This window comes from Leguminivora glycinivorella, chromosome 1 (genome assembly GCF_023078275.1).
Source record: "Leguminivora glycinivorella isolate SPB_JAAS2020 chromosome 1, LegGlyc_1.1, whole genome shotgun sequence".
NCBI classification, from domain to species: domain Eukaryota; kingdom Metazoa; phylum Arthropoda; class Insecta; order Lepidoptera; family Tortricidae; genus Leguminivora; species Leguminivora glycinivorella.
The window spans coordinates 5,153,093-5,225,181 of NC_062971.1; the positions used below are offsets into that span (position 1 = coordinate 5,153,093).

General features: G+C 38.7%; 4 protein-coding genes across 6 annotated transcripts; 3 read left to right on the plus strand and 1 right to left on the minus strand.

The window, feature by feature from the left end:
• Window positions 1-6,914: 6,914 nt before the first annotated feature.
• Window positions 6,915-10,168, plus strand: LOC125233248. Its single transcript, XM_048139190.1, has 7 exons — window positions 6,915-7,029; window positions 7,747-8,037; window positions 8,287-8,628; window positions 8,719-9,018; window positions 9,112-9,163; window positions 9,530-9,633; window positions 9,915-10,168. The coding sequence occupies exons 2-7, from the start codon at window positions 7,950-7,952 to the stop codon at window positions 10,166-10,168; spliced, it is 1,140 nt and encodes a 379-aa protein (XP_047995147.1). The 5' UTR covers window positions 6,915-7,029; window positions 7,747-7,949.
• LOC125229941 lies at window positions 8,880-16,010 on the plus strand. Of its 3 annotated transcripts, none has more exons than XM_048134894.1 (15): window positions 8,880-9,018; window positions 9,112-9,447; window positions 9,530-9,829; window positions 9,915-10,257; window positions 10,341-10,646; window positions 10,756-11,090; window positions 11,431-11,736; window positions 12,352-12,651; window positions 12,734-13,069; window positions 13,181-13,495; window positions 13,591-13,932; window positions 14,102-14,401; window positions 14,484-14,664; window positions 14,784-15,016; window positions 15,380-16,010. In XM_048134894.1, the coding sequence occupies exons 6-15, from the start codon at window positions 10,862-10,864 to the stop codon at window positions 15,613-15,615; spliced, it is 2,778 nt and encodes a 925-aa protein (XP_047990851.1). In that variant the 5' UTR covers window positions 8,880-9,018; window positions 9,112-9,447; window positions 9,530-9,829; window positions 9,915-10,257; window positions 10,341-10,646; window positions 10,756-10,861; the 3' UTR covers window positions 15,616-16,010. The 3 variants fall into 3 exon arrangements, with proteins under 3 accessions (XP_047990851.1, XP_047990857.1, XP_047990861.1); XM_048134900.1 differs by having other exon boundaries at window positions 14,784-14,947; XM_048134904.1 differs by lacking the exons at window positions 8,880-9,018; window positions 9,112-9,447; window positions 9,530-9,829; ... (1 more) ...; window positions 10,341-10,646; window positions 10,756-11,090 and adding an exon at window positions 11,880-12,214 and having other exon boundaries at window positions 11,624-11,736.
• An 11,534-nt stretch (window positions 16,011-27,544) lies between these two features.
• On the plus strand, window positions 27,545-32,713 carry LOC125227521. Its single transcript, XM_048131859.1, has 4 exons — window positions 27,545-27,686; window positions 29,401-29,799; window positions 31,603-31,735; window positions 32,457-32,713. Exons 1-4 carry the CDS (start codon window positions 27,596-27,598, stop codon window positions 32,707-32,709), a joined length of 876 nt encoding a protein of 291 aa, XP_047987816.1. The 5' UTR covers window positions 27,545-27,595; the 3' UTR covers window positions 32,710-32,713.
• A 201-nt stretch (window positions 32,714-32,914) lies between these two features.
• LOC125226412 (another transcription unit protein-like) lies at window positions 32,915-47,211 on the minus strand. Its single transcript, XM_048130396.1, is given in 12 exon segments — window positions 32,915-33,307; window positions 33,309-33,429; window positions 34,511-34,673; window positions 35,381-35,596; window positions 39,910-40,072; window positions 41,637-41,851; window positions 42,370-42,557; window positions 43,648-43,827; window positions 44,667-44,770; window positions 44,873-45,493; window positions 45,860-45,956; window positions 47,071-47,211. Coding segments are annotated over 12 exon segments (2,181 nt in total). The 5' UTR covers window positions 47,102-47,211; the 3' UTR covers window positions 32,915-33,225.
• Between the last annotated feature and the right edge of the window lie 24,878 nt (window positions 47,212-72,089).

Genomic DNA, 72,089 nt, shown 5'->3' on the forward strand with positions numbered 1-72,089 from the left:
CTACCTTATCGTGTTAGTTCTTCATTATTAATAAATCATTTTAATTGTTGAATGTTGATTAGAACTGTTATCTGGGACATTTTTATTTTTGTCAAAGTTGTACGTCCACCCGACTTTTTTTGAATTTGGAAATTTTTATGTGGTTTCCACTCAGAATCGTGAGCTCTTTCACTCCTAATAGGAAAAAAAGCCTCCCAAGTTTTTTCCCATTCCGTTACCATTTTTAGGGTTCCGTAGTCGACTAGGAACCTTTATAGTTTCGCCATGTCTCAATCAATCAATCAAAATATTTATTCGTAATAAACTTAAAAACTACACATTATGCATTAAGTATGACTAAAACTACAAATGTACATGGGATGGATAAGTTTATCACGAAATGGTCCCGTCTCAGCATAATGCCGACCCGGAGGTCAGCGCTGATCTTCCGACGAGACCATGTCTGTCTGTCCGTCCGTCCGTCCGTCCGTCCGTCCGTCCGTCCATCCGTCAATCCGTCCGCGGATAATCTCAGTAACCGTAAGCACTAGAAAGCTGAAATTTGGTACTCATATGTATATCAATCACGCCAACAAAGAGCAAAAATAAAAAATGGAAAAAAATGTTTTATTCGGGTACCCCCCCTACATGTAAAGTAGGGGCTGATATTTTTTTTCATTCCAACCTCAACGTGTGATATATTTTTGGATAGGTATTTAAAAATGAATAAGGGTTTACTAAGATCGTTTTCTGATAATGTTAATATTTTCGGAAATAATCGCTCCTAAAGGAAAAAAAAGTGCGTTCCCCCCCCCCTCTAACTTTTGAACCATATGTTTAAAAATTATGAAAAAAATTACAAAAGTATAACTTTATAAAAACTTTCTAGGAAAATTGTTTTGAACTTGATAGGTTCAGTAGTTTTTGAGAAAAATACGGAAAACTACGGAACCCTACACTGAGCGTGGCCCGACACGCTCTTGGCCGGTTTTCTTTCATACGTTTTGTATGGCAGTAACGGAATGGAAGGTTTGAAAAATGTATGGATATCTTAAGACATTTTTTTTACTTCCTATCAGGCAGGATCGAAATACCTTGAGATTCTGAGTATGAATCGCGTAAAAAACACCCATGTTACAAAAAAACAGGGGTGAACAACTTTAAAAAAAATGGCTCATCTGGCCGGCAGCCATAAGGCCATAACAGATAATAGTAATTATGTGTTGAAATGAAATGAAAATGAAATATTTATTTTTCAAGTAGGCATATTACAATGAACATGTGAACGTCAAGTTTCAGTAAATAACTAATTTCGGTGTTTTTCTCAATTTCATGAGTAAAAATTACTCTAGACAATGAAATAAAACTATTGAAACGTTAATTAATCCGTTTCCATAATTTTATTTCATGAGTAACTATCGCGGTAACCGAAGACAATATTACTCTAGAAAATGTTTTGTCAAATACCTAGCTACATTACCTTTTATTTTTTATATTAAGTACATGTATTTGTTTACTTAATAATATACATTTCCATATTTATACATTGAAATAGATATCATACACGAAAGGAAAAACGACACCGACGACGGTTTTTTTCCCACATTTCTAATTAACTACGCGCCTGCTTTCGAGTGCTTTAAATTTTAATAAACCAACTCATTCTTTGATTGGGGGCTCGGGCCTCTCAAGGTCAGTACAAATGTGATGCGTAGAATAGGTACTAGTATAGGTAGGTAGGGGCGCGGGGCCGCGACTAAAGCTAGGAACATACTACGCGGACGTCCGTCGTAAATCGACCGCGGACGGGAATCTGGACAATGGAAATACACATAACCATGCAAACTATCGGTCGACGGACGTGGCCGTGGCCTTGAGCGCATGGACGTCCGATCGAAATCTGATGGCTCGCTGGATGTTTTGTTCCGTGCATACTGATCGGTCGCGGTCGCGGTCGATTTACGACGGACGTCCGCGTAGTATGTTCCTAGCTTAAATCTTGTTCATTCACATCCGCTTGCATGTGTCGCGGATAGAGCGAGTACGTAAGCGGCGAGCACACATACTAACCGCGCGGAGGCCGTTTGCCACCCAGTAGGCCTAGCACATGATGGCCGCGGGAGTATGTCGCCGCGAGATAGATGACACGTCTTCTTCTAACTGTATTAATGACATAAGGACGGGTAGTCTATCTCGCGGCGACATACTCCCGCGGCCATCATGTGCTAGGCCTACTGATGTATACCTCTATGTACCTAAATGAATTTATTAGTGTGAGAGACCCTTACGAATAACATTCAAGTTAGTGTCAAGTGATTGACTGCACATGTCAAAACAAAAAACATTAGGAATTGGTCACACACGTGTTCAGTAATTATCTTTGGTAAAGGCAGTCACACACATGTTCAGTAATTATCTTAGCAGTTTATTTTAAACATAACATAAAAGATTAAACATAACATTAAAACTAAAGTTAAATCTAAAAATAAGTAAAAACTACATAACAAACTATACCTATATAAGTACATATAAAAATACTTACCTACCTACGTACAGTAATAGCCCAGTTATAAGAAAAATACCCCTTCCAGTAGATCGGCTTGCGGCATGGACCCCATGACACTGGCGGCGTTACCTCTTTGTATCGCAAGTGATATACGTTGACAGAGGTACGCGCCAGCCCTGGGGTCCCCTGTGGTGTCGATAACCGTAATAATATAATATAATTATCTTTATTTTTTTAATAACTCGATAACCGTAAGAGTTAAGTTTCTTAGAGACATTAAATTCATTTGATCTTCCCTTAAAGTTAACAGAATGCAATAAAAACAGTGTGTATAACAAATAACAATTTTATTTACATGATTTATTTTAACTTGCATTAATATGCTGTTCTGGAACATATTGTATCGATAAACTACCTCTCTAGTCGATCTGTGTCGATACTAACCCAACGAAGTAACTTTTCTAAGACGTCACCAGGTCACCACGCGTCCTTTTCTTTAGGGTGCTATAGAAAAGGATACCTATAGTTTTCTTTGTTCTTATTTACTGACAGACTTGTTTGACAGATTATATCAATTTATAGAGCAATCAATTTGATTAGTGAAACTAAATAATTTGTTATTCATGTTACCTACTTAAAACTGGAGTTTTAACATTATATAAACAACAATGTGCCACAGGACTCATAATAAAACGGCTTAACATAATTAAAAAAAAAAAACCGTCGCCTTTCGGTTTCTGGTGAAAGCTACTTGCGAATGTTGGATTATGTAGAAATGTGTAAGTATTTTTTAAAACTGCTTTTAATGCTTCAATTATTAGATGGCAACACAAATGAATATACGTATAACGTTAAGGTTTGAGGAGTTTCCTCAATTCCTCATGAATCCGATTACATTATAAGAAATCGAAGCTTGACAAACTTTGACTTGAAAACTCAATATGCTTAACAAACATAACTAAATAAATGTCACTGTTTTGGACTTAAATGCAAGCTTTTCTTCCAAAAATACCAAAGTCACTATGAGTGTGCCGTTCAGATTTGAGGAGTTCGGTTCTGACTATCATCAGCAGTTCCACTGCACCAAATGTTACTGTTCTGGACGTAAGTGCATGCTGTTCTTATAAAAATACCAAAGTCACTATAAGCGTGCCGTTCAGATTTGAGGAGTACGGTTCTGACCATCATCAGCAGTTCCACTGTACCAAATGTCACTGTTCTAGACGTAAGCGCATGCTGTTCTTATAAAAAATCGGCCAAGAGCGTGTCGGGCCACGCTCAGTGTAGGGTTCCGTAGTTTTCCGTATTTTTCTCAAAAACTACTAAACCTATCAAAATCAAAATAATTTTCCTAGAAAGTCTTTATAAAGTTCTACTTTTGTGATTTTTTTCATATTTTTTAAACATATGGTTCAAAAGTTAGAGGGGGGACGCACTTTTTTTCCTTTAGGAGCGATTATTTCCGAAAATATTAATATTATCAAAAAACGATCTTAGTGAACCCTTATTCATTTTTAAATACCTATCCAACAATATATCACACGTTGGGGTTGGAATAAAAAAAATATCAGCCCCCACTTTACATGTAGGGGGGGGGGTACCCTAATAAAACATTTTTTTTCCATTTTTCATTTTTGCACTTTGTTGGCGTGATTGATATACATATTGGTACCAAATTTCAGCTTTCTAGTGCTAACGGTTACTGAGATTATCCGCGGACGGACGGACGGACGGACGGACGGACGGACAGACAGACATGGCGAAACTATAAGGGTTCCTAGTTGACTACGGAACCCTAAAAATGGCAAAGTCACTATAAGCGTGCCGTTCAGGTTTGAGGAGTTTAGGTTCTGGCCATCATCAGCAGTTCCAGTGCACCAAATGTCACTGTTCTGGACGAAAGTGCATGCTGTTCTTATTAAAATACCAAAGTCACTATAAGCGTGCCGTTCAGATTTGAGGAGTTCGGTTCTGACCATCATCAGCAATTCCACTGCACCAAATGTCACTGTTCTGGACGAAAGTGCATGCTGTTCTTATAAAAATACCAAAGTCACTATAAGCGTGCCGTTCAGATTTGAAGAGTTCCGTTCTGGCCATCATCAGCAGTTCCACTGCACCAAATGTCACTTTTCCGTACCCAAATGCATGCTGTTCCTTTAAAAACACAAAAATCAGCATATGTATGCCTTTCAGATTCGAGGAGTTCCCTCGATTTCTCCAGGATCCCATCTTCAGAACTGGGTTCTGAGAAAAATGGGACCAATCTGTATGCATATACATTCAATCAAAAAATTTTTTCAAAATCGGTCCAGAAGCGACGGAGATATCGAGGAACAAACATTAAAAAAAAAAAAAACATACAGACGACTTGATAACCGTCCTTCTTGAGAGATGAGGCGACGGTTAAAAATAATACCAATAATAATAGGTGCGTGCTATATTTTATTTTACTCAGCAGCCGGCGTAGCCGAATGGCAATTGTCGACACCATATGCCGACAGAAATGTAGTCTAGCTCTGTCGCGCAAGTACGCAACAGCTATAATTAGAGGTAGATAGATACAACGAAACAAATATTATCGTGAGCACGTGTGCATTCGACTACGCACACTGATGAGCGGACCCAGCGCGTACGTTTGCGCACCACCTGCACGCACACATACAAACCGCGCGGCATACAATCCACTGGTAGGCTATGTCTACAACGCCATCTAGTAATGTCTGACTTTAAACGTGCACATGACGTTGTATGTTTAGTGCGTGAAAGCTAAAACAGATGTCGCAAGATGTTGCAGTTTGATGACTATTTCGACGTAGGATACTGATAAGAGTTTTGTTGGCCACGCGTGGCTACTGGCGCCATCTAGCTCTTTGAGTGTGGATTAAATTTAGTACACAGGTCTAGAATACTTAGGACGGCGCCCATTTTTAGTATGGGGTTAGGTATCTGTACTAGTATTATTTGATCTGTGCTGCCGACTATTTAATTTAGCTTTCAAACAAAAAAAACCTAAATAAAAATCGGTTCATCCGTTCGGGAGCTACAATGCCACATACAGACAAACACACACACAGAGAGACAGACAAACCGACAGACAGAAAGACACGTCAAACTTATAACACCCCGTTGTTTTTGCGTCGGGGGTTAAAAACTGATGAAAAAGTTGCGTTTTATTCACAAGAGTGCAAAGTAATTTAAAACAAATTTTCTCTTGATGTCCAAAGCTGGCTGACTGAATTGACCTTTGCAGGCTTTACATGATGATTGGCTATTGATTACCTGTAGCAGACAAATCGCGATTAGCTGTAACGTGACTAGGCGCAGCAAGAGATAACGGGCGGGGCGACAAACTTTTGCTAACAGGGGGGCTACCATGAAGTGCTAAAGCCGTTCAGTTTAGGTTGAGAGAGAGGGACGGAGCTATGGAACTGCTATAGCTTCGTCCCTTTCTCTCAACCTAAACTGAACGGCTTTAGCACTTCATGGTAACCCCCCAGTACCTCTAATACCATGATTTTCTGGTAAGTATGTATTTAGAATTCGTTACTCTATCGTCAAGGAAAATGTATGTAATTTTTGGCTCGAGCAAATAATCGTTTCCTGTCATATCCTCCACTTATTTTTCTTAAGTTTTTAGCTGCGTTATTTTTTGACCTTTCTGTTGATAGCTTTAGTGCTTTATAATCAGACACTCAGATATTAATCTTGCACACGTTATCGATAGCATGCCTTTAAAAGAATTTTCAGGACACTGTCCACTAAAAGCGATAAAAAATACCAGAGACGACAGGAAGAAGATAGAGATATATATATTTTAAGCATCCAGTTGGACGTCCAAAATCCTCCTAAATATCCTAGTGAATAAACCAAAGTCCTGTAAAGAAAGCGTACACAAGCTGACCTTTACCACACCTCGGACACTGGCGATCAAATATATTGAAAGAGACGCATTCCTAGCACACAGTCTTAGCTCGTGTAGGTGAACGCGTACTATGCTTGTATGAGTGAAATATGACAGGTCGACTGTTCGTGTTTTTGACAGGCGGTAACTGTGAGGTAACCGAGAGGGGGTGGGCGGCACTTTCAGCGGGGAGCAGGAGTGGCCATACTGTACGATAGTACTCTTTATTATACTGTGCCTTTACCCAAGCCCTTGACCCAAGCTGTACTTTTAAGCTGAGTTTAGACGTGCAAGTTATTGTTGCAAGTTTTGAGACAGAAGTATATGCAAGAAAGAGATTCAGATATTAATTTGCCACTCACTCTTACCACTTCTTAGTTGTGTCCCAAAACTTGCATCAATAACTTGCTGGTCTAATCTCAGCATAAAGCGGATGGAAAATCATTGATATTTGACTTAGCAAACTTTAGTACTCTTCTGAATTGAGATTAATAGCCGTAGCGTAGGTATCCCATTACTCGTACCCATGGATGCGAATACTTGATGTAATACCATGGTCATACCTATTTGGAATGACTTAGTATCGCCTCTACATCTCAAGCTTGCATTTTTTTCAGCATCTCTTCTTTAACTGATACAAGTACGTATTATCATATAATACAGTACGTATAATACATAATTATACTATGTACAGTCAACCAATTAGAATCCTAGGTCACTCTAGAACCCTGTCGTATAGAAGTCAGTTTGACTTTTACTGTGAAAGGGTTCTACAGTGGCCTAGGATTCAGATTGGTTGACTGTAACTGTATCCGTAGCATATCAACACCTACATTCTATATACACTACCAATGCCTACGGAGTTTATTGTTTTATCATTTGGAAGCGATATACATTCCAGTATCAGCAGCGCATATTTGTGTGCAACGGGCTTTAGATATTGCTTGCTTAAATAGAAAAATGGGGGCGTAATTTGGTAGTTTGTGAATACTGGTGTAGTGATTAAGGCAAGATGCTGTGGACAGTTCTGTGTCTAGTGACGTATCTTGCCAGTCATGCTCATGGTTAGTGCGGCATAATTTATTTCTACTAGTTACCCCTAACATTTTTGTACCTACATTACAAGGCTTTACTATGTTAAATTTTTGATCAACTTAGGTAAATTATTTAAAACAACCGTACAATTAGGTTGGGTACCTATTATTTATATCGAGAATTTAGTAAAACGAATTGCTAACATTTTTAAACGTAGTAAGTAAACAAAGAGCTTAACGTATTATAATTCTAATATTTAATTTTAATTAAGTAAGTACATACTACTAAAATAAAACTATGATTTTTAAATTTCCATCAACAGCTCAACAAACATTAAAGACTATCAACTTCCGCACCAACACTGGGGCGACAGTCGACATCAATCTCAGCAATACAGGGACTACAGGAACATGTCGCCTAAAGCAACCCAACGGCCTAGAGGTGGACCTAGCCACCCTCAATGTGGTGGGGGTCACAGTTCAGCCGAGCAGCAAGTTTGTGTCTTGCCGCGTCACCATTGGGCCAATGACAGCGGCGCTTCTTGGCAGTTGGGAGCTGATTGAGAACTCGGGACTTACTTCTCGAATTCAACCTGCTACTATCGCTTGGGCTGGTAAGTTACATATATGCTATGCTAAGCTTTGAACAGAATGACAAAAGGCATTGGTCCCTATTTTCCTTTCTGAATTTTTACTATCTTATTTTTGCTGGATTTCTCTCTAGATCGATTTTTGCACAAGATTCTGGGACATCATCACATTCATCACAGTTGTACAATACCTACACGAACTGCATCTCTATAAATCGGTTTGTTTACATATTTAAAGGGAATAGACGACGCACCATAAAATTCTTATTTCAGATACCTCAAATCCATCAGCGGTAGCGCGACAAAGAGCCTTAAGTGGCGAACAACACTACAAAGTAGACATCGGTGGTTCAATCGTCGCCAACCTTCGCCGAGAGACCGGTACCTTCGAAGGTTGCTTCATCACAGCCCCCGATGGCACCACCATGCCCTTGTCGGAAACCACTGACTATCCAGGCATAGCGTGGACTTCTAGATCTAACTCCGTGAACATTTGTAATGTACAACTGGGGCCCATTGATGCAGATATGGTCGGGACATGGATGATGAGGGGCTGGTTCATCCATAACGGGCTTTTAATCGAGGCGCAACAACCTGTAGTTGTTCACGAAGAAGGTATGTAAATTCTATATACTTGAAATTTTAACTTATTTGTACAAATAAGGTCTTCCATTGTCATTGTGATCCAAAAACCTTTTTTTATAGATGGGATCGAGCATTTACCCGCATTGGAATATCTGACCCACACTGGCCAAACTTACGACATCAGCTTGAACCGAACAGTCAACCTCGCCACTTGCATTTTAATCGACCCTGCTGGCTCAGAACACACCCTTAGTACCGCCTCCACCATCCCAGGAGTCGCCGTCTACAACGCCGACCAATACGTCATCTGCCGCGTGCGTATAGGACCCATGGAACAGAGTTTGATAGGGGAATGGACGTTGGTTCAGCAAAACACTGACGGCACGAAGCGTCGACAGAATGCAGTTTTTCAATGGGCTAGTAAGTATCTACACGCAGAACCCAATATGAAGTAAAAAAGTGGACTCAGTAGTTGTAGGTGATGTGTTTACCAACCCAACTTAATTATTCCAGATCCTTCTAACCCAGATGAAGAGTCCTGGTTTGTGATCAACGATGTTCCAAGGCAAATTTTTGCAGCCACTGGATCTAATACAGAAATATTCATAGGCAGAAACGAAGGTTTCTTTGAGTTTTGCTACATCACCACACCTACCGGATTACACTTGCCTGTGTACGGAAGGAACTATCCAGGAATACAGCATGTGTTGTCCAATAGAGTATCATCATGCGTTGTTGAACTAGGCCCCTTGAATGCTGAAATGTGGGGTGATTGGACTTTACACGCAAGACACGATTTTAATGGGAGACCCATCGAATTAGCGCAAGTTTTTCATGTCACCCAGGACAGTAAGTATTTACCTACATACTTTACATTATAATAAAACAGAATTAGTTAGTACTCTTCTGAATAATTTTGAGTAATTTACAGCCGGCGTCAGAACATTGCCCCGTATTCGACAATGGACGAGCATAGGAGCCACAGTCGATATAAACTTGAACCAAACTGGAGTGGCATCCACTTGCCGACTCCAGGCACCAAGTGGAATCGAATATGCCATAACGCCTGGGGCGACACCTTTAGCAGGCGTTACCGTACACGGAAGTTCTAGCTACGTATCCTGTCGAGTCACCATCGGACCGATGGCTGAGAACTTGTTAGGCCAATGGGTACTAGCTGAGCAAAGCACCGGGTTACAGCGTAGGCAACCTGTCATCATTCAATGGGCCCGTAAGTTCAGTGAATCATAATTGAATATATATGTACTGTACCTACACTGATACAAAATTATAACAAGTGTGTATAAATTATTCAGATCCAGCGCATTCCGACAGGGATGCAAGACAACTGATAATTGCCCCCGAGTTAACACTACCCACCGACCTTGAAGGTACAGTAGAAGCGGGCGTCAGTCGAGAAATGGGTACTTTTGAAGGTTGTTTCCTCACTATCCCAGACGGCACCGTGATCCCGATAATGTACAACACCTTCTACCCTGGAATAAAGCTTGGCCAACCTTCTAGAATTATGAGTTGTACTGTTGAGATCGGACCTGTGACTGCTAAGTAACATGGTTGGCCGATACACGTTGTCTGGAATGGGTAACCATGTCGGATTTAGAACGGAGACACAGCAGAGTTTTACAATCATCGAAGATGGTAAGTAAACATTATCAGACAGTTCAAAGGGCTCAATATTTCTTAACTACGGAGACACGCTTAATATTTAATACCGATTACAGATGGAATTACGAACCTGCCACCACTTGAAATACAGACACACCGAGGAGACAATGTAGATATTAATCTAGAACAAACTGGCAGTATCGGTATTGGTACTTGCATGCTAAGGAACCCAGCTGGACAGATCTTTGTGCTAGACTCCTCATTCAACAGCCCTGGAATTACAGTGCATAGAAGCAGCAAGTTTGTGGCCTGCAGAGTAACCATCGGGCCGATGAGTGAAAACCTGTTGGGTGATTGGACTGTGATGCACCAAGTTACTGGACAAAGAGAGAGACGTGTTCATGCTAGTGTGTTCTGGGCAAGTGAGTAATATACGCTCCTGTTTACAAATGGTCAAGCGTCACTCAATGAAAATCTTAGGGTCAATATGTTTATACTGTTTGTAAATCAACAGTCTAAGTTTTATTACAGATCCAATGGACCCATCATGGTCGTATCAGATTGTAACAGCACCAGAACAAAATGTAATAGGTGCATTCGGTGACACCATCAAGTCACCGTACCTTGGCATCCAGGTATGCCAATAGGCTGCGCCATCATAGCTCCTGATGGAACTGTTATGCCTCACTCCGAAGGCCACACCTACCCTGGAGTCGGCTGGTCTAGGGCCAACAGTGTCGCTTCTTGTACCGCTCGTCTCGGCCCACTGGATGATAGTATGCTTGGCAGATGGACTTTAGCGGCAAGGTTCGATGATGATGGATCACTTTTGGAGTCACAACAATCTATCACATTAGGACGTAACAGTAAGTAAGAATAGACCAATTGTCACAGTATCACAAACTAATGGTACTAAATACAATGTTTACTTTATTTAAATAGCTTTTTTTTTATTGTCTCTGTGCATGCACTTTTCTAGAATTTAATGTAATTTGTATTACCTTTGTAAAAATATTGTTTAGACAAAGTCCCACAGTTAAATCTATTTTTTCGGTTCCCGAGATACAGGCTGCGCCTAGTTTGGGGCCGACGGATATAACCTTAATGGCAAAAATGTAATTATGTTAAGTTCTGCTTGGAAATGTACCTATATAGATATTTTTGGCAAATAAACGATTTATGATTATGATTATGATTATATTTTAGCCGGAAATGAACTGGAGCTACCACCTCTCGAGTATTTGACTAATGTCGGTGCGTTAGTCGACCTAAGTCTTAATAATATGAACAGTCCAGTTCAAAGTTGCGCTCTGTTGACGCCCGATGGAAAATATCACGAGCTTACTGCAGACTCAAATATAAACGGAGTTACAGTTCACGGACCGAATAAGTTTGTGTCGTGCAGGGTAACCATTGGCCCCATGACTGAACAAATGTTAGGCACATGGACGCTTGTCGAGAATGGTGCTGATGGTAGACACAGAAGGCAAGCTGCTTTGTTTTCATGGGCAAGTAAGTGTCGTCAAGTTTTTGATGGTAATAATTAAATTTAGAATTAAGAATAGAATCGTTAATATATTAGTAGAGTCTGTTCGGAAAGAGAAGAGTCGTGGAATATATTGGACCCCATGAGACCTCCGTTTCTTTTATTACAGATCCTTCAAACCCCAATGCTGCGCCAAGATTAATTATTGCATCACAATACGAATTAAGAGCAGATACCGGTGAAATTCGTAACTTATTCGTATCTAGAGAAGACGGGTTTTTGAGGGTTGTTTCGTCACCACCCCTGATGGCGCCGTCTTACCGCTCTTCCCTCACATGGAGTACCCTGGCATTGCCCATGCGGGTGTTAACAGGCTGACAGCTTGCTTCGTCAACTTGGGGCCCATGGACGCTGATATGGTCGGGACATGGACCATCGCAGCGAGGTTCAACAATGCCGGAAGCAGAGTTGAGTCACAGTTACCTATAAACATCCTTCTAGTCGGTGAGTGAAATTGTGATTGATTTATTTAATTGTGTACTTTTTTTATATTTTAAGTAGGTACCTACTTACATTAAAATTACCAAGGTACCTGAAAGAACTTGAATTGTTGAAGACCCTATAAAACCGTTTTTTTACAGATGGCACGCATATTCACCTTCCTATCCACGAATTGTCGTACTTTGGAGGTTTTGTGGACTTAAACTTGAACCAAACTGGGGTAGCTGGAGGTTGCAGCTTGACTACCCCTGACGGCCAAGAGCACATCTTAGGCACTACATCCAGTATACCAGGAGTTGCTATCCATCCAGCGAGTAAATTCGTCGCGTGTAGAGTTGTTATTGGACCAATGACCGAATCTCTTTTGGGCGATTGGGTTATTTCGCATTTGGGATCGGATAATACTGAAAGGCATCAACCTATGACAATTTCTTGGGAAAGTAAGTTTCTGAACTTAAATATCTATTTGACTTAATTAATTATTATTTGAATTAATCCATTCATGTCTGTTTATTAATTCAGACCCAGCGGACCCTTCAGCGCAACGGCAAGTAACAACACAAGCGCAACAATCATATAGCGTTCGTCCCAGCACTATCATCTCAACTTCTATCCCGCGTGAAGATGGCCTGTTCGAGGGTTGTTTCCTTACCACCCCGGATGGCACGGTCCTGCCCGTTCTGGAGTCCAACGCCTATCCTGGAACTATCTGGGCCGGCGCCAACAGAATCACTGCCTGTTTCGTCCAAATAGGACCTGTTGATCCTGAAGAGGAAGGGACTTGGGTTCTCGTCGCCAAAACAAACAATTATGGAGTCCGCACGGAATTAAGGATACCAATCCAAATATCATTTATACGTAAGTGACACTAGTTTGTGTTTTAAAATGAAACTTTCAAAACATACCTAATCTAAGTAAACTGTTTCTACATTTTGTGATGAGTTTTATAAAATGTAAACTATATTTTAGATGATCAAAACCTTCTCACGGATAATCTCCCAAGACGAGAAATCTTTACTCACACGGGAGGATTCGTTGACATTGCTCTCAACGAAACTGGGAGCGCGGCTGGCTCCTGCAGCCTGAGGAATCCCGCAGGACGAACCTTCCTCCTCCAGAACGCTGTGATGGTATCGGGAGTGGAAGTGCGAGGAAACAATACATTTGTGTCGTGCACTGTAAGAATAGGACCGATGTCCCAACAGCTTCTTGGCACGTGGACTCTTATCCAACAGGACTCCTTGACGACGGAAAGATTACAACCGGTTCAAATATCTTGGGCTCGTAAGTGTTGAAGCTGCATACTTATGTTCAAAATGAATAAATACAAAGCAAGTTGATCATATAGATAATACGATTTTTTTTTTTTTCTTTTGCAGATTCAGCAAGCCCAAATGATCCGCCGACGTTAATAAGACGGGCTGTAGACGAAATCGTTGTGGAAGAAAACGATGTTTTCACCTTAGCAGCGCCTAGAAATTACAACGACAGCTTTTCTGAGGGCTGCTATATCATTACTCCTGACTTCACAACTCTGCCAATCTTTGGCGACAACAGATACCCTGGCAATCAAAACGCTGGTGCTAACCGACACACCACATGTTTTGTAGATATTGGTCCTATTACTGCTGAAATGGCTGGACCTTGGATACTCTTTTCGGTCGTCAATAGAGCAGGGGAGAGAATAATTTCAGAAAACCCTGCCCATATAAGTATTAGCGGTAAGTTATGACTAGTGTCTATAATTTTAATTTTTAGATTAATGTCGTGAAATATAGGGATTGAGTTGAAAAAAAAAACCAGAAAACTTTTTACTAGATTTCGACGTGAGTTGACGCAACATAAGCATGTTTAGCCATGAGATGAGAAACTATCGCTTTTTAATTTCAGACGGAGTCATAAGATTGCCAACTCTTCAACACGTCGCACATGAGGGCCACTTTATCGACCTGGCTTTGAATCAAACAGGCCAGACAGGGAACTGTCTCCTCAGAGTACCATCTGGCCATGAGTACACCCTGGTCACGGCGGGCAGTCTGGAAGGCATCACAGCACATGAACAAAATAAATTCGTGTCCTGTCGAGTGGTGATAGGACCAATTACTGAAACTCTTATCGGTGATTGGGTCTTGATACAGCAGTTCAATGATCCTCATTTGAGAGAACAGCCAGCTACGATTTCTTGGGCCAGTAAGTCCATAAATATGATAATTTGGAATTACTTAGGTATGATCTCAAAATGCCAATTAAGTAACAACATCATATCTTCCAGATCCTGATGATCCAAAGGCGGAAGTGTGGGACATCAGGACAGAACCCGATAGAGATATTTACGCAGACTACGGAGCTTCCGTCGAGATCTCCATCCCAAGACAGAATCTTAACTATCTCTTCGAAGGTTGCTTCATCACGACGCCTGACGGAACTACCCTTCCTATTTTCTCAACTCATGCGTAAGTTGGCATAAGTACATGAATATTATTTACAATCTTAAGTCTGATTTAATGCTCTTAATGGACTTAAATAGAAGTTTAAATTTCCTTCTCCGCAATCGACAATTTCATTCATCCAGGTACCCCGGAATCTCGCACTTGGGAGTGAATCAAGTGACGGCTTGTTTCGTGGAGCTGGGGCCTATCGACAGCGATATGGCTGGAACCTGGATGTTGGCAGCCAGGTTCAATGACAACGGAGTTCGCCACGAAGACCGCCAGCCGTTCATCCTCGCTATTGGGCGTGAGTATCATTCGTTGGATTATCTTGTGCAACTTCGTATGAACTCCCAAGGAGTACCTAACCTAAGAGGTTAGTAAAGGTACTTAGTGCTCTCTTCCTAATATACCGGTATCAATAGTAACGTGCCAATGCCATGTTTAATGGGCTGGGTGCTTCACCGCAACTGAACGTGGGCTGGACTATGTTTGTAATGGTGTAAAATGCTACTTAATTGCGCTGCTCAAATTGTGGTATTTTAGCAGCCAAATTTGTCATAATATGTCTGGTGACTACGCGCTCTTTGTAAAGGCTTCATAATATAGCATCTGAGTTATTGTCAGAGGTGGAGGAAATAGTCTGGGTCAGTTGTTTCCGTGGGATTTTTCTTACTGCACTTAAGCAAAAGAGCTCTCCTCTTTCTGCGTCAGAATTCTCAAGTACTTCTTCCCACAGCTCCTCCAGCCACCTTCAACGCGACAGCGCTCATCGTCAGCCTGACAGTGATCTTCGGTCTCATCCTCATCGTGGTGGGAGTCCTCAGCTACAAGACAGCGAGGAACTGGAGCTCGAACAGGTGGAACCAGTCCAGGTCCTGGAGTACGCAGAGGTGGAACAGGCTAAGGTCGAGCATGCGCAGTGTGTCTAGTCGGAGGAATATCGTTGATCATGAGTTGGGGTCGAGGAGCTAGTATTAGGGAATATTCCTTGGGAAATTTTCCTGGGAAAAATACACCACTCTGAATGTCTAATGATGAACATATTTTCGTTATACATTTGTACCCATTTTACTTCTCGATTTTATAATTAATTTGCTACTGTATCATAACAACTGTTTTTATTTTAAATTGGTAATATTTTAGATATTTTGTGTGTTGGGCACTCATAGGAGGTTTCCTAAAGGATGACAATAAAATAATAAAATTAATATGTATTCATTAGCGGGCTACATTAAAACTTAAAAGACGAGTACTGTGATATACTGACAACCGTAATATAAGTAATTATTTTATATAGGTAGGGTAGGTAGGTATATTTTGTATAGGTAGGATTATATTGTATAATTTTATGTATTGAATTATATTTTAATAAGCTCATCAATGTGCTTTATTATCTAGATATAAGTTTATAGATCATGTTTATACCGACATATTAGTGATATGGAACTGTGTATAGCTGTAATTAAAATAATTAATAATTTAATACCCAATTGATTTGTTATCATCTCTGGTGTATGGAGGTGTCTCACGTATCCTTTATCTATAAAAATATGTTAACTCCGAGATAAGTACGAGGTTATATACACCGTGTTTCACTTAACACTAAAAACCTGAAAACAGTTTGTTCAGAATCGAGAGTAGAATCGATTGAGCTATATCTTGATGGGGGTAATATTTTTATTTAAATTAGTATTATTAATTATTTTTTACGTGCCCATTCTATTGTACTCGTAATACAACATTGTGTATATCGCATTGCTATAGGTTGTTTACCTTTTTTCAGTATTTAGAAATACTTTCACGTTGTTTGTCAGTTTAATCTTAATGTTTATCATAAGTCATAACAAATTGAACTCGTACCTAATTACAACCTTGTCATTTTGAATATTGAGTTTATTTGCGTTACCTGTCCAATTTGAAGTTTACTGTGATTTAAGTATGTCGTTGCAGTAACGTACACAATTTTGTAGAGCTAAAAGTCAAGCAAGTAACGATCAGATTAAAAGATGGTAATGCAATATTAAGTACCACAATTTTTGCCAAGATGGCAATGCAATGCAATGTCTCACCATTCTGACATAGGACGACGATGACTAAACGGAAAGAAAACATACGATTATTGTAGACTCAAAAGCCAAGATAGCTTAAAACAAAGAGTAGTATAATATAAACCTAAAGAGCATAAAAGGAAGAGGAAAGCCTTTTTCTCAAACATGGTATGAAATATTGATGTTATGTGCCTTATAATTGGCAGCGAAGTATGACGTTGCAGGTGCGGCTAGGACGATTGATAGATAATGGAATTTCATACAAACCTTGCAGGCCAAGGCCGGCAAAGTCCTCTTTTTTAATTTCCAAACACAGATAATTGTGACATAACATCCAAGTATTTAGCCAATTAAAAAAAAACTATAAGGGACTTTATAGACGTGCCGACTGCAACTGGTACGGGCCCTAGACAATATTTGACTTTGGGTGCGTTTTCATACAAAAAAATTTTTTTTTCGTTTTTTTTTTATTTTTTTTTTTAACTTTTTGTTTTTTTATAAGCGTATACGGGGTACCAAAGGGGAACGAAAATTCGATTATTTTTGCGCTACGACGCACCGTTTAGGAGATACAGCCATCCAAAGTTACTATTTTCAGTAGACTTTATTTATTTCATACCATGTTTGAGAAAAGCACTATACATACCTCGGCGGGAAATGGGGTTGCCCCACCCCCAACCCCCTTTGTCCCGGCCTCTGTAGTAATGTACTATTGTCTTTGTGTTGGGTTGAGTTACGTTGCCTTAGCGTTGCCCATCCGATCCGATGTCGGAAGGATTTCAAAGGCAAAAATCAAAGATGATGGCTTAAACGTATGGGATATCGGTCCTACATCCGATATCGGATCGGATAATGTGAAAACGCGCTTACGTCTTAGCATATGGTAATTAACCCTTAAATGCATAGTGATGTATATATGCATCATGCATTTTTGACTCTATTGACAGCATGTCAAAATTCAAATTTGAATAAATCTTTGTCAAGGTCATGCATTTAAGGGTTAAGACGCTACGAGAGCGAAAATGCTAAAATGGAAAGGAGTCCCTCTTTCATTTGGGAATTTCAGTTAAATAATATAGTGTTATTAACTAGATTTATAGAAAAAAAATGTCCATTAAGAACAACTCAGTTAAAATATATTGCGAAAAAATCTTATAATCGAGGTTCCGCTCTCGACTATATCCTCCTTCAAAACTTATTTAAACGGATTGAAATTTGAGAATCTGAATAACAGTGAAATAATCTGTGTCGGACCGTTTAGATTTTTCGGCTAATTGTTAACGATCTTGAGTATCACACCTTTTTTGAGCCCTATTGAAAAATGCCGTTTGTAGAAATTTTTGATTGGCTCTAGCGTCTTCTAAAATAAAAATAGAAAGAAAATCAAAACGGTCCGACACAGATAAAAATAATAATAAACTGTGTTGAAAAAACCATTGCTCTATCTTCAAAAACCAGGGAGGAAATAGTCGAGAGCGTTTGTATGGAGAATTGACCTGTATCGTATCGTCTTAATTACTTTGATAATATATCACCTTGTATAAATTGCTAAGGGGAACTCCGTTAATTAGACAAAGGCCAGTAGGTTAAGGAGGCCAAATAAGCTAGAATCTTTTTAACTAATTGTCCTTCAGCTCTCTGGACCGTGTTTTCCCGACTTCCAAAAATAAGGAAGTTCTCAATTGAATCTTAACACATTCCAACACAAGCCAACGAATGCCGAAGTTGGTCCGTCTGGCGGTGGAGGAAATGCGCTCTTTCGTCACAACTTTGTTTCCACAGTTTTCACCCGACGTTTGATATAAGGTGCATTAGGTTAATTCCGAAAGTCGTCTAATTTCGAATGTTGCATAAAAATCACCATCATTTCCATCATAATTATCAAGATTCCCTCAATCTCATATCAAGAGAATGCACAAGTGGTGTGCACTGTACACTGCTTAGTGCTTACCTATAGCGAAAAGTGCCTAAAAGCCAAAGGAGGCCGTCCTAGCAGGGAGCTAACATACATACATACATCACGCCTGTTTCCCAGAGGGGTAGGCAGAGATCACGGATTTCCATTTACTACGATCCTGACAAATCACTTTCGCTTCACACACTTTCATAACGCTTCTCATACACGCTCGTCGGTTTCGACCAGGGAGCAGGGAGGGGGTTTGTCGGCCAGGGAGGTAACATTAAGTAAAATTTGTCCTACTTACTTGTATTGTCAATATACACGGTCGATATTAAATTCGAGAATAACAGTAGGAAAGTGGATAGCGAAAACTAAAAACAACGCCGCCATGGTAAGCAAAATGTTAATTTTCATTTCATCCCACTCGCACGCGATACTACGCGACCGGCCTATACGTACAGTATCGCAATTCGTTATCTTAAGACACAGGTACCAAAGTACGTGTATGCAATGAGTGCACAGAATTCGCCTACAAAGACCGGCCCGGGCGGCGGATCACAACCGGACTTATCTAAGTTAAATGATATGGAGGCGGACTTCGCCGATATAGAAAGGGATACAAAAAAAAATTACTTTTCGAAAAAGAAAAAATCCTTTTGAACACGATTGCAAGTGTAGTCTTCTTCCTCCTACCCTTATCCCACGTTATGTGGGGTCGGTACAACATGTCTTCCTCTTCCATTCTCCCCTATCTTTCGTCATCTCAACACTCACATCTTACTTTCTCATGTCCTCTTTCACACAATCCATCCATCGTTGTTTGGGTTTACCCCTCCCTCTCCATCCATCAACATTCATCTCCAACATTCTTTTGCCTATATGACACTCATCCCTCCTCATTGCATGACCGTACCACGCCAACCTGCCACTCCTTATCTTTTCCGTTATAGGCGCAACTTTCAAACTTCCCCTAATATACTCATTCCTGATCCGATCCATTCTGGTCACTCCACACATCCATCTCAACATTCTCATTTCCGCTACGTGCACTCTCCTTTCATCCTCCACCTTTGTCGCCCAGCATTCAGATCCATACAATACAAACGAAATTAAAGAATTGCGAACGAAGCGAAAAAATTTACTCAATCGAACGAACTAATGGTAGCGTCCATGAATAAAAATATCATTGAATTTTAGGAACCAGGTTGCTGAGATCAAGGCTTCCACAGAACAGTCAACTAGCATGCTTCGTGAGAATATCGCTCAAATCAATACCCAGATGAATAACATACAGTCAACGTCATTTACCATAACTGCTGAGCAAACTAGTCTCAAGACCCAAGTTAGCTTGCTTGAAAATGAAATATCTCAGAATGAAACCAAAATTAAAATGTTAGAGGGGAGTCACTCAGCTACCGTTAAAATTTCATCAGATCAATCTCAATTGCATCTACAGGAGGAATTGATACGTGAGGCTCAGGATCGCAACGATAGAGAACGAAATGTTATCATAGTTGGGCTCGCAGAGCAGACCGCCGAAAGCCCCGAGGAGAGAGTAGCTTGCGATGAAGCTGATGTAGTACGTATTACTCTATCTATCGTCCCAAGCATACCAGAGCCAGTTAAAATCATAAGAATCGGTAAATATAATGAAACTAAAACCAGGAGAGTTAAAGTGTGCTACGAATCTAAATATCCAGCCAAACAACTTTTGCGAAACAAAGAAAAACTCTCGGAAAATATCCAACTCTATTCTGACCAAACTCCTAAACAATATAAATATTTACAGAATTTAAAGGAAGAGCTGGCCAAGCGAATTAATGATGGCGAAAACAACCTCACCATTAAATACATAAACGGAATACCTACCATTATTAAAGTCACGCCAAAAAACTAGAGAGCAAATCAAGTCAAAACAGTTCGATTATTAATAGCAACACATACCAGCTCCTGAATAATTACACAGATCTACAATGCAATAAGACCAGGCTTACTTTCTTTTACTTAAATGCCAGAAGCATCAGAAAAAAAGGAAAATTCGACGAACTAAAATGCATACTAAAAGCAATGCCTACGACAGTTCACGTACTTCTTCTGACCGAAACTTGGATTGCAAATGAAGAGCAAGCTATTGAGTTGCAAATAGAAAACTACACTCACTATTTTAATTACAGGACGGACACGAAAGGCGGAGGAGTCTCAGCATTTGTGCATAACAACCTAAGACACACTATATCCGAATCGCAATACCTAGATGGTAATAATTACTTATGGATACGTCTTCAAAATATGTCACTTGAAATTGGAGTAGTATATAATCCAAGCCACACAAATTATCCAAATTTTCTAGAAGAGCTAAGTAATCAGCTGCAGAAAAGAAATAGAGCGATAGTTTTCGGGGATTTCAATATTGACCTGCTCACTAAAGAAAAGAAAACACGCCAATATAAGCAATAAAGCTCTTCTAAAAGAAGCAGGCTACACACTTTTAAACAAAATAAATAGCCAATATTGTACGAGGGACTCTAAAACAAGACAATCTATACTTGACCATGTTAGCACTAATTTGAGAGACGATTATTTTCATATGGCAATTATTGAATCAGGAATGTCAGATCACAAGCAAATATGTATTGAATTAAAGAAAACCAAGCCACCAAAAAGGATCGAGACTACATATTAGTACATATGAAGCAGTGGACTACAACCGGCTGTACACGATATTCGAACAAGCTGAACTAAACGATATTTATGATGACTATACGGCACTAGAAAGTTCAATAAAAAAATACATAAATGATAGCAAAACCACTAAAACTAAAATTCTCAATACTCCACAGAAAGATTGGATTTGTAAGGATATAATCAACGGAATAAACAGGAGAAACTTACTTTGGAGGGAATTAAAGAAAGACCGAAAAAATAAGGTTCTGGAAGAAAACTATAAAACTACCAAGAATGACTTAACCAAATTAATTCAAAGCACAAAAGACACATACTATTATAACAAATTTTTACAATACAATACGAAACCTAAGAAGATGTGGAGCTTAGTAAATACATTAGCATGTAATAAAATAAAAGCAAGCTGTGCACCGCCGAAAATTATAATAGAATCGAAAGAAATAACGGATGCCAAACAAATATGCGAAGAATTTAATTTATATTTCTCGTCTATAGGTTCTTTCTTAGCAGATGAAATACCCAAATTATATCATAATGATTCTAAAAAAGCCCTACCTAAATCTCATACGGATTCCAAGCTAGAAAATTTTAAACAATGTAATACAGATGAAATCATTAAAATTATAAACGATCTTGATTCTAACTCTAGTGCTGGGGTCGACGGAGTAAATACGAAATCAATCAAATGTATAAAAAATATAATTGCCGAGCCTCTCTCCAAATCAATTAATAAATTACTGCATACAGGTGAATTCCCTGATACCTTGAAGATAGCCAAAGTTACACCTATTCACAAATCTGGCCAAAAAACCGACCCGGGTAATTACAGGCCAATCTCTGATCTACCAACACTATCTAAAATATTGGAGAGGGTTATACATAACCGGTTGAGCGAATACCTGAATTCCATAAATTTTATTTTCGAACGTCAATATGGCTTCAGGCCTAAAAGTAATACATTAACTGCGACAATCGACATTGTAACTAAAATTAAATCAAATATTGATAAGAAAAACATAGTCCTCGGCGTCTTCATTGATTTAAAAAAGGCGTTTGATACGGTATGTCATAATTTGCTTCTTCAAAAACTACAAGTAATTGGTATATCTGGTAATGCACTAAAAATGTTTCAATCATACCTTGAAAATAGATCCCAAGTAGTTAAAATAAATAAAACTCAAAGTTCTAAGTTGCCTATAACATGCGGAATTCCTCAGGGCTCCATTTTAGGACCTCTCCTGTTTTTAATATACATCAATAATGTACACGATATAGGCCTCCAAGGTCATGTATCATTATATGCAGATGACACATGTTTGTTCTATTTCGGCACTTCGATAGGAAATTTAATAAGTAACGCCCAAACCGATTTGAATAAATTACACTCATGGTTTCAATACAATCTCCTCACGATAAATATATCCAAAACTAGTTATGTCATTTTTAGAGCAAAAAATAAAAATATTCCACTGCACATCCCACTGACAATAAATAATATAGCTATAACAAATAAAAATAACGAGAAGTACCTTGGCCTACGAATGGATAGTTACCTTACGTGGAATACTCAAATTGAACATATAAGAGCAAAATTATCATCTATCACGGGTTCTTTACGACGAATATCAAGCTGTATTCCACATAAGCTACGCTACACCATATATAATTCCCTAATTAAACCACACTTACTTTACTTGATTGAGCTGTGGGGTAGCGCTGTCAAAACCAAACTTACTTCTTTACAAATACTTCAAAACAAAATAATCAAAATTCTATTTAATTATCACCGTCTAACACCAACCACGCGTATTTATGCAGAAACTGGCCTGATGAACATTAAACAACTGTATATGTATAGTACTAGCATTCTTGTTAGGAAAATATTAAATAGCACACTCCATACTAACTTAGCCTTTATGACGAAGAAACAAATATCTAAACGAACTACTCGTCGTGCGAGTTTCATTGTGTTGCCCAAGATAAGAACTCAGTTAGGAAAAAAAATGTTTACGTATGAAAGTTGTAACAGAACAAGCGTCTATGATGAGGAAATGGACTCGTTATTATATATAAAATTTACGGCGAATCAACTTTTCCTTGACCAACTTTTTTGGTGCATATTTCCTTCGGGATTTCATTGGATATTTTGACAAATAATATCTTTGAAGCTTTATCACATGTTTAGTCACTTCTTCACTCATAAATTTCACTATTATTTGATGCAAAACAGGTTGGAAAAAACGTAATTATCAACAAACTACGTTCACATGGACGAAATACTGACACTAACAGTTGTCAACTTAGTGGCGTTCCGATATTATATCTTGATTTCAATTACAGGTCATAAAAGTTGATAATGATTAGTAGTATACTTTCTGGTTGTGTTTATTGTAGCATTTAGAAACAAAAATTATATTTTTGTTGCGTATTTGATCTACAAAACTAACTAAAACCCTTTAACAAAAAAACATTTGCATACCTATACTTACCACAATATAAAATGTTTCATTACGTACTAGGAATCAACAAAAGATATCTCCATCTCACTCTAAAACACGTGCAGTCATGCAGGTGTTACTATTGAGAAGCAAAAACGTACGTGCTGAATTGTCTTGGACGTTAATGCCTAACGGCCCAGCCACGACATTGGTCTAAGCGCGGCAACGGTGAGCGGCAGCCATACGTGCGAATGAAAAGTCCTATCGCTGTGTCTCGCTCCAATGTATGGCCGCCGCTCACCGCTGTCGCGCTTAGACCATTGTCGTGGCTGAGCCGTAAGGCGTACGGCTTAGTAAACAAAACAGTTATGATCTTTTTCTTATGCGCGTAATTTAGTGGCTATCCATTGTTCCATGTCTCTAGTCTCCAGTATGTCTCTAGTCTCCAGTATGTCTCATGTATCCATTATGTCTCTGTTATGTATCCATTATGTCTCTGTTATGTATCCATTATGTATCCATTACGTCTCTGTTAAGTCTCTGGTATGTCTCTTATAGAGAATCTATAAAAGGGTCGGAGCAAGCCGACGCGCGTCATTCTTAAAATATCTACAAGACTAACAGTGACTCTGGCTTTCGTGTGTTATACTGGTGAGTGAAGTTGTTCTGCTATTATTTCTCTGTTTGTTTTTACTTGGAAATTAGTGATTGTAAACTTTGAAATTGTGTCTCTGTTTGATTGTGCGGGGACAATATCGTCGTACAGTTGAACTTAGACCTGTGGTGGAATTGCTTTACCGTCAGTTGTGGGGTTATTTTAGTGTTCTATTTATAGTGTAGTGTTACATTTAAATTAATGTGTATAGTGAAGTTTTCTGTGCTTTGTTTCATGAGTGCCGTCAAGCAATACAAAGACTGAGTCGATGTATGGCTGGTGCTTGGAGATAAGTCTGTGTTTGGTTTTGTAGGGAGTAATTCTTGCAAAACTAAGCTTAGATTATAGCACGTAAAGGAAACTTCATTCGTTTATTTAGTTGGTCAGTAAAATTGAATTTAGTAATTTTCTATGGGGTTATTTTGTGAAAGTTATAAGCCAGATCATTGTTTGTGACAGACTGTTGTCCGGCTAAGCGCTTTATACCTTGCGGCTGTTAAACATAAGGCGTTTAGGAGTCTTTTTGTTCCAAGTGGAGGCTTGGGCGCTTTTTTATATTTACAAAGCGTACTTTCTCACCGGTCTCAAAGAGTCGAACTGTTAGATGGAAGTGAGGACTTTCACGATTGACGAAAGACATTAGGAGTAATCCTTGCTCACTGAAGTCGGCAGTATTTGAGGCTGGGGTCCTATATATATATATATATATATATATATATATATTTATTTACTCGGTGCTCTGGTTCATGCTGGCGTTGGTCGCTGGGGATTTCGGTTGTGATTGATCCATATCTAAGTAAAGTTTGATCGCAGCTGGGTCTCCCATGTGGCTGGTACTGGTGTGTCCTAGAATACTGGATATATACACGGATAGGGCGATCTACTCTCTGCTACCCTAGCCCGCGGGCAAGAGCAGAGGGGGGGATCAGAACTCAAGCCTATAGGTTGCCTATCTCAGCTTCGCTGGCTGAACTATACAGCTTATGGTAGGGATACACTTATGCATATTCTGAACATTAGATCTATGGTAAGTGACGGTCTGTGTTTCAGATATGCTAGAGTAGGGAAAATAGATAGGATTAGGGTAGAGTCACACACTATTTCTATGAAAGTAGAGTTCTTTTATGAATGGTCTTGGAATATAATTGGTCAACGTGTATTGTGGAGAAATAATTTAACTACTACTATTATGGTTTTAATGGACTTTAAATGTGGTGTTTATTACTATCTTAAAATATGTGGTAAAACTGGTAATTTATAAAAACTCTTATTACTTAATTTATTTGAGTGAAATTAATAATTGTGGTAGCAATTTCTGATTTTTCGGTGTGGCTGCGGGACACTTAGTGTTGCTAACTGGTTTTTCAAGGTAAATTCTATCAATTTGGTTAGGGAAACAAACTATTCTTTGGAATAAAAAGCATAGGTTTGTTATAGGGCTCAGTGGCATGCGAGCGCCGTCCACTGATGGAAAGTCAAAAGCTTAGAAAAGTTTGACTTACTTAGTTCTTATAAAAGTTAGCGACTGCTCGGTGTTTCGTTAAAACATTAGAAAGATCGAGAAGTTATGGTCTATTAGCAGTATTGGGGAAAAGGGGGGTTTAGCTAGGGAAAAAGAAACAAAATAAAAGGGGGGGTTAGTAGATAGATAGCCCTTCTGGCTTGGCATAGGACTCTCAATAAAGCAGTTTGATTGAGATTAAGGATCCTATTCCGCAACGCAAGTTCGTACCCAAGCCAGGATCAGTAATAGAGCGTAGCGGTTGTTTTCCAAAATATTTTTTAATATTTATTTCATGTATGTTTCACTCACTAACTTTTATTCTAAAAATTTCTTTATTGCGTCATTAATTTTTTCACTCATAACCTTCTAGGCCTAAATCTGATAAAATACTCTTCTATAACACTATATTATTATGCTACAATAACCTTTATTCTTCTTTAAAATATAAATAAGTAAAAATTTAAATATTAGTCAAAAATACAGCTGATACTCATTAAAGGATCTGTGTTATTGCGGATCACATCGAAGGGTTCTACTTATTCACGCTCGACGATTACAAGGCCAATTTTACGGGGTATATTTAAAGGGGGGTTAGCTATACTGTTGATTAGTCAATTAAGTAAGTAAATAAGTAAGGTGAGCGGAGGTTTAGTTACAAGGTGCACAGCTTTATAATAAGTTACCGTCTGATTTAAGAGACACAGGCTCATTCAACACCTTTAAAATTAAATTATCGCAACACATTTTAAACCACTACCCGCCTTAAAAAAAAGTTGCGTGAGCGTGTACCTCTTAACTTGAGCGACTTTGTATGCTACCGTAAATAAGATTATTTTTACTTTGAAATTCTGTTCTCGTGTGTGACTTGTATGTCTTTTATGAGAATAAATATCTTTTCCCCTCACTAGCTCGGAAACACGTGTTTTGTCCTTTAATACCAGCGGGTAAAAACGCATTTTATCCACTAGTGAGTAAAGTAATTTGACCTTGAATAAAATCAAATTGACTGCTTTAAAATTGATAAAAGTAGGTGAATCTAGTAATAAAGATGATTTACCACCTGTGGAAATACTGGAAGCAGTGATAAACGCATTTTTTGCGTTGTAGTTTCCTCGCTATAGTAAGGGGAAAAGTTTTGTGTTACACTCGGGTGCAAATGTATTTTACTTCTCGTGTGTTAAAAAACTCGCAAGTTCAGGATTCTATTCTCGAACCACTCGCTTCGCTCGTGGTTCAACTATAGAATCCTTTCACTTGCTCGTTTTTCAATTCCACACTCGAAGTTAAAATACAACTTTGCCCCCTTGTATAACAAATAACTATTAAACCTAAACCTAATTAGGTATCACACAATTGTACAACATTTTTTTTGTGCTATTCGGTAAACGTTATTAGGTACTCATCGTTAACAAGCAAACCGGTTTAACCGTTATGCAAATTGCAATAGGTGCAATAATTAGGTAAGCAAAGATTACTGAAAGAATTCATTCACAAACATGGCCCACTGAACGACCGACAATGTTTTTATACTATTTATCTATTCACAAAAGATAACAATCAACTTGGGTTTGAAAACTACTCTTATTTGACGCTTACATAATACATTCAAAACAATTAAGGTCAAGCTTAAATTGGTCAGCGTGAAGCGTTTGTTAGTTTTTGTGAATATCTATCTTGTCTGTGGAAGATATTTACGATATCAGTGTGGCCGTGCGCGCCGCTATGCACGCGCGTGCGTTGTTCGTCACGATTTTTGTCGCCATATCAAACTGTGTGACGCTGACGATCCATCAAAACAACGAGCCAGACATAGGTGAGTTACTTATCGACGAAGATACGCGTGAAATGTAAAGGTAATGAGATTTTTTAATTGAACTTGATACCGATTTGTTGAGTTTTACTTTGTTTACGCTCAAAAGTGATTGAAAAACGTGTGTTGATACAAAAAAACGTAGTTTTAGTAAAGTAAAATCACAATAATCTTCAAATTTAAATACAAACTACTTCGGACTTGAGAAGCCGTTTTTGCCTGTCAAAAGTTGTAAGCTCAGCGCATCGAGTGGCGATGACTAAGAGTTGGTCACCCGTGACGCCATGTGTTTGGACGCGGGCGCATTGCCCTCCCGAAACGGGCCTCTTCGCCCGCGGAATTCAAATAATGGTCAGCTGCCGTTTAAAGCTGGCTAAGTACCTAGATGTCTTTGTAAGCTTTTTAGGTATCCATTAGGACCATTTTATCCTTTAATTGGGATTTTTTCAAACTTGATTTTTAAAACTACCTTGTTTTCGAAGTATCCCAATCCTAACTCATCTTAGATTTCTAGTAAGGTAGTAAACTGCAATTAGGTGTATTACTTATTAAAATCGTGATTTTTCACTGTGATATCGTAGGTAATAAGCAATTAAATATTCAGGAAGCATGCTGACTGAAACATTATTTATATTTTTATGTCAACTGTTTAAACACAGGTATATTTATGAAATGTGTATTTTTGTCAAATGTAACTCTCATTTATTCTTAAGCTTTAAAAGCATACGACTACAAGGAAAAATATTGCATTCAGCTGTACCCAAGACAATGCTATTCCAAAAAAATGTAGTCGGAATGGCCCCAAGAATATTCAACAAAATACCACAACATCAATTATTACCACTAGCTCAAAAGAGTTACTACTCTATAAAAGAATTCTTAGATGATAAAGACTTCTGAATATTTAGAATATAATTATGTAGGTAATTATTAATTTATAGTTTGACATGCATGCTCTCAAATTTGTATGCCGTAAGGCGCCACATAGTGAAACTGAACTGAAATGTAATGTAACAACTTATGTACACCTATGTTGGACAAATAAATGATTCTGTATTCTGTATTCTTGTCATAATTCCTCGCGGTAGGTAGATACTTACTCGTATTACTTGGCTAATATACCGCTAGTTTATTTAGATAAGTTATCGAAAGTAAATATCTTCACGATATTATTACTATCGTAACCTATATCTTGGCATTTCGACGCTCTGTATGAACATGACTAAACTATAATTTAATAATTTCAACCTATGTTGCATGTTTAAACCGCCCGCGATTTAACTTGTTATATCAATATATCACTGTATCAGGAGGTATGGGCCATATTCACATTTTCAATGAATGATAAGTAAGCTAAGTCACTTGACTAGGGACCGCAATGGCGAAATGCTACTTTCGAAATACGAAGGATAGAAGTTGGGATTGTAGGGGTCGGTATTGACAACTCGATTTAAATTCTATTACTTACTAAACTTTTTTAGTTAGCAGTGATAGAACGAAGTCGAGTGCTCGTAATTTAAAGTCTTCTGCCTTCCGACATGATATATAATGTTAATAGGTACTTTATCCTAAAATAAAACTATGGAAACTGATTATATCGCGTATAATGAATTTACAATTCATCCCCGTTCCGTTCCATACTTTTATTTCATGAGTAACTATAGCGGTAACGAAGACAATATTAATTTATCCTAACTTTGTATCATTTTAATTTCAGTAACACATTCAAAAGAAGAACTGCCGCCACTCTTTATAGTGTGCAACCTCACCGACATAGTGACGATTACAGCACCAGACAAATATAGTAAAGACGCGCTGTACTACTTATACAACCCAACTAATGACGTCACCAAATTGGACATTAAGCAAAATGTAGCAACCGACGAAAGACATGCGATTACCGGTGATAGAACACTAGTAAATAAATATAGTGTAAGAAATGTTAATTTAGGAAAAAAAGTCGATTCAAAAACGAATGATTCGTTTGGAGGAAACAATGAGTTTGATATTGGGCCGGTGGGAGAAGAGGACCATGGGAATTGGGTGCTCAGCATTTATTATAAGAGGAACGGATCTTGGGTGGAAGTGTTCCAGGTTATCACAATACAGATAGTTGGTGAGTATAAAAATCTGCCGGGTTCCTACTATAAACACAAATGTCTGTCTGTTGTTTTTCGCTCGAATAACAGACGCAAATTCCAGGTTAGGTAATTCACAAAAGCTAGCACGTATGTACACTACCGTCAAAAAGTTTTAAGACCAAACACGATATATGCAAATAATCAACATTTCATGAAGTTCCTATGAGAATATTACTTTTCAGTACCTACAACCGACAAAATAAAGCGTATAACAATTTTTAAAAAGGGATCATAATAAGAAATAAAAGCTAAACGTTTTTCTCATCGAAAAATCCTCCTCGACGCTTTTTCACTTCCGAGCAGATTCTTGGCATTCTTGCTATAAGTTTGTGTAGCGTTTCTTGGCTAATGGATTTCCACTCGTATTGCAGTATCTCCCATAGAGCTGTTGCAGATATCGGACATTGTCTTCGGACTCTACGGTCGAGTTCATCCCATAAAAGTTCGATCGGGTTAAGGTCTGGGGATTGCGGTGGCCAAATCATATTTTTTAACACACCTTGGCGTTCTTTATTGACTGTGTAGCTTCTACAGATCTTTGCTGAGTGTTTGGGATCGTTGTCTTCTTGCAGAACAAATGGGTTGCCGATCAATATAATAAGATTACGTTGTTTTCTATTGATTACAAATTTAGTTTGATGATTTTTAGAAGGGTTTATAACAATGACACTGAACATTGTGTTTGGTCTTAAACTTTTTGACGGTAGTGTAGAAAAACCTAAACCTAATGTGATACAGCACACTATCCAAAGACACATTCGAACCAGTTCTTGGGAATCAATCTGTAGGTACACTGAGCTGTACCTAGTGGGAATACCATGGGAATACTAGGAATTTTAAGGACAATACATCGGATAATTTCAATCACTCGCGATCGTCACCTGAGACTAATCTTCAGCTAAGTCGTCATGTTAACTACCTAACTTCAATGTGGGGACAATGAAATAATCATAACACCTAATACAATCAGGGGCCTATTGCATAACAATTTACAACTTGTATTACAAGTGGAACTCTCTTTCTTATAAAATTAATTGGAGGGGGACTACCGCTTGTAATATGAGTTGTAAATTGTTATGCAATAGGCCCCTGATGATTGTTTGTGATTATGATAGTCACAATGACATCACTACGTCTTTAAATAACTACTTTGGTCTTAGGTACCATGCACCGTTGTGGATTACGCGATTTTTTTTGACCTATACCTACGCATCGTCATATCAGACCTTATCATCCATTGCTGAGCATATTTACTCCTCTCCTCAAGTCAAGTTACTTGTCCGGGTTCTGAGCTAATCTCTTCTAGTGATCTTTCGAATGTTGTGAAAATGAGCACCCACCTAATAAGCCAACGGATCCTAACCACATATTTTTGAGGTATCCTCATTCAGTTAACCTATTGCTCCACCTAGTTTTATTAACCCCCGACGCAAAAACGAAGGGGTGTTATAAGTTTGACGTGTCTGTCTGTCTGTCCGTCTGTCTGTCTGTCTGTCTGTCTGTCTGTCTGTCTGTCTGTCTGTCTGTCTGTCTGTCTATTTGTCTGTCTGTGTGTGTGTCTGTCTGTGGCATCGTAGCTCCCGAACGGATGAACCGATTTTGATTTAGTTTTTTTTTGTCTGAAAGCTGAGTTAGTCGGGAGTGTTCTTAGCCATGTTTCATGAAAATCGGTCAACTATGTCGCGGTCGGGGGTTTTTTCAAAATTTTAATTTAGTGGTTATTTGATTTTTGTAATGATTTATAAGACCAAATAAAAATATTACATTCTGTATTTCAGATTACGTCCCAATCGAGCCATCGTCCTCCGTACTAAACGAGGGAGAAACGCTGGAGTTGCGTTTCGCGTACCCTTTACCAGACGTCGAAACTTGTGAGCTGGTACAACCTGCTGTCGACCGACCTTACGACAGGTACTTTAGGTAGGTAGGAACACACAAACACAATTCAAACTGTTCCCATTGCTTCGATATTGCAATACTAACAACTACTAACAATAATACACTGGAGTTGAGTTTCGCGTACCCCTTACCAGCGTGCGTAGCCGTATGCACAAACGGTCACGAAACGAAACGCTCGTAGATATCTATCTCTATCGCTCTTGCGTATTGGCGCGACAGAGCCAGACTACCTAGTTGTGAGCTGGTACAACCCGATGTCGACCGACCTTACGACAGGTACTTTAGGTAGGAACATACAACCACAATTCAAACTGTTCTCATACCTTGTGAACTACATGCCTCTATCGAAACATCTACTGTCAGAACAACAGGTAGTCACCGTCAATAACATCGCACAAAAAGAAGGCCGCAAAACATTTGACACAATCTTATTTCTAGGTAGGTATTTAAACAAAGACAGTTTTAGCCAACACTAACTGCAACGCATGGGAATTGAGTTTCGGGTATTAGGTATCCTATCGCCTACCACACGGCAAGACCTACAAGTGTAGCCCTATATCGAGTGATCGTAGGACGGGCACTTTATGTAGGCACTTAGGCAGAGACACACCTACAGACACAAAGTTAGACTACGCTACGTCCGAAAGAAGAAACCCGACGCGTCTATTAAGCGCTTCGCCAACTGGGTAAATATTCCGTGCGTGCCCTGACTCTTGTTTACATTCTTTTACAGAGAGTACGAGCGAACATCTCTGCACACATGTACTTACGTCCTCCGTAACCTGAGCGCCCAGGACTCAGGAGTCTGGAAGATAGTAGCAGTCGGGAACATCGTGTATGAAGGCCGGAGCTCCATTGAAGTTAAGAAAATTCGAGAGAATATTCTAGAGGCTTTACCCCTTGTGAGCTCTAGTGGGGGAACCAAATACTTAATGTGTAGTTTAATCCTGCCAGTTGGACTGATTTTGAAAATATATTGCTTATAGTTGATTGTGTTTTATTGTTTTCGTTTAACCTATGATTATTCTTTTCTTAGACACTCTCTCTTTACCTCTGTCCACTGCAAGGGTTAGCAAGGCGTAGGCTATGTGTATAATAAAAAAATATAAGTTTAAATGTCACTATAATTATAATTAAATATTTACATGCTTACGTTTAAAGTTGTCAATCCGACATATTTATCATCAATTTATGCGCAACGTAGAAACCATTGCTATTTGCAAAAAGTCTCACAAATTTCATCCTCTTAATCAACTTTTCAGTGCACTCGTTTGCCTTTAAAATGTGGCCGTAGCTTAAATACTTCTTAGAAGTATATCACCGTAAATTCTCTAAGGGCCAGTTGCATCAATCATAGATCAATCATCAAGACACACCAACGTCTCGCAGCAGTCTGTGGAAATTCCCACATTAAAATGTAATAATCCCTCATCGGACGATTTGGTGCCACTGACCCTAAGTCGTATCAAAACAATACAAAACTATTATATTAACCGTGTCTCCTACTCGTCTCCGCTTCCGCTCCCGCTCGCACTTCCGCTGCCGCTCCTGCTGCCGCTGCGGCTGCGCGCGTCTCCGCGGGCGCGGCGTCGCTGCCTCGGAGTCCGAGTCTTTGAGCGCCTTGGCGCGGTCGAGGCGCCGCGCGCGCCGCGTCTCCACGTCCGAGCCGTCAGACTCGCTGGAGTATATCGCTGCCCCCGCTGTTGCTGGAAATCAAAGAGGATCGAGTATTATAGAGAGTTACTATCAAAGTAAAATGTGTAATCATAGTGCATAGACTGCCATCTCTCGACACAAGCTTAAAACCTTTGAACCTCAGTCTTGACAATTTGGCCCATATTGTTGGCTTGATGTACTGTGTTAAAATGTCAAATATTAATATTAGCGCCATCTAGCCGAGCGTTCCCCAAAGGTGTAAAGCCATCTAGGCCACCGTACCTTTTTCTCTAGGGCTTTGAGGTACGCTTTTTTCTTAGACTTTATCCTTCTATACGGAGTTACATTGCTGAAAATGAAAGTCAGCATTGGTAAACATAACCAATAAATCTGCGACATATTTAACGGCCCAGCCACGACATTGGTCTAGGCGCGACAGCGGTGAGCGGCAGCCATACGTGCGAATGAAAAGTCCCATCGCTGTGTCTCGCTTCAATGTATGGCCGCCGCTCGCCGCTGTCGCGCTTAGACCAATGTCGTGAGTATTTATCCTTTTGAACAATAAGTAAGTAAGTAGTGGGAGACTATCAATGGATGTTCTGCGGGAGCTCCCTAGCGCCTCTCAGGCCGCGCCGAAGACCGAGAATGCATTGCTGCCACAAAATTTTATACTTATTGTTAGAATTCAGAGCTGGTACCCCATATTCTGTACTTTTAGGTATTTAAAAAACGCGAACGTAAGCAAATAATTTGTAAAGTTACGATCTGTCACTGAGAAACCTGTCTTTAACCTTCTTATTTGGTCTTGTAATGTTTTAAATTACCCTCAACTGGCATAAAGAGCCTTAGGAAGCAGGGTAGATTTTGTTTAGGTTTATTGAAATACCTACCTAGAGATACAGACTATCATTTCAAGCTACCATACCTTTCTGTCACTGCTTGTACTTGTTCTTAATAGCCTGGAGACTAACGCCGGCCTCGTCATACGAGTCGTCTCGTCTGGCGGCCGTAGTACCAGCCCCCACGCGCCTTTCAGGACTCGCCGAAGACCGTAACACTCAAGTTTACAGGTGACGCAGGTCTATCGCTACTAGAAGACTAATCTCAGTTTACTTATCTTAATGGACTTACCTTTCTGTCCCTGCTTGTACTTGTTCTTGATAGCCTGCAGACTGACGCCGCCCTCGTCATCAGAGTCGTCACGTCTGGCAGCCGTGGTGCCGGCCCCCGCACGCCGCTTAGGCCGCGCTGACGGCCGCGAGCGCATGGCCGCTCGAAGCTCCATCTCCTCTTTCTGTAGACAATGTTTACAAGGTGTGAGGGACACTTGTCTATCATTTCCTATTTTCTTCTCTCAGTTATTCTAAGGTTAGCTGGAAGAGATCCCTAAAAAGGGATAAGCTCGCCTTTGTACATAACCATTATAATTATTCACTGTCATAATTTGTTCTGTACAATAAAGTGTTCACTACTACTACTACTATTTTTACTTCGGGACGATGGGAACCGGGTACAGGTTAATTTACAAGAGTTGGCACGAATGGAACGAATGATTGTGATGTGATGATGAGTGTACGCATTAACCAATATAATGGTAGCTGTAAATCAATCAAAGTATTGTTCATTCCATCGTGAAAGATCTGTAGTTCGAAAGATCTGTAGGAAGCCTTGACAGTTGAACAAGCCGGAAACGATCGTACTGTTTCGCTGATTTTTTTATGACTCAGATAGTTTGCGGAGTCCGTTGTGCAGTTTTTGGCTTTCCTTGGTGAAAATTAGCGACTGATCAAAGACGGGTTCTAAACGAAGGAAACACATGGCGTAGAAGTGGCTAAATGGGAAGAGTAAATGAGAATTAAAAGTTAAACTTTCTTGAGACATATTCAGACATATATATATATATATGACAGATTCATTAGTAAATGAGAAATTAACGAAAAGGGAAAACGCAGTAAATATGTAACTATCTATAAAGGTACAAGTACAAGGGATTCTTTTTACCTTAAGTTGATACTTCCTATCGGCATCAGGGTCAGCGCCCACTTGCGACAATATCTTGATGGAACTAGTCTTAGTGGAACGGTCCGCCAACGACAGTGTCATCTTCCTGTGAGTGAAGGATTCTGTGGAGTGTGGTCGGAAGGACAACTTTGTACGGAACACAGCCTGGCCTTGAAGACCTGTACCTTGGCGGACGAAGAGATGGTTGTGGTCTCCCTGGAAATAAAGATAATATTAAAATATGTTAGTCGGTAGCAAAACTAAATTGAGAAAGAGCTTTTTTGGGTTCATCAGTTGGGTAGGCATCAGTGGCGTAGCGTCGATACGACTCGATTCCCAACGGTTCCCTAAAATTCTCCAGTATCTGTAGAAGTCCATACAAAACAGATCCCGAAAACTCCTCCGGCTTTACTAACGAAAATATTCACGCCACGCCACTGGTAGGTATATAAAACCAAAGACATATAACTCCGTATAGACAGATAAAGTCTAGGAAAAAACGTACCTCAGTACCATACAAAAAACCGGCCAAGTGCGAGTCGGACTCGCCCACCGAGGGTTCCGTACCTACAAAACTATTAGGTACTTTTACGTTACTCACATAAGTCTAAAGACTGGGCTAGGCTAGAAGTATAGGTTCTCTAATGAGCATAATTGTGTTTAGCGCCACCTCTCGACGAATTCGCGAATTAATTAGCACGTTACAGCTTGCGTGAGGTCTTTTATAATGTTAACCAAATTCAACATTTTTTATTTTATTTTAAAGAAGGTGTTTTATGTAAAATTTTGTAGCTATAAATTTTAACACCTTTATTCATAAACATACACTAAAGTTATCCAGCCGATAAAGTTCGTTTGTCCCTTTCTGTCACACCAATACGTCGGAAAGGCAACCGAACTTTATCGGCTTGATAACTTAGTGTACGTTTATGAATAACGGGGTGAGTATTACCGTACTGTAAAAATGTAATGTATACGGATTAATGAATTTAATATAGATAGGTAATTATTGATATGTGGCAAAACGAAGGATATTGTTTACACCTTCGCAATAAGTATCTAATGATATTTTTTTAATTTACCATGTTATTTCACGTACCTACTTAGGTACTTATTTTAAAAACTCTAAAAATGTCTATTGAGTTTCTGTCGCAGACCACCATGTGGCTTCTGCATATTCTGCGCTGTGATAGAGTTGCCATAGTAGGTATGTATATATTGTATAATTAGGCAATAAGAGGCAAAAAACATATTGTGCTAAAATATTTAAAATACCTACAGTCATTTCCGAAACGTGTGAATTCATGTCAATACTTTCTTTTATCAGTATTACACGGAGTAGGTAAACGTTTCATGGCAGCGGCAGCGCAAACTGCAGAGAGCGCACGTGGACACCGGCGCGGCGCCACAGAATATATAATAGCACAAGTAAAGAAGGCCCACTGCTTTGATGTTTCCGAAATGCCGCCTTTTTAAATACCTACAACATTCTTACAAAGAAACAAGCCGCACGTGCGCGGCGTCCGGTGATAGGGTTACCAATGGATCCAAACGAATTAATACTCAGATTAAATGTTATATTATTATATTCAAGTCTTGAGTACTTTCTAGGTATATACGCTGTATTTATATATTTTTGTTCAAGGTTCCAACATCACAAGCCTTATTGAACTTTTCCGTGGAACTTAATCAGTAGTAGATATTTATAAGAATATCTTTTGGTATTTATTTTATTCAATATGTCTATTTAATTAAGTATTATTAGCCATTCCACCCGTGGACATCGCTTAAAAAACCTCGCGACGTAAAGTAACAATAGAAAGTGCGAACGTGCATTCCGTAAGAATGTGCGCCACCCCTGAGTAGGCCGCGAACTCGCGGCCAACAGCTCGCGGCCGCCAGGATATACTTGTAGCGCGGCGATAGGATAGCGGAGTGAGCCGCCCCTGGCGGACGCGTCTGTGTGCGTGAGCTAGGTATGCATACTACTACAACTGCTGTAGGCACCGCCCCCCCCTCAGCGCGTCCTCTGCGGCGCGGCGATAATCACCTAGCCCTAAGGCCCTGGTTTCTCTGGCCCGTCACACGCGCCCGGCGGCGTTTGGATGTGAGCCGCATGTGCCGCTGTGCCACACGCTGTCGGTCGCGGGTGCGAATACCTACTTTAATTGCCCTTGAAAAAAATCATAAGTTATTATTGTATGAAAATATCGATTACAACTCGTGTTAGAACTGTGTAGTATTCTTAAGTATAACGTGAAATAAATTTAACATTTCTCTTTTATATATTACAAACAGAATATAATCACAATTACTATACTTCATTACCTACATGTCAAGTCTGTGCAATTATGATGCGATTAATCTATGATTTCGTTCAACAAAATGGCAGCGATAGCTTCGCGTTTGAGGAGCGCGTTCCTTCATTGAAATAATTACTTAAATAAAGATCGATTAACATAGCGTGTATACTAACCGATTAAATGTGACACGTCAGTTTTATTCGATTTTCTCGTATGGCTTAAACAGCATCTTGTTGCGCAGGAAGGCATTTTTACATTTTATTTGTGTGCAGGCAGAAACATAAGTCCAATGGACTTATGTTTGTAGCGCAAAGGTTTTGCTCACAGTGTCCTCTCTAGTATTACCTCAATGAGTTCATCATTATCTTTAGTGAAGTCAGTCATTTTCCATATCAAGACGCCACCCGCCGTCCGTTGCTATTGTACAAAACGAATACAGACCGTCGCGTGCGGCGTGTGACCTTCGCCCGTCGAACCACCCGCCGCCGGCGACGTTTCAAAGAAACTACCCTCAAACATTTCCGAACAAAACATTCGAATGTTGTTAGTCGCGGACCCGCGTAAAAAACCACAACACGTTCTATGAACATTGGTCAAGTGCGAGTCGGTTTTCGACTTTTCCATACAAAGAACTCATGAGCGCCTGAACGACTGTGATGGCAAAGTTAACTTTTCGCACTTTCAAGACTTTACGTATATATCTCGGAAACGATAAGAGATAGAGCAAAATGGACTTCAGATTTGGGCTGTCGTTGGCACAAATTCTATGTTTTCGTCAACAGAGACCTTTTTTTGGACCGATTTGAACAAAATTTTGCTCAGTCCACTTACAAACGGGCTTAAGCGCCTCCTTTTTAGTAGGAACTTAAGTCATTTTGGCAAATGAAAAAAAAAATTGAACAATTTCTAAAAAGAAAAAGACAGAAATGAATTTCTTTCTACCTGTCCATCACGCTTACAAAATTTTAAGACGTTTAGTAACTGCTTGCAGCGTCAGTGAGTGAAAATCTTAATTTGAGTTTTTTCTCGTAAGTCCGACTTACGCTTGACTGTAGATTTCTAATAGGTTTTCCTGTAATCTACAGGTAGAGGGCTATCTCGTGTATTTTTTTGAAAATTTTACGCTAAGTAGTTTCGGAGATAAGGGGGGGGAATGGTCATTTTTTGTCTATTTTCTTAAATTACTTCTAAAGTACCAAAATTAAAAATTAAAAAAAAATATATTTCAAATGCTCATAAAATGCTCTTTCATTTGATATATAACACAATATAGTTTTAATAACTTTGATTTTTAATTTTCAAGTTTACCCCCCAAAAGTGACCCCTATGATTAAATTTCATTTAATTAAATTACATGTCCGTCTTTGGGCCACAGGTTTACATATGTGTACCAAATTTCAAGTAAATCGGTCCAGTAGTTTCGGAGAAATCGGCTGTAACAGAGGGACAGACAGACACACGAGTGATCCTATAAGGGTTCCGTTTTTCCTCTTTGAGGTACGGAACCCTAAAAAGGTACGGTGGCCTAGATGGCATTACACCTTTGGGGTACGCTCAGCTAGATGGCGCTAATATTAATATTTGACATTTTAAAACATATCAAGCAAAGAATATGAGCCAAATTGTCAAAACTGAGGTTCAAAAGTTTTAAGCCTGTGTCAAGAGATGGCAGTCTATGCACTGTGATTACACATTTTACTTCGACAGTAACTCTCTATAATACTCGATCCTCTTTGATAAAACCTAGGAGTCATATCAGAGGTCAACTAGTTACTTCACTAGTTGACTTCTGAAGTGATAATTTATTCAGAATCGGATTACTGGGACAGAGACTTAGGGTTTAGGTTACTGGGACCTTTTCACAAGTCTTGAATTTGATCAAGATTTCACATTCACCAATGCAAAGGTTTTTGTATCGTTTTAATAATAATAATAAATAAATAAATATTGGGGACCCCTTACACAGATCAACTTAGCCCAAACTAAGCAAAGCTTGTACTATGGGTGCTAAGCGACGATATAAATACTTAAATATACATACAAAATATCCATGACTCAGGAACAAATATCTGTGCTCATCACACAAATAAATGTCCTTACTGGGATTCGAACCCAGGATCGTGGCTTAGCAGGCAGGGTCACTACCGACTGAGCCAAACCGGTCGTCAAATCGGTCGTTTTATAAATAGTAAAGAAAGGAAGTTGATAATAATAAAATGAACTTACGTGCAAAGGTTGCTTATACACGTCAAAGATCTCAGCGCCCAGGTGTAGTGACATGCTCCCATCCGACCATTTGACCATGCGCGCGTTAGACTCCTTGATAGCGTTGCCTTCTTTGTCAAAATTGGTCCTCCAGCGCATTGTATTCTCCACCTTCAGTTTCAATCTGTAATATTACAATGTAATGTACAGTCAGCAGCAGAAGTTGCGTAGCGGGTAAGGTGTTCAAAATTAACTTGACACGATCTTATTTTTAAGACAATAAGAGCGTGTTAGGATCATTGTGAACACCTTGCCCGCTACGCAACTTTTGCTGCTGAGTGTAAGTTCAAAGACCGTGTCATCAGTTTGGCCTCCAAAACCTATATATCGACACCTATGCCCATTAATAAGTTTGAAAAATATATGTACTTATTACAAAAACACACCAAACCGTTATAAGATTGAGCAGGCCTTCTATGACCATAAGGAATTCTATAACCAGGTAGTAGAACCTTCTGCACTTTGCAGGTGTTAATTATCTGTTGTTAATTTTTGTTTCATGTTTCCTATTACATATAGACAACAACCATGTGTAAATGACCTGTAATTTTATTATTAATAAATTGCTTATGAATCTTATGATTATGATTTCATGAATGACGACTTTCCCATGATCTTTATGTCTGATGTATCATGACTTCATCCTCATAGCTAAATGAAAAGTGGATGATCAAATTGTGTCTTTTATGACAAGGAATGGGACATAATCCCCGACTGTTTCTTACTATCTGTGTACATATATCGACAAATCAAGATTTGGACAAGCAGAAATCAACTAATAAAACTGTCAAATATTGCCTTCTTCAGGTGACGAGAGACCTTGTTTAACATCTGACATATTGCCTTTGTATCGTCCTTCTTTATCTAGGGTCTCTTCTGTAAGTGGCGGGGTCGTAAGGCCGAGTCTCCACGGACAAGAAACTGGGCAGTTTCACGAAGTGTAGCTTCTTGCCGAGCTCCGTCCAGATATTGGGCATATCTACATACATCAATAGATACTGACCTGTATCGACCCTCTTCATCTAGAGTCTCCTCCTCATCAATCTCATCTTCGTATGTGGCGGGGTCGTAAGGCCGAGTCTCCACGGACAAGAAATTGGGCAGTTTCACGAAGTGTAGCTTCTTGCCGAGCTCCGTCCAGATCTTGGGCATATCTACATACATCAATAGATACTAACCTGTATCGACCCACTTCATCTAAGGTCTCTTCCTCATCAATCTCATCTTCGTAAGTGGCGGGGTCGTAAGGCCGAGTCTCCGCAGACAAGAAATTGGGCAGTTTCACGAAGTGCAGCTTCTTGCCGAGCTCCGTCCAGATCTTGGGCATATCTACATACATCAATAGATACTGACCTGTATCGACCCTCTTCATCTAGGGTCTCCTCCTCATCAATTTCATCTTCGTATGTGGCGGGGTCGTAAGGCCGAGTCTCCACGGACAAGAAATTGGGCAGTTTCACGAAGTGTAGCTTCATGCCGAGCTCCCTCCAGATCTTGGGCATATCTGCATACATCAACAGATACTAACCTGTATCGGCCCTCCTCAACGAAGGTCTCTTCCTCGTATGTGGCAGGGTCGTCAGGCCGAGTCTCCACGGACAAGAAATTGGGCAGTTTCACGAAGTGTAGCTTCTTGCCGAGCTCCGTCCAGATCTTGGGCATATCTACATACATCAATAGTTACTGACCTGTAACGACCCTCTTCATCTAAGGTCTCCTCCTCATCAATCTCATCTTCGTAAGTGGCGGGGTCGTAAGGCCGAGTCTCCACGGACAAGAAATTGGGTAGTTTCACGAAGTGCAGTTCTTTTCCGAGCTCCGTCCAAATCTTGGGCATGTCTACGTCAATGCGTGTTTCCGGGATTTCCACTTCTTCCTCCTCTTCCGGTTTATCACGGCCCCCCTGTTGGAAATGTTAAGACTTTAAATGGTGCTCAGTGTACTAAGCAATGATAATTAGCCTAGTCTTTGGAATAATCGAATAAAGTCATGACTCATCGCTACTTCTAGAAGCATCACCGCCTGCCGAAACTGCCGCTATTTTGACTATATGTGCGAATTAGGCCGATAGTCCACTATCATATGTTCATCATAGAAATATGATCATAGGTCTGTATGCCTCCCTATTTCTCCAACGTGAAGAAAAGTGTCGAGTAGTGGTACTGATAATTTAAGCTATTTGACGCGTGAATGACGCTTTACTACAAATAACTTGCATTTACTAATTAATGTATGGAGTTACAACTCTGGCCTTACTTATACCTCTATAACATCAAGTGATAATTAGGACTATACCTAATCTCCACTTCTACGCGCGTCATCGTCTCTGCGTTCGTCATCAGATCTGCGCGGCAGCCGCTGCGTGACCTTGACCGTGACCTCCAAGAATTGTCATCTGACACTTCTAATCACAGGACTAACCTCATCTCCACTCCTACGAGCATCATCGTCCCTGCGCTCGTCATCAGACCTGCCGCGGCTCCCGCTGCGTGACCTTGACCGTGACCGCGACCTTGACCGCGAGCGCGACTTTGAACGCCCAGAGGCCTTGTCGCCTTCGTCTTCTGTGCTGATGTCGGAGGCGTCACCGAATAGAGCGTCGGCAGTTACTGTAGGAAGGGTATTTGTTAGAAAAGCATTTCCGAAATTCTTCATTTCACATGCTCCTGCCGTACAAAGTCCTACTTATTGTTCCTATCTGCCAAAATAATTATGGTTAGTTTCATCTACTAGTCAAATTAACATGCATGGTCCTTATAAGACGACAACATTATGGGTAAGCTTTAATAGCTTTTGACAAATAAATAAAAACGTTACAACGGTTATAAGACTCATAATAAGGTTCTCAGGTTAGGTACCAATGTCCAATACCACTTAGGCCCACTTGCACCAACCACTTAATTCCATATAGAATGGTGGGTTAACCCTCCATTTTCGTTGGTGCAAAGTGGCCCTTAGGGTTAACCCGAGGTTAATCCACCATTTTATATGGAATTTGACAGTTGACAGCCCACTAACCCTGAGTTAAGCGGTTGGTGCAAGTGGGTCTTAGATACCAGCGTCAGTCCTGAGGCTTAATTATCAGAATCGTCCGAAGTCATCGTCTTGCCACTAGTATCGAACCGGTGCCTTTACGCTTCAGCTAGCTTTGTTTTACTATCCTATTACAGCTCGGCCACACATGCGCGTTTTGAGAGCGTAGGCGGAGCGCAATGATAGCGGTGCGCCGGACGAACGCTGGCGTTGCGCCCAGCAGACGCCGGTGGGAACTAACGAGCGCGGATTGCGATGCGAGCGAAATGCGCGCGGATTGCTACGCTATCAAAACGCTTTACTGACCCATGAAGGTATAAGTTTTTTTGCAAAAATTTCATTTTTGGAACAAGCTTTTATCGCCGACTGTACCATTCTTTCACCAGTCATCTGCTGCTTTCCGAGGCGTTTCTAAAAACCCCTTACTCGATGGGGATACGACGTTTCATAATGTTCCTATGACCACCTTTCTGCTCCATCATCGGATCAGCTCCATGATACCATAATACTGCATTGTCACGTCATTTACATATGTGTGCAAAATTTCAGATCAATCGGGAAGTGGGTCAAATTTAGCTTCTATGTTTAGACCCAAACTAACATACTATATACCAAGGCAAGTTAAATAAAAGCTTGTAATAAGAAGTAGTATTTTATGAATCTTACCAGTGTCAGTCTTCTCTTTCTCCTCATTATCATCGTCGTCGGAGTCCACCAGTTTCTTGGCCTTCCGTTTGGGCTTGCCGCTGGTATCGGAACCGCTGTCAGAGCCTTTACGTTTCGGCACGCTCTTGCCGCCGTCACTGTCCGAATCGGATATCACTGCGCGCTTCTTCTTCTCTGCTGCTGCGGAGTCGGTAACAAGGAAATATTAAAATAGAGGTCGTGAATCTGACTAATTCTCCAGTTCTTTTTTTTAGCTGATGTAGTGCAGATCCTATACAGAAAATCGTAACTTAATTATACATTTGAATGAAATTGAGAGCAAACAATCGTATGCAGTACCTAAATAATCGGCTGAAATATGCATATAGGTACCGTCGCGGTTCTGTCAGGGGTACATAATTAAGTAGGTTACTCCCTAAAATCTTTATTGCTTTGTTCTTCCAAAACCGGCCAAGAGCGTGTCGGGCCACTCTCAGTGTAGGGTTCCGTAGTGTTCGGTATTTTTTTCGAAAACTGTTCAACTTATCAAGTTCAAAATAATTTTCCTAGAAAGTCTTTATAAAGTTCTACTTTTACGAATTTTTTCATATTTTTTAAACTTATGGTTCAAAAGTTAGAGGGGGGGGGACGCAATAATTTTAACTTTTGGAGCGATTATTTCCGAAAATATTAACAATATCAAAAAATTATTTTAGTAAATCCCTATTCATTTTTTAATACCTATCCAACAATATATCACACGTTAGGGTTGAATGAAAAAAAAACACTCCCCACTTTACGTGTAGGGGGGGGTACCCTAATAAAACATTTTTTTCCACTTTTTATTATTTTTGCAATTTGTTGGCACTAATTCTCAGCTTTCTAGTGCTAACGGGCACTGAGATTATCCGCGGACGGACAGACAGACATGGCGAAACTATAAGCGTTCCTAGTTGACTACGGAACCCTAAAAAGTATAATGTTTATATCAATAAAATGATCCACAGCATATGTAATAATTAATTGAACAAGCAACTTACCAGTTTTAGTTTCAGACGCATTCGAACTCTTAGAACGCGACCGCGAACGGCTCTTTGACTTGGATTTACTTCTAGATTTTGATCTGGACTGTCTTGACCCCGATCTGGAATACGATAAAGTATTCTTATTATTTTATTCGTCTATTCCCCATGCATGTAGCATACTTGATTACTTGTATTAGTAGATAGATACAGAAGGTTTTTACCTGGATCTGCTTTTGGCCTTAGCCTGGTCGTCGTCAATCATGAGATTCGGCGAATTCGACCTGCTGTCCTGCACATCCTGCCTCTCTACAGGACTCTTAGACCTCGAGGACGCACTACCAGATCTAGACCTGGACTTCCTACTCTTCGGACTAGCACTCGCCGATTTCGACCTCGACCGGCTTTTCGCCTTCGGACTTGGAGACCGCGACTTTGACGAACGCGACCCCTTCGGACTCTGAGATTTGGACTTTGGACTTTGGGACCGGGATTTGGGGCTGGCGGAACCTGATTTGGGACTTTGGGAACGGGATTTGGGAGACTGTGCGCCAGACTTCGGACTGGCCGAGCGAGATTTCGCGCTGCCTGAACGAGATCTGGCGCTGCCTGAGCCTGACCTACGGGAACCACTTCTAGACCGTGACTTGGACTTGCTTCGGCCTTTAACGCTTCCAGATGATGAAGCTGATTTGTTGCTCTGAGCAGAGCCGGAACGGGATCTGTTAGAAACGGCAGGGGAGTTGGATTTGCTCCGAGATGCGTTGGAGGATTTTCTGGAGGCAGCGGAATGGTGGGAGTGTGGGGAGCCACTTCCTGATTTAGCTGGACTGCGGGAGCCAGATCTGAAAAAATATGTTAATAAATAAATAAAACCAGTTGGATGCAGTTGATTCAAATTTATATGAAAATATGTTTGAATAATATTTGTTCTTCCTCCATGCTCAAAGAGCAGGGTATCTTTTGATAAAAAATTGGCACATAAAAATACCAATAAAATTCATTATTTAAGGGTGTAATTTTACAATGTTGTTAAGTATGTGCGGACATATTTGAGTCGTCAAAAACTTGATTCACCCAAAAATTTAAACTTGCTATTATACAAATGCAATTTTTTTGCACTGATAAATCACATTATAAATAAAATGGAATGAAAAAGCTATAAGTCTTTGGTTAGAAGGTAATAGTATCTAAAGATATAGTACAGTCACCTAGATCGGCTGCCCTCCTTGCCGGATGGAGCCGGGCTAGGGCTCTTCTTGCTACTCGCACTGGACCCGCTGTCCGACTCCGACCCAGAATCTGTGTCTGAAACAAAATGTATCATCGTTAAATTAGCTTATTAATTCTTGTATATCTTAACAAACAATCAAGCAATATATGAATAGAATAGAATAGAATAGAATAGAAATAGTTTTATTTGTAAGCACTTAACAACGACGATAACAATATAATATACTTACACAAAAATTACCGACACACAAACAAATAATCATATATCCACACAAAAGGCTCTTGAGAAAAGTGCCACGAAATGGTCTCATCTCAGCATGTTGCTGGCGACTTCCAGCGCTGGTCTTCCGATGAGGCCATTCGGTGAAAACAATCATGACAGATAACAATTTAAGAATACAATAATAATAAAAAAAATATAGCAAAAAAGAAAGTATACAAAAGACAACAAAGATTTATAACAGACATTACATTATTACACAGTATTTATCGGGTCAGACTCGTCATAGCTGGACATTTATGCTTATGCTTATGCTATTTATGCTAATGTAAACACATAGCTGGCCCTTGAAATTTTAAATGACACCTTAATTTATTTTTGCATTAATTCAAAATTGCATGTTGATTATTGATGTATGGGTCTCGAAAGGTGAAGTTACTGTATAGCATCTGAAACGATCACCAAATTGCCTATCATGTAATACAGAGCTAAATGAGAATGTTCACAAACATCATTTTGTTCACCAACAAACTGGCTCACTTCATATTGCCAGGTGTAAGACCTGTCTTTAATTCTTTATGAGGTATGAAATATGTCAACATTAATGGCATGACCCTTTAAGGTTGTGTTATTTCTTGTTTCTCAAGCATATTTATAGTCAATAATTGATAGATTTATAATAATGGCTCAGTATTAGCATTATATGAAGGATTTTTACTAACTCAGGATTCATCTATAGGTGTTGTAACTCAGGTTCAATTCTACATGACTGTTTCAATAAATAAACATGGGAGTGTAAAATAGATTTATTAGTTTGATGAAGGCTTTTACTTTAAATATCATTTGACTTTGAAAAACAGGTCTTATAGTTCAATATTAAAACAAATAAATACCAAAATATTCTACGACACAGAATATTTTTGACACGGCGTAACAAAATTAGATTTACGTAAAACTGTAGTAACTTACCTTCAGAAACGTTTTGCGCCATTGGTGCCATTGTTATGTCACTCAATAAAACACAATTTAGTAGCAATTACTAACAAGATTCAACAATTAAATAGAAAGCCAACACAAATACAATCTCAAACGACTAAATATTTTTGAGGTTATAAGCAGTCTTTGGAAACTCTTATATAAGAAATGATTGTATGGCGTTCGGGTTCTCAACGTGTCAACATAGAGACATCATAACACATTACTGGCAACACTGGTTATTAAGTTGACTGTACCTTGTTCCAAGCCTTCAAATTGAGATAGCGACATCGTTTCTTACTGGCAACACCACAGTTCCGATGACGTCAGGCGCAATACCGGCTTTTTACAACGAGTTTTTGCGAATCCAGCAGGTAGGCTGCGCGCCATAACTCTGGTCATTGGCGATTTGTTTCTGGCAGAGGAAACACCTACTAGAAAATTTTTCGGAAAGATTTTCTAAATAGTTGCAGTTCCAAATGGATAAGGTAAATGATGATCCAGGTGCATCGGCTTTAACTGAGCACGAGCGCATGACCAGGTTAGAGGACGTGGTGAATAAATTAGCCCACGAGGTAAGATCTTTACGTGACAATTTTTCTGCTCGCCCGCGGGAATATTCCAGTGATTCGGACGTGTTATCAATCATATCGCCTGAAGATCTGGAAACTCCAGAGGCTCTTCCGGTGCCTAACCCCGGGCCTGTAAAGGACATTAACTTCAAACTCGAGACTACCCTCAAAACGTCGGGTGCGATAACCTCAAAGGAGCATGCTGATATTTTGGACAAGTTGCAGCATTTCAATTCGAACAACTGGTCTCAGGTACGGTACATAGATGCTCAGAACACGTACGTGTCATCACCCGGTTTTACCGAATTGGAGAGTAATGACATGGTCAAGTCTTTTGATCGTAACCGTGCCCTCGCCGTTACGGAAAAGACTCTAGCCGCAGTGTCTCATGCTCTCATCATACAAAATGAGAAATTGAAAGCAGGCTTTGAAACGTTCGTGTCTTGGATAGGCTCACAAGGTGATTGCACAGTGGAGGCGGTAGCTGAAAAAATCAACGAGGTATTCTCAGAAGGTGATTATTCCCGCATTCACTTAGACCTCTTGCAGATGGTCTGTGGCCGTCGGGCAGACATTATCCAGCAGCGACGTGATGGAGTATTGCATTACGTCAAGGATCGCTACATGAAAGAATGTCTGCGTAAAATCCCACCCACACAGGAGCACCTGTTCGAGGACAAGCGGTTCTCCGACTGCATAACGAAGAATGGAGGAATCGACAAGGTATTTTTCTGTCCACGCACTCCTACGCAAGGAGTTGCTACCAAACGAGCTCCTGCGCAAGGACTCTCTCAGCCGGAGCAGGCCAAGAAGGCTGCGGATAATGCTAGCTTCCGCGTGTATCCTGGGCCTTCTGCTGCTCCTGCCCCAGCTCCTCAGGACAGAAAGCGAAAAGCTGGGCCATTTCGATCCAATCCTCGAGGTGACAGGTATTACAGGAACAGACAAGGTAAGCGGTCTCGCAGACGCTACGACTGACTATCTCAGTTTTCAAGCGGGTCAACTGGAGCTTTTTTATAGACCAATGGAAGGCTATGGGAGCTCCAGACTACATAATCAAAATTCTGTCTGGATACCGAATACCCTTTGTCAAGAAGCCGCCTCTAGTACACCCCACCAGACTTTCTTCAAAATTAGTCACGAAGGAAAGTCCAGAAATGTTCATTCAAATGTCGACTATGATGGAACAGGGAGTGCTAGAGCCGGCTCCATTGACCCCAAGTTTTGTATCGAACATGTTTTTAGTTCCAAAAAAGGGCGGGAGCGTACGCCCTGTCTTCAACCTAAGACAGCTGAACAAGTACGTATATGTGGCCAAATTTCACCTTATCAACATGTACAAAGTCCCAGACTTTCTCCAACCACGAGATTGGCTAGTAAAGCTCGATCTCCACAACGCGTACTTTCATATTCCGGTCAATGCCTCACATCGGAGATTTCTAAGGGTAATATTTCAGCGCCGACTTTGGCAAGTGACAGCCTTACCCTTCGGGCTGGCATCGTCTCCGCGGACATTTGCCCTAGTGACCAATTGGATTGCGGAAGTACTCAGATCTCGTGGTATCAGGGTGATCGTATACTTGGACGATTTTCTTCTTGCATGCCAAAGCCGATCATTGCTCCAAAATCAAGTAAGTCTCACGCTACAGATCCTCGAAAGCCTAGGATGGACAATGAATTACGGAAAGTCTGTCTTGACTCCTCAGAGGTCCATCGAGTTCCTGGGTATTTGCTGGGACCCTTGGAACAATCTGAAGTCCCTTCCGGAGGAAAAGATCCAAAATCTACTACAAAAATGCCGAACAATGGTAGATCGAAGGTGCGCTTCATTAAAGCAGGTCCAATCTTTCCTAGGTCTAGTGAACTTCGCCAGCTTCGTGGTTCCGAGGGGTCGACTCAACAGCAGACTGTTGATGAGGTTTTGCAACCAGTTGCTGCGCATATCCCCAAGGAAGAAGGTAAAACTGCCAATAACTCTATACACCGAGATAGAATGGTGGATCAATCACGTAGCTGCCACGTCCCCTCTTCATCCTCCAGCGCCCCAATTCTTTTTGACTACAGATGCGTCGGGTCAGGGTTGGGGCGCCCTGCTGAACAACGAGCAGTTAGCTGGCCAGTGGACGCATCGGGAGGCTCGCCAACATTCAAATCTATTAGAAATGATGGCTGTACAGAAGGTAATAACTTTGCAGAGCCGCTTGTTAACGCGATCCTCCCTAATGATTATGTCGGACAATCGGACGGTTGTGTCGTATTTGCGCAACGAAGGCGGTACGAGGTCAGAGCAGATGATGGAGATGAAAACAAACTAAAACAGTACCGTCATGCCTTCGGCAACAGAGGTAGGAAGGTCGTTTACGAATATTAGAAACAGGGTATTTCCAAGCGCAGAGCCTTGTGGTATGCCCAGGTCTAACATGCCGGCTTCAGAGTTAATGTTCTTGCCTTCTATTTTGACCTTAACCCTTGCAGAGGCGGGGCTATTAAAATCTATGCAGGCTTATTGTAGGACGATTCTATAATTTGTATTTTACATCACCACACCATTGTAGTAGTGCAGATTATTAATAGAATTAGGTTGTTTTGGTGTAAGCTGTAAGCTGTTAGTTTGGTTCTATATCGGAATCCCTAAACGTTTAACGTGTGTTTAGCATTATACAGTTAATAGGTACTTTTTGTAACTGAGGCAGTTGAAAATGAACATTGATCAGTTTACGAATAGTTTCAAATATCTAAGTCAAATTGTAAAACTTAAACAAATTGATTTAAACTAACACGATCTTAAACATGTTGTACTATCAAAAACAGGCTAAGTGGGTGTGATAACACTTTTCTGGAATTAGCAAACCTAATAGTTATCAATCAATGCCCCTTAGTCTATGAAGCCTTTGTGCAAATTTTCAGCTTTTTAAATCAACATCTTCAGCCTCCGCATTAGGTTTGAAATTTTGAAAATCTCATAAGTACAAACCTGAAAATTCAACTTTCAGATAAAAAAAATTTCGACAGAATTATGTTTAGTATATGTTATTGATACATATAATTATAAGAAACTACCAAAAATTGCCAAAATAGTGTCAAAACCGCCAAAGCTTGCCTAGTTTCAGTACCTACATTGGCCAAAATAGCCGCTAAAATACTGAACATTTGCGATTTTTAATGCTATTTTCGCAACTTTTGGTAGTTTCTTGTAATAATATGTATCAGTAATGTATACTGAACATAATACTACCGAAAAAAATGTTTAAAACTGAAAGTTGAATTTTCAAGCTTGTATGAGATTTTCAAAATTTAAAACCTAATGCGGAGGCTGAAGATATTGATTTAAAAAGCTGAAAATTTGCACAAAGGCTTCATAGACTAAGGGGCATTGATTGATAACTATTAGATTTGCTAATTCCAGAAAAGTGTTTTTTCGCTCCAACCTAGTGTATGTACATCAAGAAATCCTGGTGCGGTATAGGTACTTCAGGAGTTAGTGCTAGCAATGTGCCAAATGTGCGCCAAAATGCGGGAAATGTGCTCTTTAAACTCCAGAGATACTTATAAGAAATTAATGATACCCGCCATTCTGACGTAAGGTCGGCGGGTGCAATTTCAGTTCTAGCTAATGACTGCCTACTCAAGGGTGAAAGTGCTGCCTATGGTTAGTGCTCGCAATGTGCTTCCACATGTATGAAGCACAAACTAATTCAGAGAGTCGTTCGAGAGTAATATGGAATTGAATAAATATATCTATAAACGCCTGCTGAAATAAAATAGATCACTTTTTTGTGTAAAACGCGTATTGCTAGCACTAACCCTAGGCAGTACTTTCACCCTTGAGTAGGTAGCCATTAGCGAGAACTGGAAGGGACCTGACGTCAGAATGGCGGGTATTATTAATTTCTTAAATATCTCTGGAGTTTAAAGAGCACATTGATTGAATTTTGGCGCACATTTGGCACATTGCTAGCACTAACTCCTGAAGTATATCGCACCAAGATTGCTTGATGTACACCCGCCATTCTGACGATCATTTTAGGTAGGTACCTCTTAATCGAAAATCACATAATTTTGATTGTAATGATAAATATTAGACAATTTGTTTAATAGTTCAATAGTTCTTTATTTGCATACCATATAATTTTACAATAGGCACATATTATATGGACCCTGAAAAGGGTATAGCAAGAGTTGATACTTTACAATATCTTGTATCAGAAGTACTTAATAGCTAATTAGCTTATACTTATTATTTATTTATCCTAAAATGTAAAGAATATATGAAAATTAATAAAAGTTATATAAAGCTTTACGGGGCTTTCATTCATTCAATAATTTTAAGACAATAACACTAGGTTTAGGGCAGTATTTAACAACCTCATTTATGGGGCCCTATTTATCGCTTGCCTTTTCGGTTGTAATCGGTTCAGAAAATCACTTTTATCGATTTTTCACATCACTACTTCATAAAACCTTCTTGATATGATAATGCTTAAAGGACTTGCATCCAGGCCATAAATGTTATTTAAAAAAATGATATGATAATATAGCAACATTTTATTTTCCTATTTTGCTACAAGTGGAACTCGAGTGCAATACAAATCGTTCGACAGATACTTACTATGAAGTTCCGTCTCTTAGAACGTAGTGATTATATTCTCTTTGGTTATAAGTAAACGTCAAGTATGACGCTTGTTTGACGCGTATGAATCACATTCACATAGATACTAATGTCGATACTTTTCTTGATTGTTGAGACTTTGACGCTATGTGAAATGCAAAGGTAAATTGAAGGTAGTAAGGATTAATTTGTGTCTACAATTTACATTAATACAAATGTAATTACAACAAAAGTACAACGAAATACAAAAAAAAAAATCTGAAAATTAGGCTTGGTAGTGCCAACGTCAAGTTTGGATAAAATGAAGCCATATTATGGGGCACTTTATATTTCAATTTTCATCACACCAACTGGTAGCGGCCCTCTTGATTCTTTCAAAATTGATGAGAAATTTGCAATTTTGCATTTTATCCATAAAAGTACAAATTTCATACAAATTTCATTTGATGTATTGAGGTGGCTGTCAGAATTGATCTTTGAATTATCAACGTTTAATCAATTGATGAATGGAAACTAAATTAATAGTTTGATGTTTTAGAGATAGTATTTTACTCGTGTTGGTGTAGTGAAACATTTTATATTTCACTCGGTGGCAAAATTTGTTTTACCTTCGTGGGCTTCGTGCCTTGAAACTCTCGAACTAGTGAGTATTATATTCTTTGCTCTCGAACCACTCGCTACGCTCGCGGTACAATATTGGATTGAAAATTTTCGCTTGCTCGGGTATCGATATCAATATAACAACTTATTTATAACTTTCCTTGTCCATATAAATATATGTAGCCATTATTAGTACCTAAGCCCAAGCTCTTTTCTGTTGTTGGTATTATTTTCTAAAAATCAACCTGTTTAAGTAACTACTTATGTTAAAAACAGTACAAGAAAATTATTAGGGTGTTGGCAAAAAATGTTTAATGTGATACCTAAGTATAATTTACTACCTGGCCAAACCAAAGGTTCAAAATATATTGGGTAGGTACTTATAACTACCCAAGTCACCTAGTCTAGGATAAAGATCTTAACATGACTTAGTCGCCGCCAGGCCGGTGCCATTAGCTTTGGAGCACGCCTGGAGCCGGAGCCTGAAGCACATCGTGTCGAAACAAGGGTCGAGCTTGATAGTTGATAGCTACGTGACCCGTCTATAGTGAACATAGCCGCGCACGCTTGCATCTGTTCCCACTTTGAATGGGCCGACTCAATGGCAACCTTTTTTCACCGTCTGTTTGTTAGTTGAACGATGGCAGCGGCCGGCGACGTATGTGCCGGTCTCATACGACACAAAGTAATTTTATTACGAGAGTTATGCGACACGAATATCTTAGACGTACTTGTTAAAAAAGGACTTTTCAGTTTAAGTGACCATGAGTTGATAACCGGTGCTTCGGACACCGATAAGTGTAATTATTTCGTGGAAGTTGTTAGTAAACAAAGTGGTGCAAAGTTAAATGAGTTGTGTTCGGTGCTTGAGCGGGAATGCCCGAAGTTGTCAAAGGAGCTTATGAATGACAGGCACAGATTTATAGTTAACGGTAAGTTAAAAACTGTCTTAAAGTAGGTTTAACGAGACAGCGATACGGGACTATAAAGCTAAATTGTATAAAATTTTTAAAACTTTTACGTAATTTTATTAAAATATGTACAATCTGAGATTAAATAGAAAACGATTTTTTTCCACTTAGGAGGGAATTTAATTCTACCTTCTATTTCTAATTATAAAAAAATATTTGGAATATTTCATTAGGAGTATCCATAATAAGAGGAGATTTCATCATCAGTGAAATGAAATATGGATAGGATATAATACTGATAATCAAACTTTATTTATGTGTGAGTACATAATACCCATGTTCAAAAAGCTCTCCCAATTTTGCCTTCTTACTACCCAACTTTCTGTAAATTATGATTTAACTACTTTACAGGTAAAGTTTGATACCGGAAATAATCTATCATTTTAAATTAAACCACTTTTGATACCACTAATTGTCAATCACGAAACGTCTACAATATGAATTTTGATTGAAAAATTGCATGGATACAGTCCAAAAGAAGGGGAGTTTTAGTGCGTTGATATTGCTATAAACTATAACGGTATATTAATAATATTTTCCCTTCACTAGCTCGGAAACACGTGTTTTGTCCTTTAATGCCAGCGGGTAAAAACGCATTTTATCCACTAGTGGGTAAAGTAATTTGACCATGAATAAAGTCAAATTAACTGCTTTAAAATTGATAAAAGTAGGTGAATCTAGTAATAAAGATGATTTACCACCTGTGGAACTACTGGAAGCAGTGACTAAACGCATGTTTGGGTTGTAAGTTTCCTCGTTATAGTGAGGGGAAAAAATTTGTGTTACACTTGGGTGCAAATGTATTTTACTTCTCGTGTGTTAAAAAACTCGCAAGTTCAGGATTCTATTTCAACTATAGAATCCTTTCACTTGCTCGTTTTTCAATTCCACACTCGACGTTAAAATACAACTTTGCCCCCTTGTATAACAAATAACTATTATTTGCTTCAATTTCAATAAGAGATCGGTAAATATTACAGAGAAGAACAAGGTAAAATTACAACAGGCACCTCTGTTACGGTAGTTCATAAATCTCATGAAAGAAGTGATGAAAGCCAAGTCCATTAACGATGTGACATGTGATGTGACTGATGGAAGGACAAGATCGTACTGAAGCATTTTTTTACCTTATTGGTAAAATAATGATATTAGTAAAAGTCAATGATTCATCGCCTTCATCTCCACAAATGATGTCGCTGTTTGTCAAACTTTTATGCGGGTATGGGAGTTGACCCCTCCATCATCGTGGGAATCAATCGTTTGTCTATTTATTCAGTTGTCATTGTTTAGGACATCCTGGAAATGGATAAACATTAAAGACCGAAATAAAAAGTTCGGTCTGTACCTACTGATTATTCTAATATTCATTGCGTAGTTTTATTAGATGAATGGATTTGGCATAGATGCCAAATAAATTAACGTAAGGATAAGGCCCGTAAATAAAGTGGTTACCATAATCTACACCTATTCAGAAACCACCGCAGACACTTTAAAAACATACAAACACCTATTTAACGAACCTACTAAATCAACAATTGAAATACCCTTCTAGTAGGCACAACAAAAATAATTATATTTTAGGTACTACAAACTATAAGCTGCAATATACTGAAATTCCTCGTGACAAGATAGTTTTGCTTACCTACCAAAGGTTTATGTTACCTATTCTCAGAACTTTCTGTAATACGACAGTACTCTTATTTCTGCGAAAAGGTTACTGTGGCAGATTTACTTCAACGATAACATGACTAGAATGTATAACGAGACGTTGTTAAAACTTATACGTACCTACTTTATTTACATAGCGTGATAGAAATAAGGTAGGTACTCGTATAAGTCTAAGTATGTAAATATAAACATGTTAAGAAATCTTTTTGTCCTTTGTGTTAATAATTTTATAGTTATTGATTGAATATCCGCAATTAAGGTATGCTGACCTCGTTTGTACTTCAATGCACAAATCATAATAGTGTTAAATGGTTTCCAAACCACAAATCATGTAATAAAACGTTTCATTTACTCGTATGCTTGAGATTAATTGTTACTCCAAGAGTATTATATTTTTTATTTAAGGGAAACTTAATTGATACTTACATTACAGGTATAGGTAGCTAATCATAGTCACGCGGATATAAAAACATTGTATGTAAAAAAATACATAAAAAAGTTATGTGACATATACCAGAACCAGCAAATTTAAAATAAAATCACTTTTATTCGAATTGGGTGGGTCCCAATAATGGTTTTATTCCAATCAATGGTTTTGTCCCAATCAATGGTTTTATTCTATATGTTATTCAATTCAAAGTATTTTATGTTACTTTCGTAAAATTACTGCAACTAATAAGAACATTACCTATAGGATAAGAAACGGATCCTGGCAGCTGCGTGCGAATACATACTGGCTATTTGCAAAATTGTTTCTTTAACGCACGTGTTGGGCAGGTGCATCTAAGCACATGTTTTCGCTTAACATTTTGCTTCTCGTTTCTTATCTCAAACGGTATCCCAATTTTAAATAATAAAGGTCAATTGCTGTTTAGCATGTTACTTTACCACATATTTTTTTGATAGATAACATAACTAACCTTTTGTAGCTTGTGTGGAATATTATATTGCTTAATTATTAAAATCCACGTGTAATTACTGGTTATTTACATCTAATGCCATCAATCTAAGCCCTCGTTTTTCATAGTCCACTAACTCTAAGACGGGTCAAAGGCCGCCCAACCCCGTCTAGGGCCATTTAAGAGCCTCTTATAACGCCATTGCTCACGGAGTGTGACGACGCGTGTGAATCCTCCATGGGAACATCTTTGATAATGAACCCGCGTTATTTATCAAGCTTCTTTGTTCCATGCTTATGTCATAATGTTGAACTTGGAATTTCTTATCGTTAAGATAGCTTTGAGCATTATGGCATTTTTTCGACAAACGATAGGCAATGTATTGTGTTCTTGAGAACTTTTGTTTTTCTGTGAGTCAGTGCATACTACACATTTAATGACAGGAATGGTAGTTTGTGTATTAGTAACAAGTCAAATACATGCAACTCGAAGAGAAATCGCTACTCACTTTACTTGTTAAATTAATTTTATGTTTGAATAAGTGGAAAATGTCAACGCTTCTTTATTTAGTTGCGGTTGTAAAATATCAGTGACTCAGTGAAAACAGCAGTGAAACCACAAATCTGAATAGAGTTAGTGTTACTAAGGAATAAGAAAGTGAAATGCTTGACTGCATTAGTTTAAGTGCCTAAATGTTTATAGTTCTGTTAAATTATAATTGCGCGAATGTACATATAATAGAAGTTTATATGTTTGCGGAATTGGCCGTTTTCCGGTTCCATAATAGCTAATTATTTTCAAGAACTTGGACTTTTCACTTCATGTAACATTCCCCACGTTACGTACAAATATAATTTAATTACTTATGATATTTAGATTGGCTTAAAGTTAATTGTATTACCCCTTTCACAACTAGAGTAAGTAATTTACAAGCATTGGCCAATTGAACATACGGATTGTACGGAAACTGCTTACCACATTGGATGTCATATGCTTGCTGATTGCTCTACAGGTGGGACTTTGAAATCAAATATTATAAATATAGGAACGAATGCCCATTTGCCCATGCACTCAATTCTGCCACTCTTTATTTCCTATAAACTCCAGTTACAAAGCCGATACGTGCTCGAAGGCGCAGCCAATACGCCATTAAGCTTATCCCGTCACAACAACGTTTGCATTATAGCATAAAACATTATTTGACAAGGTGCTGATGGCATTACGTGCGCGAAAGTTCAATACCCCGGTGTCCGCCTGAGAAAATTAAAAATAATGTCCAATTATTTACGATATTGGGCCGCTTCTAAATGGTTGCTGAAGCATTTCACTTAACAAGTTTGAATTGGGTGCTTTTTGTCATAGCTGAAGCCATTTATTGACATTCTCGTCGTTTTTTTTTAACTTCCGATTGAAGTTCAGAGCTTTATATTATAGTACGTGACAGGATAAATAAGATGTTTTGTTTTGTACAAACGCACACCATTTTTCTAATTGTATTTTTTATAAAGTACGGTAAAACTGATGTAGATAGAGGGGCGTTGATTAAGAATAACAAAGGTAAACTGTAAATTAGTCCAATGAGCAGAGTGATTAGGTCACGCTCATGATTGAATTAGCGAACCGTCGTGAGCATTCCTTGTTAACTCCCAAGAAACATTTAGCATTCATTCATTTATCGAATCAATTACTGATGCTTGGCTTGTTCTCCTTTGGGTACCTATACCTAATTATGAATGTTGTTAGAAAATTGGTTACTCGCTTTGCTAGAACAACTTATGTGAATATAGTAAAAACATTACGCATACTTCTAAAGTAGTATGCAAATAAGTGTTGCATTGCAACTCCTGTGTTGTTAATTTAATAATTAACCACACAATAAAACGCTGTATCTATGCGTAACCTTAATTACCCCTCTTTTCCAATTTAATGCTATACATTAAAAAATATGACACTTTGTTGTCATGCAAGCCCTGCTTTAATTTACTTTTAATGAACCCGGAACGCGGGTTCTGTTAATTTCGAGAAACCATCAGACTCATATTGTTGTCTACGGGTGTGAAGATTTCTCATGGGCTTGATCTCACGTACAGGTTATAGGAACATTAGAGTAATTACTCACTTTTTATTTCATTTAATGATATATGATACGTTTTTATTGATATTTAAGCATTCATAAAAATCTTTACATGCAGATAAAACTCGTTAGTGTTTTATTCATTACATAATTTGTGTACTTGTCACAACATTTTACGATTAGGTTCCATCAGCGTTTTAATATTGAGATATATATTTATATCACAATATTAAATAAATGAAGAATTCGGAAATATGTACTTATTTTCCATAAATAGCATGTTGTTTAATTCAATTTTATTCACGGACATAAACACTATAATTTTATGACACATCAGTGTAACGGGCCATATATGGAATTTACTGTCTGATCCCCACGCAGATAGCGTTATCACATTTCAGACGGGCATAGTTAGAGCTTTCTTGTGTTCACCGTTTGATGTTTAGACTCGTAAATCTTATAGATGTAAGACAATAAATTATAGAAATGTCGCCTTAAAAAGATATAGCTTCTGGTAATCTTATTTTTATTTATCGTTATGCCATATCAGATTATGTGTCCGTTACAAAATACGGTATAATATAAATACAGCATAATTTATATGTTGACGTATGACATGAATAATTTCAATTGCCACAACTTGGCATTGCACTTCCGTGCACATTTTTCGTTTTTTCAAATTAAGTTTAGGGATGGGAATAGTTCGAAACTTTTACGATTTTTGCAAATCGATTTTCTCTTCAAAAGTACCTACATAATCGATCAATGATATCGATAATAAACATCAGGCTTCAATTTTTTTTAAACGTAGCTCACATTACGTGTACATACTGTACCTAAAGCTATCTTTTAGACATTTTAAACTCATTCGTATTATTTATTCATTGTAGTAGCTCATAACATAAAACTAACACGACTAGTAATGCAGGATGACGTAATAAGTGGTTGCATAGCATTGTTAAACGTAACTTGCACATAACTTGGCACTTGACGACGTTGTGCTGCGTCCACACCAGACATACAGTGTATAAATCTAATACGGATGGTTAGTATAGGATATAACAAATGTAACTAATTAAATCTGAGGGTTTAGAAATAATGTTTACTTACAATTGAAATTAAGCTCATATCACATCGCTTAGATTTAGATTTCTTTACTTCATGATAAAAATTACACTATAAATTTGCTCAAAGTTATCATCTTCTCGCTCATCATTATCGTCAAAAATTACATTATAAATTGTCATGATTTCTGGTTCCGGCCTGGTTGGCCATATAAATATATAGCATCGTCCTCGTCGCATAAAAATAAATCACCATTATTTCCATCATATCAAGATTCCCCTTTCGGAATTACCAGAGCATTTCTGTCATTCGGAATTACCCTAATGCACAATATGTAAGTAGGCCGAATAGCGAATATTTCGGTGTTGTGCATGTTAAATAGATAATGTGCCTAATTACTTCTTATAAACTAAAATATATCACACAATGTGTCTTATTCAACATTAACATAAGAACAACATGCAGAATATTTATGAGTAACCACAAATCCGGCAGCCAGTGCAAGTAACTTGAAACCCTTTGATGTGTTTCTCGTCCTCACCGCAGTTTCCGCCCACATCGTGGTTCTAGCTCCCTACATTAATATCCCAGGATGTAAATTGGTACTTACTGACGCTATACAGGCTTTATTGCACACTTACTTCAATGCAGAGGATTGAGTATTATCACCAGGGAGCGTACTTTTCGTGCCGATGACATCAATTTGACGTCACACTCCATATAGGGTGATCACAAATTGTTTTATTGTAAATAGTTAATCATTAGTCATTAATCATTTTAAGTTATGAATTTCTTTGCATGGTAATGAATGCAAGAAGGATGGTGTGCTTTACGTTAGAGAGGAATTCTCTTTTCTACGTATTTAATGTGTTGTTAACAATACTATTTAATTAAATTTATGTATAAAAACAAATCAAATAATTTTATTCACGTTTCACATTTCAAGTAGGTATTATTTATGCCACATGTAAATGGACTACTGTATTTGAAGTAATTTGTACACGATTAAAATGATTGACGACTAATGATTAATAATTTACAATAAAACTATTTGGGATCACCCTATACGGAGCGTGACGTCAGATTAATGTCATCGGCATGAAAAGTACGCTCCCTGATTATCACAGAATATATAATAGTACAAGTACAGAAGGCTCACTCCTTTAATGTTCACAAAACGCCGCCATTCTAAATTCCTACCTACATTAACAAACGGACCGCACGCGTGCAGACGACATAGAATTCTATTGCGCCGCGCGATAGTCGTCGCCACTGAATGGGCCGCGAACTCGCGGCCGCCGGCATGTATTTGTAGCGCGGCGATAGGATCGCGGAGTGAGCCGCCCCTGGTATTATAGAGAGTTACTGTCAAAGTAAAATGTGTAATAACAGTGCATAGACTGCCATCTCTCGACACAGGCTTAAAACTTTTGACCCCAGTTTTGACAATTTAGCCCATATTCTTAGCTTGATATGTGTTAAAATGTCAAATATTTTTACTAGCGCCATCTAACCGAGCTTGGCCACCGTACCTTTTTCATTATGGTTTTGAGGTACGTTTTTTTCTTAGACTTTATCCGTCTATACGGAGTTACATATGTCTTTGCTTCAATGTAAAACTCTTACCAAATACCTTTAACTTCTAACCTATAACTCATCATCCTCCCTGCGTTATCCCGGCATTTTGCCACGACTTATGGGAGCCTGGGGTCCGCTTTGACAACTAATCCCAAGATTTGGCGTAGGCACTAGTTTTACGAAAGCGGCTGCCATCTGACCTTCCAACCCGAACGGTAACTAGGCCTTATTGGAATTAGTCCGGTTTTTTCACGGTGTTTTCCTTCACCGAAAAGCGACTTGCAAATATCAAATGATATTTCGCACTTATGTGTTCCGAAAAACTCATTGGTACGAGCCGGGGTTCGAACCCGCGACCTCCGGATCGAAAGTCGCACGCTCTTACCGCTAAAGTTAGAAATTAATTTTAAGTGTATTTACAATACGTCTTGCATCTAAGTAGTACAAATACAAAGAAGCGGCACGGCCGTAGCATCCTCTTGTTTGTTACACTTTACGAGGTACAGAGAAAAAGAGACGACGCGACGATGTTGGCACTTTTTAGGGTTCCGTAGTCAACTAGGAACCCTTATAGTTTCGCCATGTCTGTCTGTCCGTCCGTCCGTCCGTCCGTCCGCGGATAATCTCAGTAACCGTAAGCACTAGAAAGCTGAAATTTGGTACCAATATGTATATCAATCACGCCAACAAAGTGCAAAAATAAAAAATGAAAAAAAAATGTTTTATTAGGGTACCCCCCCCTACATGTAAAGTGGGAGCTGATATTTTTTTTCATTCCAACCCCAACGTGTGATATATTGTTGGATAGGTATTTAAAAATGAATAAGGGTTTACTAAGATCGTTTTTTGATAATATTAATATTTTCGGAAATAATCGCTCCTAAAGGAAAAAAAAAGTGCGTCCCCCCCCCCTCTAACTTTTGAACCATATGTTTAAAAAATATGAAAAAAATCATAAAAGTAGAACTTTATAAAGACTTTCTAGGAAAATTGTTTTGAACTTGATAGGTTCAGTAGTTTTTGAGAAAAATACGAAAAACTACGGAACCCTACACTGAGCGTGGCCCGACACGCTCTTGGCCGGTTTTTAATTTTTACTCTTTTATTGCCATGCTGCAGGTGTAGTGGGTAGTAACATGACCTTCGGAAAATTTGAGAAATTCCATTCATACTTATCATATGTAGGTAAATGCCTACAGAGATGAGGTACCTACCTATGATCGTTAAAACGTTGACGGATCACGGACGAATATGCATTTTCAAATTAAGTAGTTGAATTAGGTACTTGAACTATAGGTACTTATATTACCTACGTACGCGCACAAGAGGTGTATCCACTACACAATAGTGAAGTTATAAGTAAACATTGGTACAACTGTAGAATCAGAGCTGACCCTTTAGCACAACTTGCCTTGTCGCGCGCGAGTCCATACATCAAGCGCGACTTCTAGTATGGACTCGCGCGCGACAAGGCAAGTTGTGCTAGAGGGTCTGGATGGTCTAATGATGTAAGTACAACACCTGAAAGTTCGTCGAACTTTGCTCTAACGAGCCACGAAGGGTAAACAAACACAGAAACAAGACCAGTCTAGTATTCTCATTGCGCAAGACCTTCGAGTTGTGGCAACTAGTATAAAGAGACCTCCAGAGTGCCTAATACAGCTAACAACAGAAGTATAGCCTGGCAAAAATGAGTAGAAATAAAACAGTGGCAATGTCGTATAGCTTCGTACATTTGAAATCAATATGTTAAATAAGATTTTGTAAAAAAATCATTTTTGACACAAGCTTTTATCGCCGCCTGTACCTTTCTTTCAACAGCCATCTACTGTTCTCCGAGACGTTTTTAAAAACCCCTTACTCGATGGGGATACGACGTTCCATAACAAAGTTCTTATGACCACTTTCCTGCTCTATCATCAAATCAGCTCCATGATACCATAATATTGAATTGTTACGTGATTTACATGTGTGCAAAATTTGAGCTCAATCGGAAACCGGGAAGTGGGTCAAATTTAGCTTCTACGTTTTGATGCACACTAACATACTAACAAGGAAAGTTGAATAAAAGCTTATAAAAAAACAGGACGACACTATGACGTTGAGACGTTGGTACTTTTCAATTTCTACTCAATTTGACAAACAAATGCTATGCTCCCAGCAATTGCTGGTATTTCCTTGCCACTGAAAATTCGAGTAAAAGAGAAAGAAGCTAGTATGTATTTAGTTAATAAGCAATAAACTATCCGTGACACTTTTTTGCTTGACTTGGCGGGGGCACTGCCGTGTCCCCAGAGAAGTAGTTAAGCTGTCAGTTAAATAACATACCTACTTAAGTACGTACATGAGTTTAGTTTATCGGAAGTTTTCAGAAACTACCTTCTCACACCCGACACGTCAATACCCACTTAAATTTTGCGACTCGTTCGTGCATGAAAACGACATGAATAACCACACAGGTATAAGAACTTGCACAGAAGGACGCAAGTTAAGTGCCTTTTCTATTAAAATAGGACTTTTGTGACTAAACAGATGCTCAAGTAGGAAACGTGAGGGCTAGTAGGTATGCTACTTTTCTATATCATATTTCGTTTGCTTTTGGTTACGTCTTGAATATGTACAATACGTCAATAAGTAGGCGAGACGACAAAAAAAAACTAAGTAGTCCGTCAGTTAATATCAAAGAATTTTAGACACGTATTTTTTCTTTTTTCTCGTAAACGAAAAATGATGACGGTACAGTGCGTTGAAGTTTCGCGTGACGTCACGCCTAGGTACAATTTTTACTTAGAAGTGACGTCACAAGCCCCCACTCCGGAACTTTGATCTTTGTATTTTTTCATTAATTAGAAAAAGCAAAAAATATGTGTTCCTTATTTTTGGACGATCTAACTGACGGACCAAACAGAATGCCATTTTATGTAATCGTCATCCCTATTGTTCTCGGCTGCGTTGACGATTTATAAACAGATAAGGTTTTTCACGATTGCTTCAAAAAAATGGACGAGAGAATGTTGACTAGGAGACAAAAATATTTCAGTTACCAGTTTATTCATTATGTAATGGGTACTTAAGTGCCTAACTAAAAAAACTAGAATAGGTAACTGCTCTGGCTAAATTACCACTGTTCTTAAGTGTGTAAATCAACAGCAACTCTGTCTATCAGTAGGTATACTAGGTTTCAAAGCCGGATTGCTAAAAATGGCGTAACTTGCACAAAAATCTCGAGATTGTGGGTGCAACTGCAGTTTTTGTCACATTGGCCTCGGACAGCGATCGTGACTCGAATAGAGCGTTCACTAATTCTCGTGTTTTATTCTTGTATGATAAACTGTGGTATTTATGACCGGCCAAAGATATGTGCTGCTAATTGCTCACGACTGACAATGTCACCAGCTGGATTGGGATTCGGTCATACCGCCATAAAAATGAGACTGCGATGCTGGTGCCATACCATGCATATATATGACTTTCTATTACATCCTTATGTTAAATGTGCAGTAAGGATCAAATTATAAGGGTGTACGAAGGAATACCAGACGGAATAAGCTTTATTTCACTTAAAGGATAACGGAAACAGTAACGGAAAACTACAAAATTATAAAGTTACCTACCACATCATAATATCTTAGTCAAATCTCACACCTCAAATCTCATACAAAAAACGTATTACATTATATCGACACGGTGCTAATTATATTATAAGTGTGTCAAGTCAACGCGTAGCATAACTATAGATTATAACATAACACTACCAAAATGAAGTTAGAAAGACGACGTTGAACTTTTGAAGACGTCTTACTCCGAAAATATACGTCTGATGACTTAGAATGTAGACGGTTGCGTAAACAGTAGCATTTTATCTCATACAACCATTTTCCTTTACAGGACTGGTTGACTGGTTTGTTTACATTCTCTGCAAATATACTCTGTTGTAAGTAATTGAGCACATCCTTTAGTATAGCTTAAGTATGCCTTTAGGCCTGTTTGTTATTTGCCGACTGCACTGCAACAGTAGCGACTTAACACGCGAACCCTCAAGCAAAGTATAATTATGGTAATTTGTATAGATTTTATTTGATTTCCGTCAGTGCTAAACCAATACTTTAATTCGGTATTCATTTTAAGATAAAGTTTTTGTATTTAACATTATTATACTTATGTGGAATACGCATCCCAGCATCTTCCCCAAAAGAGTCGAATACTCATCCCAGAATCTCCACAAAAAGAGTCGAATATACATCCCAGTATCTCCACCAAAAGAGTGGAACGCGCATCCCAGCATCTCCACCAAAAGTGTGGAATACGCATCCCAACCTTCCCAGCATCTCCACCAAAAGAGTGGAATATACATCACAGCATCTCCACCAAAAGAGTGGAATATACATCCCACCATCTCCACGAAAACAGTGCAATACGCATCCCAGCATCTCCACCCAAAACAGTGGAACACGCAGAGTCAAATATACATCCCAGCATCTCCACCAAAACAGTGCAATACGCATCCCAGCATCTCCACCAAAAGAGTGCAATACGCATCCCAGCATCTCCACCAAAAGAGTGCAATACCACATCTACTTCGCGTGCGGAAAAGTTAAATAGCGAGCGACATTGTTCGCCGCGCAAGTCAGTCTGCTCCCGACCGCTGCCCGCGAGTGACATACAGTGAAAAATACAAAATGGGTCGGTATTCGATAATTAACTGTTCAAACACCACCAATAAAAGCAAGGGTGTTAAACAAAGTGTTTCCTATCATCGGTAAGTACCATTTGTCCTAAAATATTTTTTATTAAATAAAAAACACGATTTTCCTATTTTTATCATCAAAACATTAGCTGACGTACGGCCGTCAAACTAGTTTTCCATTGCGGCTTTAATTTGACGAGTCCGACTTAGCGTGCGTTTAAAACAAGCGATATAAAAATAGGCTATTCAAACTGTCGAGACAAAGTGAAGGTAGATTTGTTATTTTGTTCGTCGAACTCACGTCGAACTTAAGAATAGTGGTGCACCACGGAACTATATCGAGTATATCGTCATGTATGCTGCGATTTCCTTATTCGATTTAAATCGATTTTGCGAAGCAGTGGAAATTATAATTATGTTTTTATATTGTTATGAAACTATACATATAAAGTACGAGTGAAAAGTAAATTAAACTTTAAAATAGGTTACAGTTACGGTATTAACGTTGAATTTGTGGTCGGCAGAAAAACAAATACAAACATAATACGCTCTATATTTATTCTGAATAAAAATAACTCTAAAAATGTGTTAATGGTTAATTATATTTATAAATTACTAAAAGTTGTAACAAATAACATGAGGATAATGCTGTGAGTACATGGTCGATTTTCTTAAAAATATTACGAAATATTAACTAGTATTAATACCTACCTACTAAAATCTTTGTTCCTGGCCTTAGGCAAATTATATACCTACTAGTGAATTGTTTGTCATCACACGAATACAGGTATATACTTACTTCATTTCACAACGAAGATGAACATCCGATATTTTTAACTTCGGCGGGCATCCCGCACGCAAACTCCACAATCGATCGAATGGGTTACGCGGCGACAACGTTCCCATCACTAAAGTACACTCGTGACGTCATAGGCTCGACACAAAACGTTACACGCTCGGTTTCGCTGTTAATCGCCGAGCATTTTCCTTCTATCTTGATTTAGTTCTGTGTGCAATACACATCCCAGCATCTCCACCAAAACAGTGCAATACGCATCCCAGCATCTCCACCAAAAGAGGGCAATACGCATTCGAGCATCTCCACCAAAAGAGTGGAATATATTGGGTTGGTAAGAAAGTAATGAGCGAATCATAACCAATATTGTAATTTTTATTTAATTTATTATTTTAATCATTTATCAAAAATATAACGGCCTTCGTTATCTACTACTTGTCTCCATCGTTCTGGTAAAGAATGAATAGCATCGGCGAAGAAGTTCTTAGGTTTAGATTCAAAAAACTCAGCTATGTACTGTCGTAGATGGGCTTGATCATCGAACTTTTTTTCATTCAAGGCATTGCTTAGCGATCTGAACAATGCGTAATCCGTAGGTGCCAAGTCTGGAGAGTACGGTGGATGAGGTATCACTTTCCAACCTAGCTCCAATAGCTTTAGCCGAGTCACTTTTGCAATGTGTGGGCGAGCATTGTCGTGTAAGAAAAAAACTTTAGCATGCTGTGGACGATTCTGACAGATTTTTTGGTTTAAATTTTCAAGCTGATTACAGTATACTGATGCGGTAACAGTCATTCCACTTGGTAGGAGTTCCCAGTGAATAATACCATGAATATCCCACCAAACGGACAGCATAACTTTTTTCGGGTGAGGCTCTGTTTTTAGTGCCTCTATTCTTTTTTCGTTTGGAGCTAGCCACTGACGTTTGCGTGTGTGATTTATATAAAAGACCCATTTTTCATCTCCAGTGATAAGATGGTCCAACAAGTTGAATGTGCGGCGAAAAGACAGAAGTTGTATGCAGATATCGGCACGGCCGTTTAGTTGATGTCTATCAAGTTCGTGCGGTATCCAAACACTGTATTTGTAGTTTTTTCCCAACTCGTGTAAATGTGTTTCTATGGTGACATGAGAGCAGCCTAACTCGGTAGCAAGAGTACGACTCGTTAGCCTCGGATCTCCTACAATTAAGGTTTTTAATTTGGCTACATCAATCTTCACCGGTCGACCAGACTTAGGTTGATCTGATAATGAAAAGTCGCCACTACGAAACCGCTGGAACCATCGTTTCGCCGTGGCCCCGTGACTTAGCATTACGTTTACCGCAACAAAGTAGTCTGACTGAACCAAACAAAACAGTAACTAATTTGATATAGTTACAGGGTAAATGTAACCCTTTACCAAGCAAAAGGCTTCCCAAATCACACCACATAAATAATTTTAATTACATTCAGTAAGATTAATTTTCGATTAACATTTTCGATCTGTCAACCTGCACAAGGGACAAAAGTATTACGGGACTAAGAAAATTAGTGAGTATGAGTATGAATATGAATTAAAGTTTAATTTTAATATCGACTCCATAGTTTTCTTTCATCTTACCATGCGAAAAATAATCCGAGGCCTGAATTTATGAGGGTTTACGTATAGTTGGTTCACTGTAGTCAGCTGTACACTTCGCGTCTAATGATTCCTTTAGTTCCTACAACTCTGTTTTGGTTGGATTCCCTTCAAAAAATATTTAAAAAAAATGTTTTATGGTGCTATTTTAAAGGTGCATCCCAATTCAAAAATTATCTGTACATACAATATATTACGTAAAAGCTACCCCATACAACCATTTCAGTCGCAAAATCTTCAAATCAGTAACTAACTGTCAAATGTGACATAACGCGTGGTAACGGCGTGCAAACAATGCGACCGTATTGATACAATAACAAAATGTAGTCGTCGTGTGCACTCGTTACGGTAACAAAATGTGTACGAATTTGTGGCTGTCAATGTCACTGTCAGAATGACTTTTAACGACACTTTATTAGTCGACGTTTGCACACATAACGGTAACAACATGTGGACGAATTTGTGGCTGTCATTGTCACTGTCAGAACGGTTTCTGACAGTGACATTGACAGAATTTGTACACACATGTGTAGGTCTGATTACCGAACTGTTCCTAAACCACTGTATCCGCAAATGACAATCTGAAATACGAAGGTTTCTCAAACTGTCTTGTGAAGTTGTGGACTGGTTGCTTTGAATCATTTAAATATGAGCGAATTAAATAATAATAATCGACGACGACCATTTAAGCACTCTTCGACATTTTATAGAAATGTGGGAAAGTTAAGAAAAGTGCAGAAAGATAATACAAATAGATAAGCACTTTATAGTTACTTAATGTATTAAATATATAATTTTTAATTCTTATTGATAAAAATGAAGTGTAGTGTTGCTTTACACAATAAAAGTAGGAATCAAATGAAATAGAGTATTTACTGTGATATTAATAGAATTTCTGTTGCGCAATGATAGTTTTTTTCAGTACAGATGCTGCTTTTTTTAACGCAGTAGTGCGAGCAAATCAAGCAATGATTCATTTCTTGTCTGGTCGAAACTCTTAGCTTAGATTTAGGTACTGAAAATCGTCGTACGATACACGTGCGAAAAGGACATTCACAACTCGTGTCGATTTAAAACACTCCCTTCGTTCGTGTATTAATTTATTGCTACTCGTATCGATTTTCCTATTTTCCGCACTCGTATCTACAAGTATTTTGTTTGGGTTACAAAAAAAAACACATTATTTACTCTACTACGTTTTATTTATGTCTCTTTAACATTACAAATTTGTAGACACTTATCTATACAAAAATCTTGACAAAAGAAGTACAGATCGCTGAAATGAATGTTGATAGTAATATTAATGAAGACTACTTCAACAAGTGTCAATTGTGAAATGCCGCACAATACTAGTTGCTCTATAGAAGACCATAATAATATGATCCCCGATCCTTTACAACCCAGCAGCTCGGTACGCACGTTACAATTTTTTTTTAATCTTCTTTAGTGAGGGCAACTGAGTACGACGGCATATTTAATTGTTTATAAAGTTTGAGGATACCTGAAAAAAATGAATACAAGAAGCCATTCTGCTTTCGGTCACGCGTGTACGCTGCGACCATTTTGCGACCGTTTGTTGACCGTTTGGTGACCGTTTGGCGACTGTTTTTTACATGGAATATTACCGTCTTAATCCATATTTTAACAACTTTATTGGTTTTCTAGGCATTATTTTTATTATTTCAGTATAGTATATGCACCAGAGCACTAAAACTTCACCAATCAATATACATAACACGCAAACACCGAGTAGTCAATAATATTATTACTGGTTAAACTGAGGTAAATTGATGGCGCGTTGATAAATTTAGACTTATTTTATGAAATCACTCGATCAATTTAATTGGCCATGGTAATTAGCCCACATTATATTACAAATGCAAACAATATTTATCTTTAACAAATTCTTACGCCATTACATTTTAATGTCAAATGATTTTATTTCTTTTTTACTTTGACGTCTCTGACAGTCGCCATTTGAAAAGAATGAAATGAACGAATGATTTTGGGAAAGTAGTCGCCAAACGGTAACAATGTGTGCACGCGTAGTGCACACTTCTGTCACTTCTGTGACCATTTGTGCCTGTTACCAATCGTCCCCATTTGGGTCGCCGCGACTAAACGTCGACCGTACTGCGACTAAGCATTGAGACCCGAAGACCTGTGTGTACACAAAATAGGAGGATTTGCGTAGGAACGGCGACCGATTATGGTTATATGGGACTACAACACAATGAAGTATCATAAGAATCATCACTCGTCGCCAGCCAAAGTCATAAAGTGTGTTTTTCTCTGATGTTCAATTTTTTAAATTCGTAGGTAAGTTACAATACAATAATACTGTTAAAAATATTATTGTAACTTACTTACGAATTACCACCCTTTGAAACCCGTGTATTTGCTACTTTTATACCTACCTAGGTTTTATATTATAGACTATACAATTATGAAAATAGAGCTACTACGTATACTCCAATCACAAAAAGTGTTTTGTCTTCGCAAACCCTCGTACCTACTCCAATAAACAAAGACAAATATAGAAGTAGTGTTAGTCCACCCCCGTCGACGTTAATGGCAGCGGATGTCATCAAGTCGTGGCCATTTTTTCCACAAATGAGGGACAGGACACGCATTCTGTACTATTCATAGCTTTTTATATGGTTTTTGAAGAGTACTGAGGCTAGGTGCGGCTGGGCTGGGCCTAAACGGTTTAATGGATTTAACGATTTTTAGTTATTGGTAATAACGGGCACTGTAAATGTCGGAAGGCGAAACTGCTTAAACTGGCGCGTGGATAAACTGTGAGAAAACACATAACTGACTATCAGTTTGTTAAAAGCGCGCGTAGAAATAATCTTCTAGTTCTTCCAGAACCTAAATTAGCTTTATATAAAAACGGACCTTATTACCAATCAATAAAAATATATAATAAAATCTCCGAATCTATCAAACAAGCCCAAACATTCAATATATTTAGAAATCAACTTGAATCGTGGTTAATTAGTAAAACATTTTATTCTTACCAGGAATTTATGACACATGAAACTTAGTTATAGCATTGATGAACATACAATATTTATAGGTACCTTTTATGACATCTTTCAATTCTTATCTTGTAATGTAATGTAATTTAATGATAATAAATAATAATAATAATGTAATTTGATGATAATTTGATTTCTATGTACTTAGTAAACTAAGGTAGGAATCATAATATTATTCGTTGAGTATTGGTTACGATGAATAAGACCATCAAATCTACAAGATGAATCCTTTAATTAAATGCCTTTAATGCTCTTCTAACAGTTCTACCACCAATAACATCAGGCGATTCGTCTAATGGAGTCTAATCGTTTGATTCCAATGTCATAAAAAATGCGCTTTTTAAATTCAACTATTATACCACATCATACTTAGGTGTAGGATATGTTTAATAATTAATGCCACTATTAATACAATAATTATGGTTCCATTTAGAATTAAATACTATAAAATCGCAGAGAATCACTTCAAGATTAAGACACGTGCAGTTCAAACAAACATCAATAAAAAAGTTAACTTCACAATGACCACGATCAAACTAAAATATCCTCCTTCCATTTTAAACTTCAATTGTTTCGGAAACGATTGAAGTCACCGTGGTTTTATTTTTGTCCTAAGTCCTTTTAGATTAAATGTACAATCAACCAATTTGAATTCTACGCAACTGTAGAACCTTTTCTCAGTAGATGTCAAAGTAATTTCTATGGCGAATAAAACAAGCAAATGAAGCACGGTGTAATAAGACAGGGTTCTTGAATTGCCTGAGATTCAAATTGGTTGACCGTACAGTCACCATAAGATATATGTATTATATTAGAGCGGCCAACGAACA

Excerpts from the sequence above, each read along its gene's own strand:
- LOC125227521 (XM_048131859.1), top strand. The coding sequence starts at position 27,596 with ATGCACGCGCGTGCGTTGTTCGTCACGATTTTTGTCGCCATATCAAAC. Across the intron at positions 27,687-29,400 it reads AAACAACGAGCCAGACATAG|TAACACATTCAAAAGAAGAA; the intron begins GTGAGTTACTTA and ends TTTTAATTTCAG. Across the intron at positions 29,800-31,602 it reads TATCACAATACAGATAGTTG|ATTACGTCCCAATCGAGCCA; the intron begins GTGAGTATAAAA and ends TCTGTATTTCAG.
- LOC125229941 (XM_048134894.1), top strand. The coding sequence starts at position 10,862 with ATGCCAATAGGCTGCGCCATCATAGCTCCTGATGGAACTGTTATGCCT. Across the intron at positions 13,933-14,101 it reads TGCCCATATAAGTATTAGCG|ACGGAGTCATAAGATTGCCA; the intron begins GTAAGTTATGAC and ends TTTTAATTTCAG. Across the intron at positions 15,017-15,379 it reads AGGAGTACCTAACCTAAGAG|CTCCTCCAGCCACCTTCAAC; the intron begins GTTAGTAAAGGT and ends TTCTTCCCACAG.
- LOC125233248 (XM_048139190.1), top strand. The coding sequence starts at position 7,950 with ATGACAGCGGCGCTTCTTGGCAGTTGGGAGCTGATTGAGAACTCGGGA. Across the intron at positions 8,038-8,286 it reads TGCTACTATCGCTTGGGCTG|ATACCTCAAATCCATCAGCG; the intron begins GTAAGTTACATA and ends TTCTTATTTCAG. Across the intron at positions 9,019-9,111 it reads TGCAGTTTTTCAATGGGCTA|ATCCTTCTAACCCAGATGAA; the intron begins GTAAGTATCTAC and ends TAATTATTCCAG.